Source organism: Salvelinus alpinus, chromosome 12 (genome assembly GCF_045679555.1).
Source record: "Salvelinus alpinus chromosome 12, SLU_Salpinus.1, whole genome shotgun sequence".
NCBI lineage: Eukaryota > Metazoa > Chordata > Actinopteri > Salmoniformes > Salmonidae > Salvelinus > Salvelinus alpinus.
The window spans coordinates 7893463-7954410 of record NC_092097.1 but is presented as its reverse complement, the minus strand read 5'-3'; the positions used below and the strand labels follow the sequence as shown (position 1 = coordinate 7954410).

Here is a 60948-nt window from a genome sequence, read left to right as displayed (position 1 = left end):
CAAAGAAAGGAAAATTCCAAAACTCGCAATAAACGTTGAATAAACTGATACAACTCGGTTGAAAAAAACTACTATCCAATAGTAATAATAATATGCATATTGTACGATCTAGAATAGAGTACGAGGCAGTTTAATTTGGGCACGATTTTTTCCAAAGTGGAAACAGCGCCCCCATATTGACAAGAAGTTTAACAAAGTAATGATGACCCTTGAATTACTCCACATTTTGTTGTGTTACAGCCTGAATTCAAAATGAATAAAATATTTGTTTTCTCACTCATCTATACACATTAAAGAAGTCTCGAGGTATTGCTTGCCTGAGGTAGAATACCTCGTTATAATCTATAGACCACACAATCTACCAAGAGAGTTCTCATCTATATTATTCGTAGCCATCTATTTACCACCACAAACTGATGCTGGCACTAAGACGGCACTCAATAAGTTGTATAAGGCTATATGCAAACAAGAAAATAGTTATCCAGAAGCGGCGCTCCTAGTGTCCAGGGATTTTAATTCAGGCAAACTTAAATCCATTTTACCTAATTTCTGCCAGTATGTCACATGTGCAACCAGAGGGGTAAACAATCTAAACCACCTTTACCCCACACACAGAGACACATACAAAGCTCTCCCTCACCCTCCAGTTGGCAAATCTGACCATAATTCTATCCTCCAGATTCCTGCTTACAAGCAAAAACTAAAGCAGGAAGTACCAGTGACTAGCTCAATACGAAAGTGGTCAGATGGTGTGGATGCCACACTACAGGACTTTTTTGCTAGCACACTGGAATATGTTCTGGGATTCATCCAATGGCATTGAGGAGTATACCACCTTAGTCACCGGCTTCATCAATAAGTGTATCGATGACGTCGTCCCCACAGTGACCGTACGTACATTTCCCAACCAGAAACGATGGATTACAGGCAACCTCCGCACCGAGCTAAAGGCTAGAGCTGCCGCTTTCAAGGAGCGGGACACTAATCCGGATGCTTAGAAGAAATCCTGCTATGCCCTCAGACGAACCATTAAACAGGCGCCAATACAGGACTAAGATTGAATCCTACTACACTGGCTCTGATGCTCGTCAGATTTGGCAGGGCTTGACAAATATTACAGACTACAAAGGGAAACCCAGCTGTGAGCTGCCCAGCGATGCGAGCCTACCAGATGAGCTAAATGCCTTTCATGCTCGCTTCGAGGCAAGCAACACTGAAGCATGCATGAGAGCACCAGCTGTTCCAGACGACTGTGTGATCACGCTCTCCGTAGCCGATGTGAGCAAGACCTTTAAACAGGTCAACATTCACAAAGCCGCAACATTCACAAACATTACAATCTATGCAAGAATCAGAATGCATGATTTGTAACCGGTAATTGAAAATGTGAATAAAACAGTAAGTATATAAATAATTACCAAACAAAACATTTTCTGATGGTGATTTATTGATTTAAGTGGCATGTGCCGGCAGTCAATCACGTAACCTCTCACTCCCACTCGGAGCCATTCAGTGTTGTGGTTTGTGTATGTAGCTAGTGAGCTAAGCTGTAGCATTAGCAATGTCTTTCAAAAGGAGACAACTCACAAATGCGAAAATTCTGGAGATTTTTTAAAATTCTGGTCCCTTTGAAGATGCTGGGGGTGATGGAGGCAGACAGACAGTGGATGAAGTATAGGAGTTCTGTGGTAGCTGGAAGGCCGCCAACCATTTCACCCCTCCTGGCCCTGCTGTTTGCTTTGATGAGTCCCAGTCTGGAGTGCAACACCCATTGCCATTTCCAACTGAGGCAGAGTGTTTCAAGTTGTTTCTGACAGAGGAGCTGTTGGGAGACATAGTAGAGGAGACCAATCGCTATGCCTTGGAGCTACAGGAGAAGAGTGAGCCAGGAGTGGGGGGGAAACTCGCTAAATGGGTGACAACCATAATTAGTGAAATGTATACCTTCCTGGTGACAGTCCTTCTCATGGGGATAGTAAAGAAGAACTCCCTAAGAGAATACTGGAGCACAGATCCTATGTTTGCAACTCCCTTCTTTGCCACCCTTTTCCCCAAGACTGCTTACTAATTCTGCTGCGATACCTGCATTTCATCAACAATGCTACTGCCAACCTAAATTACCTGTTATACAAAATAAGAAATGTTCTTACCAGCCTGACATCAGCATTTGGTTGGGTCTTTGTGCCATACAAGGACCTACGCATTGATGTGTCCCTGATGTTATGCAAAAGTAGGCTGGCGTTCCGTCAATATATATCCTCCAAAAGGCACAGGTTTGGGGTCAAGTTCTTTGTCATGTGCGACGTGAAACGAAGGATTTGTCCAGGACATTATAGTTTACACAGGGTCCACCACTGACTAACATTATGAGGGGCTTGGGGTGTTCAGGTCAATGGTGATGACCATGCTGGCTCCTCATCTCACCAAGGGACACACTTTTATTGTGGACAATTGGTACAGTAGTCCCACACTCTTACAGCACAGGGGCCTGTGGTACAGTCAGCTCGAACAGGAAGGGGATGCCGGCATTCGGATGCAGGAAGATGCAGCGAGGGGAGGTGGAGTTCAAGGAGAATGGTCAACAGCTGGCAGTAAAGTGGCATGACAAACGAGACGTCCATGTCCTCTCCACTGTCCATACAGCAACCATGTCGGCCACAGGGGGAAGGTGGACCACCTGACGGGAGAGAGGAAGATCAAACCAGACTGTGTGCTTGACTATAATCTCAAAATGGGGGCAGTGGATAAGGCGGACATGATAAACAGCTTTGTGGAATGCACTCGGAAAACGACCAAGTGGTATAAGAAGATCTTTTCCCATCTGATCGACACTTCTGCCCTCAACGGCCACATAGTTCACCGCCAACTAACAGGTGAGATGATTACTGTACAATGTATTTTTGTAATTGGATGTACAGATCACACAGTTCCATTATGCAATTATAGTGACAATATCTCACCCACCTACCCACTGCCTCATCATCCTCTCCCTTCCCTCATCCTCCCCACTGAATCATAGGTAAAGTATTTACCTACCAAAAGTACAGAGAGAACCTCAAGAGAGAGCTGTTGGAGGAGCACCACACCCCTCGGCACCCATCCACTGGGGGTCGTCCTGCTGCAGACAATCCCCTACGCCTCACTGCATGACATTTTCCCTGCAAAGGAGACACTGCAAAGTCTGCCTGTCTGGCACCAGGTGAAGTAAGCAGAGGAAGTTGACAAAATCGGACAAAATCAGCTCAGGACAACCCCAGTGTTGCACTGCAGCTGACTAGCAGGTAACAACCCCAGTGTTGCACTGCAGCTGACTAGCAGGTAACAACCCCAGTGTTGCACTGCAGCTGACTAGCAGGTTACCTGCTAGTCAGCTGCAGTGCAACACTGGGGTTGTTATGCCCATTCCTTGTAATGTGTAGCAGGCATGCCGACTCTGTGGATGGACCTAGATGGATGGGTGAGGCACCATCATGACCAGCTACGATGGGCCCACTGTCAGATCGAGGCAAGGATCTGAAATCAACAGGAATGAGACAAACAGCGGTACAACAAGCGGACGTTCAATTAATGGCTGGTGAAAGGGTGCTCCTGCGGAACTTCCGACTACGTGATCAGGGTAAACTAGCACCCCGATGGTAACCGCAGCCTTTTGTCATTCTAGGACACATTCGGCCTGGACTGCCAGTCCTTCATATCCGACCAGAGGGAGGGGGACCAATACAGACAATTCATCGGAATCATGTGCAGCCTTGCCCCTACCCAACCTTTAGACTGTGCCCAGATGCAACTCCACCAACCCCGCGCCAACCAGACAATGTTCAGCTGAACCAGGCCCCTAGGCCGGCCCGGCACAACTACACATGGTACCCAGTCAGACTTCCTGCCGTTCCTCTGGCCAGAGAAATGCCCTCTTCTCCCCCAATGGTTCAGGATGCTAGAGGTGAGGTGGTTGGGCCCCTAGATGGGGAGGGAGGTGGGCCAGTCTTTAGATCCGACAGAGAGACCCGATGGCCCCCACTTAGGTACCGGGCTCCGTTGGCTAGTTCAGTATATTTGTGACGCGTATAGAGAAAGGGGTTGTAGAGTGTCACGAGATGGATTGGTTGATAAGTGGTAGGTGGGGCTGGTGTGATCAGACGCACCTGCAGCGAGTTAGCTAATCAGACAGGTAGCTGGGGATTGGCTGTAATTTCCTATAAAAGCCCTATGTTTTGTGGTGTTCGGGGCTGGGAGTTGAGAATGTCTCTCCTCAGGGATCGGTCCCCTATGCAAGTGTACATGTCTGTTTGCTGTGATCACACTGAACCAGTGTCTGCAGGACGAGAAGTCTTACTGGTGAATTCAAGTGAGGAAATCGGTGGCTGTGCTGACTACGAACTGGGGCTGGAGAGCTGAGTGGCGATGAGAAAAGAGGACCGAGAGAGGTATTGGTACAACACACATCTAGGAGCTTTAGCTCCACCAAGTAAGGGATTTAAGTCTTCTTGTTCCCCTTACACCACTCTCTCACTATGGGCAATTTTGCCAAGCCACTGAAAGCCACTATTGTCGGCAGGTTTCCCTGCAGTCGGTCTTCCTCTCATTTAGCACAGGAGGCAGGGCCATCAGTGGCATCACCAACGAGTCTCGGACCAGGCACGTTCCTGGACAGGGAGCTGTACGGATCTGGATATCGCCATACAGAAATGTTTTGTGATCATAGAGTCTCTGACTCTAGTAACTGCATGAGGGAAGGACTGTCAAGGACATTTCTGGGAGACTCAGGATGGCATTGACATTGGAGAGGTGCAATTCCTATGACATGTGAAGGCCCAATAAATTGATGCCACTTCTTGTCAATGAGTATTCGGGTTGTGTTGGTTCATTGTAGTGAACACGGCCTTATGCGCTTGTCATGTGTGGTTGCATCTTCCCCATACACCATAACTGTAACTAAGTCAACATATACGGCAACTCCAGGGCAGACAGCCAGGGAAGTGGACATGATGAAGCAATGTACCAGCTCAACCCAAACAGGAGTACACCGGAACATCCCAATGTGCATCACAAATACAGTGTGCCAGCAGAAGGTCATGTTGGATTCAGGGCTGGCCTCAAATTTCCCGGCAGCATCGACAGCCATGGCCACAAGGCCCTTGTGTGACCATAATTCCCCCTAAAAATTTACCTTTCCTCAGCCAACAATATGAGTACCAAACATTGAGAGATTGCCAAGAGTGTGCAAAGCTGTCATCAAGGCAAAGAGTAGCTACTTTGAAGAATCTAAAATCTAAAATATATTTTGATTAACACTTTTTTGGTTACTGCATGATTCCATATGTGTTATTTCATAGTTTTGATGTCTTCACTATTATTATACAATGTAGAAAATAGTAAAAATAAAGAAACTCTGGAATGAGTAGGTGTTCTAAAACTTTTGACGGGTACTGTATATATTTTCGACATTTTTATTTTTAGCTCACGTAATATAATTTTAAAGTATGCATTCAGGAGGCAAAAACAAATGTAGGCATTAATAAATGCATTTCTATAGCTTCCAAAATGTTTTTTACAACGGTGGGGGAGTGCCAAGATGGAGGCACTGTAGCTTGAACACAGCTCCCCCAATATGTTATCTAGTGTATTGGTGCAAACATTGGTGTGAAAATATTTTTTTTTTAGGTGTTTATATATCTCACGATTAGTGCTATCCGGGATCCCTGAGACGTCGCTACCCGAAACCCTAATCCCAACCTTAACCCCTACCTCACCCTTACATTAACCATAACCCTTACTTAAACCTAAACCAGGGTTTCCCCAAACTCGGTCCCCCAAGGGCAGCACGTTTTGTTTTTTTGCCCTAGCACGACACAGATGAGTCAAATAATCAACTAATCGTCAAGCTTTGATAATTTGAATCAGCTGTGTAGTTAGGGCAAAAAACAAAACGTGCACCCCTTGGAGTCCCGAGTTTGGTAAACGCTGCCCTAACCTTAACCACTTAATTTAACCAATTTAAATGTAAACTTCATTGGGGTGACGTTTGACGTCCCCAAGGATGCCGTATTGCAAGGACCTATATCTCACCAAGACAACACGTCGGAATCAACACATTTATAGGGAAGGAAACGCTAGACAGACTGTAAAAAGGTGAGTAGCCTACTAGCCTACCTACGATATTCTATTATTTAATGTTGTCGACTGACATATTAACATAGGAAATGGCTAATTGAAAGGGGTAATGGCACTGGTAAATACCCAACTGTTCAGGAAGAAGCGAAATCAGTAATGAGTAATATACTATGACCAAAGAACGGTTCTGAATGTTATGGAATTTACTGTATTCGGGCCCAATGTTGTGCTAATCGTGCCTGTAGCCGGATTTCTGTTGGCTACAAAGTTAATTAATTCATGAAACTTTAAATGAACAATTTAAATCATGCAGACTTTACTTTAGGCTGAGCATTAAAAGTGAAACCACACCAACCAGAACAACATACAAGACAATTCTGCGAATGTGACATCTCATAATGTTGAATGAAGAACATTTATAAATCTAGACATTTTTACAGTAGTGAAGAAAACAAATAATTAGCATTATCTATCTATTGTAGGTATCAGTCATGGAGGTTACAGAAAAGGTGAAGCCCAAAAACGCCCAGCTGCTATCTCTTGGCCACAATGACACTTGTCGCCTCTTGGAGGTGTATGTGAAGCGCAGCATCAGTTTAAATGATGGGACATGTGAGGACCAGAGGTCACCAACAACGCCTCAGAAGTGGGTGACACTGCCAGAGAAATGCATAAGAGTCCGTCGGCATTCTAGTGACGCCTTGATCACCTTGGAGCCCAGCACACCTGACGAGGGCATTGCCAGTAGCACACCACCTAATGAGGAAGTTGTTATACCAAATGTGTCTATAGTAGAAATCCCTGGGCCTGCTGACATTCCTGAGATTGAGACGTCTACTGAACTGGAGAACAAGTCTAAAAAGGGCAAGAAGAAGAGCAAAAACACCTCTTTCTGGAAAGGTTTTCTGGGTTTTTTCTCGACGAAGGGGAGTGACAAGAAAGACGAGCAGGAGTCTGGCACAGAGAAAGATGGACAGTCACAAGGAACCTTGCAGAAAAAGAAATCCATAAGGCAAAGTAACTCCACGAGGAGACTATCTCTGAGAAGAATCAAGATTGACAGCCACAGAGGGTCTGTGAAGAGACCATTGGCTTTGGACAGGGCCAAGACCACTGACATAACTGGAGTTGAATGTAGGTTTGTGAGGACATGGCACCCAAATCATTTATCACACACTGTACTGTGTGTTTTCTTATTATTGTCCTTTTGTTCAAACAGGATTTTGTGGAATTTGCAATCAGTTTAGCTTAAAACCATTAAGGTTTTAAAACTATTAAAATACAAAAACATGTAGAAAATAAGACCCTCCAGGAGAGATCTTAACATTCAGATATTCAAGTGTAGAAAAGCATTGTACATGGTTACATAGATATTGTGACACACCCCCTTAACTCAAACAATGCAGGATAATGCCTATCTTAAAGCATTTTGGAAATATAGACCTGTAAACACAGATACAGTAGACGGAAGAATCAACTATTTATATTTATGATGAATGTTAACTTTACTTTTTGGTAGCTATTCAATAGGATTTTTTTTATTACGCTAAATAGATTTCAATGCGGACTTGGACTCGATTTAATAATGTTTTGGGAAATTGGACCCTAGTTGACTCGGGCCCTAGTTGGTAGTCCAGTTATTATACAGTTATTGCATGAAAAAAAGACTGCAAAAGGCAATGATCGTTCTTGTTACTTTTTACAGCGGTTTTGAGTGTGGGGCCTACTGACTCGTACTATGAGAAAGTTTCAGAAGAGCTGGAGAAGATTGTGCATGAGGTGAAAGAGACAGAGACGGCTCTTACAGATGGTAAGTATCAATGTTCTTATGTGTATTGATGTCTTATATATTCATACTAAAATGTACACATTCTATAGCAACATACACATTTTATGTATAAAGCTGTAAAGGTCATATAATACAGCACATCACACAAGTATGTTACTGTCTAATGTAGTTACTACAGGTAACTGCCAAAATAATGGAAACACTTGAGTAAATGAGGGATACAAAGTATTTTGAAAGCAGGTGCTTCCACGCAGGTGTGGTTGCTGAGTTAATTAAGCAATTAATATCACATCATGCTTAGGGTCATGTATGAAAATGCTGGGCAGGCCATTATTTTGGCTACCATGGCTAGGATGACAATGTCCCCATCCACAGGGCACGAGTGGTCACTGACTGGTTTGATGAGCATGAAAACAATGTAAACCATATGCATGGCCATCTCGGTCACCAGATCTCAACCCAATTGAACACTTATGGGAGATTCTGGAGCGGGGCCTGAGACAGCGTTTTCCACCACCATCAACAAAACACCAAATTATGGAATTTCTCATGGAATAATGCTGTCGTATCCCTTCAATAGAGTCCTAGACTTGTAGAATCTATGCCAAGGTGCATTGAAGCTGTTCTGGCTCGTGGTGGCCCAACACCCTATTAAGCATTTTTTTGTTGGTGTTGTGATCCAGGCTGTATCGCAACCGGCCGTGATTGATGAATCCCATAGGGCTGCGCACAATTGGCCCAGCGTCGTCCAGGTTTGGCTGGTGTAGGCCGTCATTGTAAATAAGAATTTGTTCTTAACTAACTTGCCTAGTTAAATAAAGGTTAAAGTATTGGATTCTTTTTTTCAATTTTCGCCTAAAATGACATACCCAAATCTAACTGCCTGTAGCTCAGGACCTGAAGCAAGGATATGCATATTCTTGATACCATTTGAAAGGAAACACTTTGAGATTGTGGAAATGTGAAATTATTGTAGGAGAATATAACACATTAGATCTGGTAAACGATAATACAAAGAAAAAACATGCTTTTTTGTTGTTTTTTGTTCCATCATCTTTGAAATGCAAGAGAAAGGCCACAATGTATTATTCCAGTTTAGGCACAATTTACAATTTACCGATCTCATGGAGGTTTTAAATATAGTATTGTATATCTTTGGCAGTTACCTGTATGTTTACCTACTGTATGTTTTCTATCCATTTCTTCCAGAGGACGTCATCAAAAGGATCATTGTTCTGATGAAGCAGCAAGGAGACCTCATTGATAGCAAGGTTTCTGTTTATAACCTACAAAAAAAGATTGCATTTGAGAAACTTAAGTCTTTCTTTGACACTCAATGCATCTTTCACATTTAGCACAGCTTGCTATAGGCTGGGTACCAGTCTGATTGTGCTAACATTCCACTTATTGTAATCTGTCATTTGCCAAGCATGTTTGGTAAATTACACAGACTACAAGAAGTAGAATGTTAGCACAAAACAGGTCTGGACTTTAGTCTAAACTTGCTATTTCCTAATGGATAATAACGTATTATATTCTATGGTCGTGAAAGTATGTCCTTTCTCCATAGCTGAAGGAGAACCCCAGCTTGAGCTCATTCTTCCAGAAGCTGTCCTATAGCACCTTCCAGCAGTTAGCTGATACGTACGTGGAGACAGAGACACCTACAAGCCAGAGCCGCCATGCACCACACACTGCTGGATCTGGGCCCGACAACGCCCCGGAGCTGGTCAAGCTTGCCTTCACTCTGGACTTCACAGCCAGGGTAGCCTGTCTCTCCAGGCATTCCAAAGGCCACATCATGGGCCTGGGCCACCGCTACTTAGAAGACCGCTTCACCCAGACACAGGTAACAACACCAGAGGTGAGAGGCAGCCTTCTGTTTTCTTAAAAGCTATAACATGTTTTCCACCCAACTAGACTCTGCTTTACATGACCTGTAACCACAGTGCTGTCACCAAGTGAATCAAGAAATACCAAATATGTTTCTAATGACATTTATGTTGCTTTTCAGGTTAATCCAGATCAGACGTTGCATAACTATGATGATCATAATCATTGATACGTCACATGCAAAAAAGACTGCAGGGGAAACCGAACATTCTTCGTGGTGTAAAAGCACATGGAGTGCTCCTCGATTCCTTGTGACACAAATGGAATAGATTACTTAAAGATGACTGAAAATGCAACCCAGAGGCAAGTCACGAAGGGAACATCACACACAACACTTATAGTAGGCCTTGTACCTGTACATCTACACTAGGGCAATCTGTGTAATTACTATGTTTACAGGTTAGTAAGTAATGGAAATGCAATATGGAGTTCTTAACACTTTTTACTATGTTTACAGGTTAGTAAGTAATGGAAATGCAATATGGAGTTCTTAACACTTTTGGTACACTCTGTATTTATTTACCTAAATTATAAAATGTAATATGCCATTTAGCAGGCACTTTTATCCAGAGCAACTAATCATGTGTGCATACATTTTACGGGAATTGAACCCACTATGCTGGCATTGCAGACGCCATGTTCTACCAACCTACGCCACAGAGGACCACTAGTGATAGTAAGTACTATGTACTGTAACTGCATTCACTAACTACCCTGCTACAAGGTACAGGTACATAGGTTATTCCTCATTCTTAATCCTGGTTCTGGGGACACAAAGGTGTGCATATTTTAGTTTTTGCCCTAGCTCTACACACCTGATTCCACTAATCAAAGGTTTCATGATGAGTAATCTAGGTGTGTTAGCTGGGGCTGGGACAAAACTGTGACATCAATCAGGCCCTCGAGGACTAGAATTGCCCACCCCTGTAGGGTAATGCCCTGTTTCTGGAAATTATACTTATGACCCCTGTACCTTTCACCTGAAAGAATAAGAAAATCAAGCTATTGAACAGAACTTTATGTATTTATGTAGCAATATTTCTAGGAAGTATAATACTAAACAAATTATACTAAACAAAAATATAAATGCAACAATTTCAACAGTTTTACTTAGTTCATATAAGGAAATTAGCATACGTGTATTTACACTTTTTTATTGAGTACAATCTTTAGTTTCATCATTGTTTTTCTGTTTTTTCAGTCAAAGGATGAACTACTAATAAAAAAATGTGCAATTTTATACTGTGTGTCAACTAAAAAAGAATACTTGAGTATCCCGAATAATAATGGTTTATTGGTGTGCATTTAAACATGGTCATTGTGATGCACCGAGGTCACAAACTCCATTTTAGACGAGACTGATTTTATGACCAAAATTATCCTATTTACACTTTGTAGTCAATTTTGACACTAGAATAAATGTTTGACTCATATTGTTGCCACATAGGCCGTTTTCAAAGGGATTAGTTGTTTTTTAGGGTCAGTTGCTCTAACAGACATTCCCTGACAAACATTTGGGCACAGTTTCTAAACCCAGAGGCGCAACATCGTGACACTTCTGGGAATGCTTGCGATACAGACCAGGCTGGGGTTTGAGAAGTCAAAAATCTAAAGGCACAACCTAGATTTGAGTCAATGCCTTAAGTAGTTGAACATGCTATTACTCCAACCTCATGAAAGTGACAAACTGACACGTTTTCATTTGTCAAAAACAACATATCGAAGGAGTGCCTTTGATTTGATGGCCTGCACTTGCGTAGCTCGGTGTGAGATAGCCGATGACGTGTTTCTACGCATGAGCTTAGCCAGCCAACGTCGCCTACAAGTGGGATCGGCGATTTCTATTGGAGAAGCAGTTTTAGCCTATCTTCATACTGTACTGTCTTTGATTTGGGCACACCTATTTAAAATGGTTAAAATCAGCTGTGTCAAATTAACCACATCCATTAGCTGGACCAATAGAAACATGGAAACAATTAAATTCATGAACACAATTTTCTATAGAGGTTGAGATGGGGGATAATTTAACTTTAGAACTGTTGACGATTAAGTGAATTATTGACTAAAAACACAACTTGCTCTTAAATAATGTGAATAAATATATGCATTCAGTAAATATAACCTAGAATGTATGTAGGTGAGGATTAGGTCTGTTATTCATCTGCCAAGGACAACATAGCTCGGGCCAGGAGTATCCCCTCCTTCCAGGGACATCCTCTCCATGTGTGGGGAAGCCAGGGTCTCCTCAATGCTGTGGCAAAACTCCAGTGGCAGCAGCCTCTGGCAGTGGTAGAGTAGAGACCTCAAACAATCAATCAATCAAATGTATTTATTAAGCCATGTTTACATCAGAAACCCAGCCTAAAACCCCAAACAGCAAGCAATGCAGATGTGGAAGCATGGTGGCTAGGAAAAACTCCCTAGAAAGGCAGGGACCTAGAAAGAAACCAGGCTCTGAGGGGTGGCCAGTCCTCTTCTGGCTGTGCCGGGTGGAGATTATAAGAGTACATGGCCATTAAGGCCAGATCGTTCAAGATGTTAAAATGTTCATAGATGACCAGCAGGGTCAAATAATAATCACAGTGGTTGTAGAGGGTGTAACAGATCAGTACCTCAGGAGTAAATGTCAGTTGGCTTTTCATAGCCGAGCATTCAGAGGTCAAGACAGCAGGTGCGGTAGAGAGGGAGAGAGAGAGGGTCAAAAACAGCAGGTCCGGTGAACAGGTCAGGGTTCCATAGTCACAGGTAAAATAGCAGAGACTGGATCAGCAGCATGACCAGGTAGACTGGAAATGGGGGACAGCCAGGAGTCACCAGGCCAGGTAGTCTTGAGGCATTGCCCTAAGGCTCAGGTCCTCTGGGAGGGGAGAGAGAGATGGGAGAATTAGAGGGAGCATACTTAAATTCACACAGGACACCAGATAAGACGGGGGGGGTAAGGGTGGCTCTCGGTTGTGTTGATGCTAGAGAGCTGGTACCGCAGTACAGAGCGATGGCGCGGCTGTGGAGGAGGCTTCTCTGGACTCAGACTGTGTTTCTTTGGTAGGGGCCATAATATGACAAAACCAGAGGGCCATACTCTGACAGGGCCATACTCTGACAGGGCCACAGGGCCATAATCTGACAGGACCACAGGGTTACAACCTAATAGTATCAAAAAACAGTGTAAGAGAGAGCACTGACTACACTAGCCTGACAGTGTGTTATGGAAGAGAGATTAAAACGAACATGCCTTGACAGACAGAAGTTATCCACCTGGCATTTTGATCGATACTTCATAATTGCCCACAGTTTAAAATTAACCACACCTAGAAACCCTGTAGTCAATAGTTAGTTGACCTCAGGGTTAACCTGACAAAAAAAAACTAACTTCAATCAGCTTTATTGATATTGTGTAATAATCAATGGTGACTCAATCAATTCTTGCCCAGTGGGAATGCTCTTGCCAATAACAATAATAGCATGGTGTTTGTGTGGCACATGATTACCAGTAATTGGGATCGCTGATTTAGAGGTAATATGATTTTACAGTCAGCCACGTCTATGAGTGAAGGATGAGCTGATGCGTCTTACCTGTGCACAAGGTTCCTCCTGGGGCAGGAGAGCTTTACAAAGAAAGGCACAACCAGTTTGACATCCTGCCACAGGGCCTTCTCCGGGACCTGGTGTACTCAACACAGCAACCTGGGGGATGTACATGTGATCAAAAGTTTAAACAGACATGTGTACCAATGGTAATATGGTATAAACACAAGCATGACAGAGACTTACCGGTAGTTATGTAACTAAGGGGTAGACTGTACAGAACATCTAATAAGTTGCCCTAGACTAGTGATAGGACAAGAATGCTTTCTGAAGCAAAAGTCGCCCAGTACAATCCTACTCAAGTAAAAGTATTTGGTTTTAAACCTACTTAAGTATCAAAAGTCAATGTAATTACTAAAATATACATAATTTCAAATTCCTTATATTAATCAAACCATACGGCACCAGTTTCTTGTTTTTTAAATTTATTTACAGATAGCCAGGGACCAGCTTCAACACTGACATTATTTACAAATGAGTCCGCCAAATTAGAGGCATTAGGGATAACCAGGGATGTTCTCTTGATAAGTGTGTGAATTAGACCATTTTCCTGTCCTGCTAACCATTCAAAATGTTAAAAGAATATAAAGATATTTGCCCAGGTTAGGAGTAGATTGACCAGGCACTGTTTGGACTGCCAGACCACCCAATGTTGCAAGGTGAACTAGAGTAGATATTCAGGAAAAGTTTATTTGTACAGTATGTTGCATTGTCTGTTTAGATAACATTTTATAAACAGAGAACATTGATTACATCAAATCATATTACATTTATCCACAAGATATCATCATTGTGTCATGAATGGCAGTAACCAATTTCTCTTCACCCCTTGGATATTGGTAAAAGTGTGCAGCACACCAACCAATTCGTTATTCTTAGAACTAGGGATGTAGTTCGACAGATCGCTTATTGCTCATATGTAGATTTTAAAGAACATATTGGTGTAATTTCAGTCTAAATATTTGCAGTAGTTAGACACTGAGTAACCAAAATATATTCTACCAGTTAAAAAAAAAATCACAAATTAGACTTGCTGATTCTAAACAATACTGTGTTAACAGTAAAACTCATGCTATTCAATGAATCAAGGTTGAAAAACAAAGACAAAACCCATACCAGCTGCAGGTCTCCCAGGTGTTTACAGTTCTTCATATCTTATAATCCAACAAGGTTTCCCCTTTTCTTGCAGCACCGGCAAATTCTAACTGCCACAAAAAAATATGCAGTTTGGTACTCAAAATAAACACCATTGTTCTGCCAGACTAAGTTTGTCTCAGGCAAAGGTCAATATTTTAGTAGGCTGCTGGCTACAGTGTTTGTGTCGTTGTAACATTCCTACAATACTGAACAGTTATAATAATGATAAAGTGATGAACATATATATAAAAAAAGAAGCGAAGGCTTTCTGGTAACAATTTCAAATTTTATTGTTTTTTCACTTCTCACGGAAGAAAAATTAATCAAAGAGGCCGAATCCCATGTCGTCATCAGATCCCTCTTCAGATTCCTCTTTCTTCTCCTCCTTTTTCTCTTCCGCTGCAGACACACAAACATAGGTTAGCTTCATGTTTGGGAGTCTATCCGCATAGTTAATTTCCAGAAATGGAATAACAGTGTCTAATATCAAGCACAAGCGTTTTCCTCTAATTATGTTATTTAAGGCAATTATTTTCAAAGAAATGTGTTTCAGTCCATTGAAATGTTTGGCACCCTATTGTGGAATGTGATGTGAGACAAAAGGAGAGACATGAGAGATTGATCTTACCAGCAACAGGAGCAGTGCCAGCTGCAGCGCTAGCTGCAGGAGCTGCCACAGCACCACCTGCTGGCACGGAGGCCAACTTAGAGAGGCCTGCAAAGCGTAAAGGACCAATTCATTGACAGGTAACAAATTAACGTGAACAGTGAATGAATGACCGACGGCATTTGCGCCTATATGCAATCTATCGACCAAAGTAGGGCTGTCCCTGGCAAAAAAAATGTTTGATCAATCGATTGGTCTACATTTTTTACATGTATTTTTCCATATATTGACACATCCTATGTGTTTTAATTAAATCAACTATATTCACTGAACTTGTCTGATGAAATAATTAAGACACACAAATGACTAGAGGGAGTTTGACCACCAATTGATTTGATAGTGCTGGGCTCAGACTTGCTGTGCTGTGTAAGAAAGACAGTGAGTGACTGACTAGCACCCGCTGCCTCTCTCCTCCCTGCTGCAGCGACCACCACAAAACATCAAAGTGTTTATCGCGCTGTCCGTGTTGGGACAACTGCAAAATAATTACATCCATTTCTGACAGAAGTTCTGTTAGCGAAATCCCCAATTTGTTTTGGAAAAACATTCCCTCAACCCTTGCTCTCTTTTACATGACATGTATGCATTGCATGCACGTGACCAAAAACCTATTCGCACAGGACTAGTACTACTAGAGAACGTTGGTTATGAAATTATTACTTCAGAATGTCTGTTATTCCAGAGGATGATTTGGACAGGATTTTGTTTTTCCCCCAAACTGCCCCCTGTAATTCTTTCTTTTTTCCAAATAAATTGACAGTTATGACGGAAGCCTGGAAGTTTTTATTCTAGGCGCGAAGATACAGTATTTCAACATGTCTAGGTGATCGGGCCACATGGATAACTCTAGCTTGGTTCTCGAGTTTCTAAACCTTCCCGAACCATCTTTCCTATAGTGTCGCCATCATATTTGAATTGAGGAAGTGTGATCATAATCATTAGGATATTTTAGCGAACCACAGTACGCCCTAAATGCCCTCCAGCCTTTAGATGTGAACTAAACAGTGCAATTGCACTTGATGCATTTTAAGGCAATGGATGAGAAAGTTAACTTATCATTTCCAAACGTTTAGCTCGGTTGCATGCTGCTTTGCGATCTACTAAACAGCAAGGGTTGCATTAAATAGGCTCAATATTTTTTACTGATGCATATGGCAATATTCAATTAATACACACAAAACAAACAAACACATTCACTGAAAGTTGATAGGTTACATGTAGGCCATTCAAATATAGCTTATGCGCAGCATTTAGTTAAATTTATCGATTAGTTTTCTTACGCAAACCACGAGCAACAGCTGTCAAACTCAGACATTTCTCAAAACACAGGGATGTCGATTCACACGGGGCTAGTACCATCAGAGGACCTTGGAGTTTGCAAAAAAACAGTAGGTTATTCTGTCTGGAATTGTTACTTTCCTGCCATGTATTGACAGATTCGGACGGGACAAAAATTAGAGATGTGGTGTTTTGTGCTAGTGCACATAATTACATTATCCGACCTCCCCCAGTAAAACTAATCCCATCTGAATAGGAAACAATAGGGCCTAACCTATAGCATATCATAATCACATCAATAAATTGGTTATAAATAACTCAATGTGACAGCAAAATGGATGCAGAGGACATGACAAATTACCTCGAAACGGGGGAATATTTAAGGGTTGCTCAGCAGGCAGACGATGTGGGGAATAAATGTGAATAGTTGTGGAAAATACTGGAGCTCAAGAAAAAGGTAAGGAGCAAGCACTGCTTGCATATTGTGTGTTCCAAACTGATTAATATCATTTCTGGCCACTTGGAACAATGTAAACACTAAGTATAAGCGTACCATAATAGCAAAAATTGTTATTATAAATATAATTTTTACGACAATTTTGAACATGGTAAACAGGAAATAAATCATACCAGAAGTTGTTTGGTAAAGCCTTTATTTTACCCAAAGCAAAAAATGTAAAAACAAACGAATTTGCCAAATGGTTTACTTGCTATGTCGTTGTGTGAGGTTTGGTGCTCATGGAATCAGTAGGCTATTAACCAAATACTCAAACAGGCAACAGAAGCAGGATCTGTCTTATTTCTGTATATATATATATATATTGATGATTTATGAAGCCAGGCACATTTAACAGTAAGGCTATTGATTATAGACCTAATATAATTGTTCTTATGTAATATAACCATATACAATTTCAGTAGCACGTCTTAGACTGATGGACAGTGCCATCCCCACGTCCCCCACAATGGATCAGTCCACTCAGGGGAAATCCGACAGGTGTATTTATTTTTTATAAATTGCTACTGTTCGACTAAAGAAATCTTGGTTGACCAACAGCGTATCGACCAAACAATCGACCAGTCGACTAAATGGGGTCAGCTCTAGACCAAAGCCAATCACACTATAGTGCCGAAGCAAGAAGTACTGAGAAAATAGCTCAGCCAACAGTACGGTTTGGGTTGACCCTATAGTGTAAATCAGGCAATGACCTACAGAATTGTTAACAGGATGTACGGTATGTATTGCTCCGAACCCGTTACAGATTGGCTAATGGAAACATAACCCGTTCTTGGTATCTTATAAATGTCCATGCACAGTTGCAGGTGGTTCTCCAAAAATCAAAGAATATAAAGAAAGATATTAAATCCACGTTTTGCACAAAGTGAGCCGTTCCCTTGCCATTTTAGCTACTAGACATCTTGCATTTCCCCTTTGCAGGAACTAGTCGTTTCTACACGATGCGGACACTTTGTAGAAGTAGATGACAGTGCATCACAGTGCGACAAAAAACAAAGATCTACACCAATGCAAGAGGCATTTCTCATTCGATATAAAACGTGGATTTAATATCTTTCTGAATAATCTCTGGTATATACCGAATCGAGAACAAAGAAAGTATCACCAAGAACAGGTTAGTTGAAAAATTCATTGCGATGCTTTCCATTAGCCAATCTGTAACATTAACAATTCTGTAGCTATGACCATGCATGAACTCACGAGTCAAATCAAAGACATAAGGGAAAATGCCTCACCAGAGTTCATGACTTCATTGATGTCTTTTCCATTTAATTCATTGACAACCTGTGAAAACAAATTCAGGTTCTAATCATCACCAGTTACTGTGTAAACCGAGGCCTCCATCGTGCAACAGTGTCCAAGGAAACAAAAGTAACTCAGTTTATCTTATCAAAACAAGACAGCATCTCCCTAAATGGTGCCATACCTTGTCTAGGCGCTCAGCTTCGGCCTCGATTCCAACACTCCCCAGGATGGTCTTGATGTCCTTTGAGGAGGGGCTGGTGTTGCCACCGAGCACAGCCAGGAGGTAAGCGGCCACGTAACGCATTCTGCAAGAGATATGGAGAAGAAAAAACTATTAGTTGGATTATAAACTATATTGGTCTACGTGACATGCATTCTGTGGATATTCAAATTAGCCTTACCCAGAGTCCATGTGACGATATGAGTAGCCTAATTAGCAATGGCTACAGTGTTTTCCACAAGCACATGGAGTACCCAGCCAAATACTACTCTTTCTAAGGCAGGCTCCCCAGTACTGGGGGGTTAACTTCTTATGGATAGGGGGCAGCATTTTCACATTTGGATGAAAAGCGTTCCCAGAGTAAACTGCCTCCTACTCAGTCCCAGATGCTAATATATGCATATTATTAGTAGTATTGGATAGAAAACACTCTGAAGTTTCTAAAACTGTTTGAATGATGTCTGTGAGTATGGCAGGCAAAAACCTGAGAAAAAATCCAACCAGGAAGTGGAAAATCTGAGGTTTGTAGCTTTCCAACTCAGCCCCTATTGAATATACAGTGGGGTATGGGTCATCTTGCACTTCCTAAGACTTCCACTAGATGTCAACAGTCTTTAGAACGTTGTTTCAGGCTTCTACTGGGAAGGGGGGATGAATGAGAGGGGAATAAGTCAGAGGTCTGCCAGCAGCCTCGGGCTCGTGATGCGCAGTCATGACAAAGTTACCTCTCGTTCCATTGCTTTTCCACAGACAAATGAATTCTCCGGTTGGGACATTATTGAACATTTATGATAAAAACATCCTAAAGATTGATTCTATACACCGTTTGATTTGTTTCTACGACCAGTAATATAACCTTTTGGAATTTTTGTCCGACATTTCCGCTGGACTTGCCCACGCCTCGTGAGTTTCGATTTGTTTACTAAACGCCCTAACAAAAGGAGGAATTTGGACATAAATGATGGACTTTATGGAACAAATTAAACATTTATTGTGGAACTGGGATTCCTGGGAGTGCATTCTGACAAAGATCAAAGGTAAGTGAATATTTATAATGCTATTCTTGGGTTGTGAATGTCTCTGAGCGCCGTACTCAGATTATTGCATGGTTTGCTTTTTCCGTAAAGTTTTTTTGAAATCTGACACAGCGGTTGCATTAAAACTTCTTGTCACTACAGGGGGTGCTGTTTCAACTTCGACATTTTGCGTCTCCAAATTAAACTGCCTCGTACTCAATTCTTGCTCGTACAATATGCATATTATTATTACTATTGGATAGAAAACAATCTCTAGTTTCTAAAACCGTTTGAATTATGTCTGTGGGTGAACGAGAACTCTTTCTACAGCGAAAATCATGACAGGACATGCGAAGGTCAGAAAAAATAGTCTCTGTTCTCAGATCAGTTTAAAGCTCTGTGTGTGCCCTATGGATCGAAATGAACTGCACCCGCCTTCCCCTGGATGTCAGTAACCAATGAGAAGTGGAATGGTGTTTCTACGTATTTCTCAGAGCTTATAAAAGGGCAAGGAACGAGGTGCGCTCTCTTTTCGACTTCCGCCATTACGCAACGCAAGACCTCAGGATAGCATTTTGAAACGCTCAGTTATCGGCCTTAGATATGTCCGTCTGTAATTTAATTCGGTATAGGTGTTAGAAACATCATAACGAAGTTATTTGAAACCGATTTATATCAGTTTATGCGAGTATATCGCTATTTTCTGAATTTTCGTAGCATTGCGTTTGATGATTTGGACATGTGTGTGCCACATAGCTACTGTTAGCTGCTAGTTCCGAAGTTGAAGTGGACGTTTTACAACAAAGCAACGATTCTTTTGGACAAAAGGACACCTTGCCCAAGATTCTGATGGAAGCTCGTCCAAAAGTAAGAGCTATTTATAATTTTATTCCGTATTTGTGGAAAAATGTAAACGCATTTTTCGGCCATTATTGCGGCACTAGTCTGGCTGTAACGCTGTAAAAAATCTAAATCAGCGGTTGCATTAATAACCAATGCATCTTTCATTAGCTGTCCAACCTGTATTTTTTTAGTCAATCTAATCGATAAATAATCGTAAACTTAGGTGCCCTTCCAAGATGGCGCCGGCCAGAATGCATGCCATGTTTTGACTGATTACATAGCATAACCACGATTTGTGATGCTAAATATGCACATTTTCGAACAAACTCTATATGCATTGTGTAATATGATGTTACAGGACTGTCATCTGAAGAATTCTGAGAAGGTTAGTGAAAAAATTTATATATTTTGGTGGTGATAACGTTATCGCGCTTTTTGCCTTGAATCAATGCTGGGGTGATGTTAGCTCATGTGGTATGCTAATATAACGATATATTGTGTTTTCGCTGTAAAACACTTAGAAAATCTGAAATATTGTCTGGATTCACAAGATCTGTGTATTTCAATTGCTGTACGCTGTGTATTTTTAAGAAATGTTTTAAGATGAGTAATTCGGTAATACACGTTGCTCTCTGTAGTTATTCTAGTCGCTTTGGGTGAGTTTTGTGATAGTGGCTGCAATGGTAAACTGTGATTTATACCTGAAAAATGCAAATTTTTCTAAAAAAACATATCAGACTGTCATCTTATGAAGTTGTTTCTTGGTTAGTGGCTATATATATCTTTATTTAGTCGAATTAGTGATAGCTACTGATGGAGTAAAAAACTGGTGGAGTCTTTTGCTAACGTGGTTAGCTAATAGATTTACATATTGTGTCTTCCCTGTAAAACATTTTAAAAATCAGAAATGATGGCTGGATTCACAAGATGTTGGGCTTTCATTTGCTGTATGCTGTGTATTTTTCAGAAATGTTTTAGGATGAGTATTTTGGTAATTGACGTCGGTCTCTGTAATTATTCCGGCTGCTTCCAACGCTATTTCAGATTGCAGCTGCAATGTAGAACTGTGACTTATACCTGAAATATGCACATTTTTCTAAAGAAACATATGCTATACCATAAATATGTTATCAGACTGTCATCTTATGAAGTTGTTTCTTGGTTAGTGGCTATATATATATCTTTATTTAGTCGAATTAGTGATAGCTACTGATGGAGTAAAAAACTGGTGGAGTAAAAAAAGTGGTGTCTTTTGCTAACGTGGTTAGCTAATAGATTTACATATTGTGTCTTCCCTGTAAAACATTTTAAAAATCAGAAATGATGGCTGGATTCACAAGATCTGTATCTTTCATCTGGTGTCTTGGACTTGTGATTTAATGATATTTAGATGCTTGTATTTACTTGTGACGCTATGCTAGGCTATGCTAGTCAGCTTTTTTACTGTGGGGGGTGCTCCCGGATCCGGGTTTGGTAGCAGTGAAAGGTTAAGGAGAAGTATATCTCTAAATCTGTGAATAACACTTGTATCTTTTATTAATGTTTATTATGAGTGTTTCCGTGATTTGATGTGGCTCTGTGCAAATTCACGGGATGTTTTAGAGGCAAAGCCAAATGTAAACTGAGGTTTTTGGATATAAATATGAACTTGATCGAACAAAACATACATGTATTGTGTAACATGTTGTCCCGGGAGTGTCATCTGATGAAGAATATCAAAGGTTAGTGATTAATTTGATCAATATTTCTGCTTTTTGTGACTCCGCTCTTTGCTTGGAAAATCGCTGTATGCTTTCTGTGACTAGTTGCTGACCTAACATAATGCTATGTTCTGCTTTTGGCAAAAAGCTTTTTTTGAAATTGGACACTGTGGTTGGATTAACGAGAATTTTATCTTTAAAATGGTGCCTAATACTTGTATGTTTGAGAAAATTGAATTATGAGATTTATGTTGATTGAATTTGGCGCCCTGCAATTTCATTGGCTGTTGGCGAGGGGTTCCGCAGTCCTAGACAGGTTAAGAAATGTTTGCAGAACAAGCTTTATTTTGGTGGCCTCTGGTACATTCTAATACTATAATGTATTTTCAACCAGCAAATAATTCATAATTCAATTTTATAAATAAATATATTAAATCAAATGAAATTGTATTTGTCACATGCGCCAAATACAACAGGTGTAGACGTTACCGTGAAATGTTTACTTACAAGCCCTTAAACAATGCAGGTCAAAAAAGTTAAAATATGTACTAAATAAAAAATAATGAGGCTATATACAGGGGGTAACGGTACAGAGTCAATGTCTGGGGGTACAGGTTTGTCGAGGTAATTTGTACAAGTTGGTAAGGGTAAAGTGAATATGCATAGATAATAAACAGCGAGTAGCAGCAGTGTAAAAACGGGGGGGGGGGGGCAATGTAAACACTCCGGGTGGCCATTTTATGAATTGTACCAAGACTTGGCACTCCGGTACTGATTGCCATGCGGTAGCAGAGAGAACAGTATGACTTGGGTGACTGGAGGCTTTGACAATTTTTTGGGGCTTCCTCTGACATGCCTAGTATATAGGTCCTGGATGGCAGAAGCTTGGCCCCAGTGATGTACTGGGCCGTACGCACTACCCTCTGTAGCGCCTTACGGTCGGCTGCCAAGCAGTTGCCATACCAGGCGGTGATGCAACTGGCCAGGATGCTCTCGATGGTGCAGCTGTATAACTTTGCGGATCTGGGGACCCATGCCAAATCTTTTCAGTCTAATGGGGGGCAAAGGTGTTGTCGTTGTGGGTCTTGGTGTGTTTGGACCATGAGAGTTTATTGGTGATGGAAACTCTCGACCCGCTCCACTTTAGCCCCGTCGATGTACGACCCACCATATCCTGTAGTCCATGATCAGCCCTTTTTCTTGCTCATGTTGAAGGAGAGGTTGTTGTCCTGGCAGTCTCTGATCTCCTCCCTATAGGCTGTCTCATCGTTGTCGGTGATCGGGCCTACCACTGTTGTGTCGTCATCAAACTTAACCTCTCTAGGGTAGGGGGCAGCATTCGGAATTTTGGATGAAAAGCATGCCCAAATTAAACTGCCAGCTTCTCAGGCCCAGAAGATCTGATGTGCATATAACTGGTATATAACTGGTATATAACTGATAGAAAACACTCTAAAGTTCCCAAAACTGTTAAAATAGTGTCTGTGAGTATAACAGAACTGATTTGGCAGGCGAAAACCTGAGAAAAATCCATTCGGGAAGTAGTTGTTTTTGTGGTTTTGTAGTTTTCTATTCAATGCCATTACAGTATCCATTGACTTAGGACTCAAATTGCAGTTCCTATGCCTTCCACTAGATGTCAAAAGTCTTTAGAAATTGTTTCAGGCTTGTATTCTGAAAAATGAGGAAGTAAGAGCAGTCTGAATGAGTGGACCCTAAAGTGTCAGAGCTTTTTCATGCGCACGACCGAGAGATAGCATTTCTTGTTTACCTTTTAAAATGACGACATTATTGTCCGGTTGAAATATTATCGATTATTTTGGCTAAAAACAACCTGAGGATTGAATATAAACATCGTTTGACATGTTTCTATGAACTTTACGGATACAATTTGGATTTTTTTGTCTGCCTGTTTTGACTGCGTTTGAGCCTGTGGATTACTGAAGAAAACGTGCGGACAAAACGGAGGTTTTTGGATATAACGAGACTTTATCGAACAAAAGGAACATTTATTGAGTAAATGAATGTCTGCTGAGTGCAACCATATGAAGATCATCAAAGGTAAGGGATCAATTTTATCTCTATTTCTGACTTGTGTAACTCTTCTACTTGGCTGGTTACTGTTTGTAATGATTTGTCTGCTGGGCTATGTTCTCAAATAATCGTAAAGTATGCTTTCGCGGGTAAGGCATTTTTAAAAATCTGACACCGTGGTTGGATTCACAAGAAGTTAATCTTTAAACCTATGTAAAATATGTTTTGTTTTCCGAATTTTTATAATGAATATTTCTGTTTTTGAATTTGGCGCCCAGCAGTTTCATTGGCTGTTTAAGAGGTGGGACGCTAACGCCTCACGTACCCAAGAGAGGTTAAGTGTTGAGTCGTGCTTGGCCAAGCAGTAGTGGGTGAACAGGGAGTACAGGAGGGGACTAAGAATGCACACCTGAGGGGCACCTGTGCTGAGGATCAGCGTAGCAGATGTGTTGTTGCCTACCCTTACCACCTGGGAGCGGCCATTCAGGAAGTCCAGGATCCAGTTGCAGAGGGAGGTGTTCAGTCCCAGGGACCTTAGCTTATTGATGAGCTATGTGGGCACTATGGTGTTGAACGCTGAGCTGTAGTCAATGAACAGCATTCTCACATAGGTTTTCCTTTTGTCCAGGTGGGAAAGGGCAATGTGGAGTGCGATTGCGTCATCTGTGAATCTGTTGGGGCGGTATGCGAATTGGAGTGGGTCTAGGGTTTCCAGGATGATGGTATTGATGTGAGCCGTGACCAGCCTTTCAAAGCACTTCACAGCTACCGACATGAGTGCCAAGGGGCGATAGTCATTTAGGCAGGTTACCTTCACTTTCTTGGGCACGGGGACTATAGTGGTCAGCTTGAAACATATAGGTATTAGACTCAGTCAGGGAGAGGTTGAAAAGGGATCTGTGCAGGCCAGTCAAGTTCTTCCACACCAATCTCGACAAACCATTTCTGTACGGACGTCACTTTGTGCACAGGGGCATTGTCATGCTGAAACAGTAAAGGGCCTTCCCCAAATTGTTGCCACAAAGTTGGAAACACAATCATCTAGAATGTCATTGTATGCTGTAGCGTTAAGATTTCCTTTCACTGGAACTAAGGGGCCAAGCCCGAACCATGGAAAAACAGCCCCAGACCATTCCTCTTCCACCAAACTTTACAGTTGGCACTATGCATTCAGGCCATAAAATTTGATCAGCAAACAAACGCTCCTGTCCAGTCTGCCGTGGCTACACTCAAATAATTTGGGGAATTTCCTCACCAACGTGCATCCAATTGCTTTGGTCCACAACCCTCACTAAACCAAGCTTCAATCTGCCGCAGTTTAGTGCGGTGGCAAGAAAAGTATGGCTCTCCCTGGTGAAGCTGCTGCAGTTACAATGCTTGTGGAATTGCAGGCGCATATCATATGTTACGAATTCAAAAATGATTGAGGCACAATTGAGAAGTTTATGCACCGCATATAGCAGATTAGAAAATAAAAGAGGGTCAGATGCGTCTCACGGCCAATGTGTCAGTTGGCATTAGTGTGCTCTCTCCTCCTATGTAAAGAAATTTGACTGCAACAACAGCCCACACAACACTTACCCAGGTACCGAGAGGCAGGACACAGACTGTCAAACCAGCCGTTTCCCTGTCAGCGCTCACTTTGTGACTGACAGGCACCTGTCCTATAAACAGATTGCTAGAAGATGCATTTTGTGCATTCTAGCAGGAGAGTTCCCAACAGACTTTTTTCTGACTAGCAAAGTGGAAAAAGTACTCAGCTGAAAATGTGTCCATAATCAGCTGTATAGCAGCACTAGAGGAAAACACTGACTATAATCTACGTTCTTGCATCAGTTAATTAATAAAATACTGGTCATTTCTTGAATGTCTGTTACCTAGCCCAGGGTTTCCAAAACTCAGTCATGGGGACCCCATGGGGTGCACATTTTGGTTTTGCAATTGCACAACACAGGTGATTATTATTATTTTTTAATAAAAAATATATATAAAGAAATAATCAACATCCAAGCTTTGAATATTTCAATCAGCTGTCTAGTGCTAGTGCAACAAAATAAATGTGCACTCCTTGGGGTCCCCAGAACTTAGTTGGCTAGTTCAGCGTTTACCAAACTAAGGTTGTCACTAGTTAACACAGCTACAAAGTCACAAATGGCTCGATATTATGAAACAATAGCTTTTTAGTCTTAATTTAAAATGTAGGCATAAGGTTAGCAGTGTGGTTAAAGTTAGGGTTACGCTAAGGGTACATTTTTTAAATAGCTGGGGTTTTGCCATAATTATGACCGTGGTAACTAATAAAGACCAGGTTACTGTCATAAATGCATAGCTAGCATGCCGTGCAAGCACCAGAGAGGGATAGTATCGGAGCATGCGCGGCTAATAACTAACTAGCTGTTAAGTTAGCATTTCACTAGACACATGTGAAAACTCAGGTCAATGATGCAACAAAAGGGTAATTGTAAAAATGTTATGAAAGGAGTAAGATTTCACACACAGACTGTAACATGTGTTCGTGGTGCTAATGATATTTCATGCAATGGTGTCATGTTAGCAGCTAGTGTAGCTCGCTTACGTTAGCCTCTCGGCCTTAGCTTTGAACACTAGCACGTGCTCTTTATTTGCTAAAGTAGTACATTCCTGTTGTACAGAATGACTTCTGACAATATGGTTGAACATTAGTACAACTTAACTATAATACTGCAAACACTAAATCAAAGTTTTATGGTCTAAAACGTATTATAAAGATGAACTTACTTTAAGTCTATTGAGACACGAAACGTCAGTCACGCTGAATTTTCTGGAAGGGAGAGAGGGAAGGAGTCTCGCGTCGTCTTCTTCTTCTTCGGTGGGATTTATCGGCAGTTGGCATCCAACGTTATGGTGCATTACCGCCACCTACTGGAGTGTGGGTTAGAGACAGGGGAAAAACTAAATCCTACCTGCCAGCCCTGTCGCTCTTAAAAAAGATAACAAAATATTTGAGACTATATCGAATGACGTTCAACTCAATATACTCTAAACTAATTTCCTGTATCCCCTTCTCCCTCATACTAGATCTCAGCGTCTCTTTCCCTCTGATACTGCCCACACTGTAGCAATACATGCTCCACGGTCTCGGTTTCCTGTCAATAATCACACTTTCCTGTTGGATGCTTTCCTATCACATTTAAGGTCTTGTTCAACCGGCTGTGTCTCACATTTAATCGTATAAAAATATCCTCTTCTCTTCTGTCCCTTCCTGCCGCCCCTCCCCGACTTTCCTCTGTACTTGAAATAAATGACTGCCCTTAGTATCTCTATTCCACTGCGCCTGCCATCTCTTCATCATCACTGTATATATCAGGATTTTTGCCTCTGCCTTGCTCATTGAAACTACAACATCAACATCCCCACTACTAAGTGCTTGTTTAGCCAGTACATAAACTGCCTCGTTCCCCTCCACCGCCACATGGGCTGGGACCCAAGTAAATCTTATCTGTATACCCGTCTGTCTAATCCTCCCATGGGTTTGTAGCATCTCATAAAGCAGGTCTTGTCTGCTACGTGAGCTAAAGGATCTGGAGACTCATCAAAACTGCACATGAATCAGAGCCCTCGCGTCATCTCTCCTGCCTTATTCTCAAAACCCATTGGAGGAGAAGGTCAGAGAGGCGGGACCTCTGGCTTTCTATCCAATGGGTTTTGAGAATAAACAAGGAGTGAGGGTCTTCTTCTATGGTATTATGGCGGTCCACAAACATACGTTGGAGGTAAAACCTCACCACTATTCCACTACTTTGGCCCTATCCAAGGCTGGCCCGCTCATTAGGCAGGATTAAGCAACCGCCTATAGCGGCAGATTAAAGAGTGCAGCATTTTCTGAGCTAAACTGACCAAGATGCAGCTCCAACAACACATAAACCCTCATATAATTCTGCCCAAAAACAATGACAATTTCTCTCAACCAGTGGCATATGGGCTTTTTAGGTGAGCGCTGATGTCGCCTTGTGATAATTTTTTTTAAATATTTTTTAATTTAACTAGGCAAGTCAGTTAAGAACAAATTCTTATTTACATTTACATTACATTTAAGTCATTTAGCAGACGCTCTTATCCAGAGCGACTTACAAATTGGTGCATTCACCTTATGATATCCAGTGGAACAACCACTTTACAATAGTGCATCTAACTCTTTTAAGGGGGGGGGGGGGGGTTAGAAGGATTACTTTATCCTATCCTAGGTATTCCTTAAAGAGGTGGGGTTTCAGGTGTCTCCGGAAGGTGGTGATTGACTCCGCTGACCTGGCGTCGTGAGGGAGTTTGTTCCACCATTGGATTATTTACAATGACAGCCTACCCCGGCCAAACCCGGACGACGCTGGGCCAATTGTATGCCGCCCTATGGGACTCCCAAACACGGCCGGATGTGTCAAATAAGATAAGCAGTGCCCACTTTGTCAAAGGCAGGGGTGCAAAATATTTTGTATGTCCATTGCCAGCACGTCTCTACAGGGTGCTATTGGAGAGACAAATCGCTGCCACGCTCCACCAATGTTCCATCCAACTAACATAAATCATGTAGCAGCAGATAAAGTATATGGTAGAAAGAGTATGTGGCCTTTTCTGTAGCCTACAGGCTGGAGATGAAATATATGACAATGAGACTAACACTTTTTACATCATGCAGGTTTCTCAGATCAAATAGCTTAACCTAAATGGTGCCCAATCAAATAAAACATTTTCTGACATATTAACAAACAACATATCCTAAAAACAGGACAGGTTGAAGTAAAATGGACAATATGGAATTGATAATCAGGCTACTCACAACTGCTGTACAGGAGTTTCACCCCGTGTGCTACATTGTCTTGATCAGTGATTTCAAGTTTATATCCATACATTTTTGATGATGGGTAGCTGAAATTGGGTAGCTGATATTCAGAGCTTAAATAACCAAATTGATTAGTCACAGGAATCAGGACTAATAAAGCCAATGCAACAGCCTGTTTTACAAACGGTGGGCCTACCACATGGATGGGCATTCATAAAATTTCATTACAAGGCCGGCATGGTAGGTTACACCCCAGTAAGCACGGACCGACGCCGACGTCTTTTGGATGTCTTTTTTTGGTCCTGTCCAGACCAGCCGTCTTTTTATTGGTGCAGTCCAAACCAGCCTTGATTTCCACATCCACAGACGTTGGCTTTTTGTCCGGTCTGGACCAGTCTTGATTTGACCCAAACATAGGCCTTGATTTCAATGTCTGCAGACAAAGATCTTTGGTCTGTACCAAGTCTCTATGTTTGATTCAGATTTGGTCCGGTCTGGACCAGCCTTATTTTGGTCCAAACATAGACGTCTATAAATTACAAAAATTAACCCGATTGCTACATCTGGAAAATATTTATTTTCAACATCCAGGAAAATACATATTTCCACCTTTCATTCAGAACCTAAATTAAACCGAACTTCAATGTCTGGAAAATACGTATTTTAGACGTCTTTTCAACGTAATTTTGCTTACTGTGAATATTTTAGTTATGCGGTGGGGTGGGGGGCAGCGGCAATATTTTTGTCTCACCTAGGGTGGCAGAATGGCCAGGACCGGCCCTAGCCTCTTCTGATCCTAAGTTTAGTTTATTATGATCCGCATTAACTACTGCACATGTAGCAGCTACTCTTCCTGGGGTCCACATAAAACTTAGAAATACATGACAAAGAACAGAACAGATATAGACAAGAACAAAATTAGATATTACATTAAATTCAAATAAGAGTTATACATTGAGTATACAAAACTTTGAGAACACCAGCTCTTTCCATGACATAGACTGACCAGGTGAATCCCGGTGAAAGCTACGAACCCTTATTGATGTCACCTGTTAAATCCACTTCAATCAGTATAGATGAAGGGGAGGAAACAGGTTAAATAAGTATTTTTAAGCCTTGAGACAATTGAGACATGGATTGTGTATGTATGTGTGCCATTCAGAGGCAAGACAAAATATTTAAGTGCCTTCGAACAGAGTATGGTAGTAGGTGCCAGGCACCTGAGTTTGCATCAAGAACTGCAATGCTGCCGGGTTTTTCACGCTCAACAGTTTCCTGTGTGTATCAGGAATGATCCACCACCCAAATGAGATCCAGCCAAATTGACACAACTGTGGGAAGCATTAGAGTCAACATGGGCCTGCATCCCTGTGAAATGCCATCGACACCTTGTAGCGTCCATGCCCCAACTAATTGAGGGGGGTGAAACTCAATATTAGGAAGGTGTTCTTAATGTTTGGTATACTCAGTGTATATTGGAAAGACACCAAAAAACACCTTTTACACACTAGTCATATATACATACAGTTGAAGTTGGAATTTTACATACAAATTAGCCAAATACATTTAAACTAAATTTTTCACAAATCCTGACATTTAATCCAAGTAACAATTCCCTGTCTTAGGTGGTCAGTTAGGATCACCAATTTTATTTTAAGAATGTTAAATGTCATAATTATAGTAGAGAGAATTATTTATTTCAGCTTTTATTTCTTTCATCACATTCCCAGTGGGTCAGAAGTTTACATACACTCAATTAGTATTTGGTAGCATTGCCTTTAAATTGTTTAAATTGGGTCAAATGTTTCAGGTATCCTTCCACAAGCTTCCCACAATAAGTTGGGTGAATTTTGGCCCATTCCTCCTGACAGAACTGGTGTAACTGAATCAGGTTTGTAGGCCTCCTTGCTCACACACACCTTCAGTTGTGCCCACAGATTTTCTATAGGATTGAGGTCAGGGCTTTGTGATGGCCACTCCAATACCTTGACTTTGTTGTCCTTAAGCCATTTTGCCACAACTTGGAAGTATGCTTGGGGTCATTGTCCATTTGGAAGACCCATTTGCAACCAAGCTTTAACTTCCTGACTGATGTCTTGAGAAGTTGCTTCAATATATCCACATCCTTTTCCCTCCTCATGATGCCATCTATATGTGAAGTGCACCAGTCCCTCCTGCAGCAAAGCACCCCCAGAACATGATGCTGCCACCCCCGTGCTTCACGGTTGGGATGGTGTTCTTCGGCTTACAAGCTTCCCCCTTTATCCTCCAAACATAACGAAGGTCATTATTGCCAAACAGATCTATTTTTGTTTCATCAGACCAGAGAACATTTCTCCAAAAAAGTACGATCTTTGACAATGAGTCGTCATAATGCTGTATCAAATGTACATGATCCTAGGGGCATTGAAACATGTCACTGAAACATGCATGAGAGCACCAGCTGTTCCAGGCGACTGTGTGATCACGCTCTCTGCAGCCAATGTGAGTAAGACCTTTAAACAGGTCAGCAGTCATAAGGCCACAGGGCCAGACAGATTAACAGGACGTGTACTGCGAGCATGCGCTGACCAACTGGCAAGTGTCTTCACTGACATTTTCAACCTCTCCCTGTCCGAGTCTGTAATACCAACATGTTTTAAGCAGACCACTATAGTCCCTGTGCCCAATAACACTAAGGTAACCTGCCTAAATGACTTACCTACCTGTAGTACTCACGTTTGTAGCCAAGAAATGCTTTGAAAAGCTGGTCATGGCTCACATCAACACCATTATCCCTGAAACCCTAGACCCACTCCAATTTGCATACCACCCTAACAGATCCACAGATGATGCAATCTCTATTGCACTCCACACGGCCCTTTCCCACCTAGACAAAAGGAAAACCTACGTGAGAATGCTATTCATTGACTACAGCTCAGCGTTCAACACCATAGTGCCTTCAAAGCTCATCACTAAGTTAAGGACCCTGGACACCTCCCTCTGCAACTGGATCCTGGACTTCCTGACGGGCTGCCCCCAGGTGGAAAGGGTAGGTAACAACACATCTGCCACACTGATCCTCAGCACAGGGGCCCCTCATGGGTGCGTGCTCAGTCCCCTCCTGTACTCCCTGTTCAATCATGACTGCATGGCCAGGCACGACTCCAACACCATCATTAAGTTTGCAGATGACACAAAAGTGGTAGGCCTGATCACCGACCACGACGAGACAGCCTATGGGGAGGAGGTCAGAGACCTGGCCGTGTGGTGCCAGGACAACAACCTCTCCCTCAACTTGATCAAGACAAAGAAGATGATTGTGGACTACAGGAAAAGGAGGACTGAGCATGCTCCCATTCTCATCGACGGGGCTGTAGTGGAGCAGGTTGAGAGCTTCAAGTTCCTTGGTGTCCACATCACCAACAAACTAACATGGTCCAAGCACACCAAGACAGTCGTGAAGAGGGCACGACAAAACCTATTCCCTACAGGAGACTGAAAAGATTTGGCATGGGTCCTCAAAAAGGTTCTACCGCTGCACCATGGAGAGCATCCTGACTGGTTGCTACACTGCCTGGTATGGCAACTGCTCGGCCTCCGACCGCAAGACTCTACAGAGAGTAGTGCTTACGGCCCAGTACATCACTGGGGCCAAGCTTCCTGCCATTCAGGACCTCTATACCAGGCGGTGTCAGAGGAAGGCCCAAAGAATTGCCAAAGACTCCAGCCACCCTAGTCATAGACTGTTCTCTCTGCTACCGCAAGGCAAGCGGTACCGGAGCACCAAGTCTAGGTCCAAGAGGCTTCTAAACAGCTTCTACCCCCAAGACATAAGACTCCTGAAGATCTAATCAAATGGCTACCCAGACTATTTGCATTACTCACCCCCACCCCCTCTTTTACGCTGCTGCTACTCTCTGTTATTATCTATGCATAGTCACTTTAAAAAATTTACCTACATGTACATATTACCTCAATTACCTCGACTAACCGGTGCCCCCGCACATTGACTCTGTACCGGTACCCCTGTATATAGTCTTGCTATTGTTATTTTACTGCTGCTCTATAATTACTTGTTCCTTATATTTTTTATTCTTACTTTTTAAACTGCATTGTTGGTTATGGGCTTGTAAGTAATCATTTCACTGTAAGGTCTACCTACACCTGTTGTATTCGGCGCATGTGACTAATACAATTTGATTTGATTTGATTGGCAAACACAATATAGGTAACTTAATTTATGTGCCCCTAATTGCACCGAATACCTCTGTTTATCCTACAGCTATTGTATGCAGTAACCATGAGCCTATGAACCAGAGTTACACTGTTTGCACTGAGGCGATGTGCTCTAGTAGGAAGATCATTTTGTGTAGCTCACCCTGCACTATCAGCTCCAATATAAATAACATGAGCAAGTCTACTTCTGATAAGCTTCCCAGTAAAGCATTAAAATCAATCAAGCAACCCAGAAAATTGCTAAAAATAGGTCACATTAACATATGCAGCCGGAGAAACAAGGTCCATTAATTCAGTAAGTTGCTTGTAACAGATGACATGAATATTCTGCCTATCTCTGAAACTCACTTAGATAATACCTTTGATGATACAGTGGTAGCAATACATGGTTATAACATCTCCCGAACAGACAGAAATGCCAACGGGGGTGGTGTTGTGGTCTATATTCAAAACCACATTCCTGTAAAGCTTAGAGACGATCTAACGTATAGAACTTCCGGCGCCGAAAAGAGATGGCCGCCTCGCTTCGCGTTCCTTGGAAAATATGCAGTATTTTGTTTTTTTATGTGTTATTTCTTACATCGGTACCCCAGATAATCTTAGGTTTCATTACATACAGTCGGGAGGAACTACTGAATATACGATTAACGTCAACTCATCATCGTTCCTACCAGGAATATGACTTTCCCGAAACGGATCCAGTGTTTTGCCTTCCACCCAATACAATGGATCTGATCCCAGCCGGCGACCCTGTGCGACGCCGTAAAAGGGGCAAACGAGGCGGTCTCGTGGTCAGGCTTCGGAGACGGGCACATCGCGCTCCACTCCCTAGCATACTACTCGCCAATGTCCAGTCTCTTGACAATAAGGTTGATGAAATCCGAGCACGGGTAGCATTCCAGAGAGACATCAGGGATTGCAACGTGCTCTGCTTCACGGAAACATGGCTAACTCAAGAGACGCTAACGGAGTCGGTGCAGCCAGCTGGTTTCTTCATGCATCGCGCCGACAGAAACAAACATCTTTCTGGTAAGAAGAGGGGCGGGGGGGTATGCCTTATGATTAACGAGACGTGGTGTGATCATCATAACAACACACAGGAACTCAAGTCATTCTGTTCACCTGATCTAGAACTCCTCACAATCAAATGTCGACCGCATTATCTACCAAGGGAATTCTCTTCAATCATAATCACAGCCGTATATATTCCCCCCCAAGCAGACACATCGATGGCCCTGAACGAACTTTATCTGACTCTTTGTAAACTGGAAACCACACACCCTGAGGCTGCATTCATCGTAGCTGGGGATTTTAACAAGGCTAATCTAAAAACAAAACTCCCTAAATTCTATCAGCATATCGATTGTGCTACCAGGGCTGGAAAAACCCTAGATCATTGTTATACTAATTTCCGCGACGCATATAAGGCCCTCCCCCGCCCCCCTTTCGGAAAAGCTGACCACGACTCCATTTTGTTGATTCCAGCCTACAAACAGAAACTAAAACAACAAGCTCCCGCGCTCAGGTCTGTTCAACGCTGGTCCGACCAATCTGAATCCACGCTTCAAGACTGCTTCGATCACGCGGATTGGAATATGTTCCGCATTGCGTCCAACAACAATATTGACGAATATGCTGATTCGGTGAGCGAGTTCATTAGGAAGTGCATTGACGATGTCGTACCCACAGCAACGATTAAAACATTCCCAAACCAGAAACCGTGGATTGACGGCAGCATTCGCGTGAAACTGAAAGCGCGAACCACTGCTTTTAACCAGGGCAAGGTGACCGGAAGCATGACCGAATACAAACAGTGTAGCTATTCTCTCCGCAAGGCAATCAAACAGGCTAAGTCCCAGTACAGAGACAAAATTGAGTCGCAATTCAACAGCTCAGACACAAGAGGTATGTGGCAGGGTCTACAGTCAATCACGGATTACAAAAAGAAAACCAGCCCCGTCGCGGACCAGGATGTCTTGCTCCCAGACAGGCTAAACAACTTTTTTGCCCGCTTTGAGGACAATACAGTGCCACTGACACGGCCCCCTACCAAAACCTGCGGGCTCTCCTTCACTGCAGCCGAGGTGAGTAAAACATTTAAACGTGTTAACCCTCGCAAGGCTGCAGGCCCAGACGGCATTCCCAGCCGCGTCCTCAGAGCATGCGCAGACCAGCTGGCTGGTGTGTTTACGGACATATTCAATCAATCCTTATCCCAGTCTGCTGTTCCCACATGCTTCAAGAGGGCCACCATTGTTCCTGTTCCCAAGAAAGCTAAGGTAACTGAGCTAAACGACTACCGCCCCGTAGCACTCACTTCCGTCATCATGAAGTGCTTTGAGAGACTAGTCAAGGACCATATCACCTCCACCCTACCGGACACCCTAGACCCACTCCAATTTGCTTACCGACCCAATAGGTCCACAGACGACGCAATCGCAACCACACTGCACACTGCCCTAACCCATCTGGACAAGAGGAATACCCATGTGAGAATGCTGTTCATCGATTACAGCTCAGCATTTAACACCATAGTACCCTCCAAACTCGTCATCAAGCTCGAGACCCTGGGTCTCGACCCCGCCCTGTGCAACTGGGTCCTGGACTTCCTGACGGGCCGCCCCCAGGTGGTGAGGGTAGGTAACAACATCTCCACCCCGCTGATCCTCAACACTGGGGCCCCACAAGGGTGCGTTCTGAGCCCTCTCCTGTACTCCCTGTTCACCCACGACTGCGTGGCCATGCACGCCTCCAACTCAATCATCAAGTTTGCGGATGACACTACAGTGGTAGGCTTGATTACCAACAACGACGAGACGGCCTACAGGGAGGAGGTGAGGGCCCTCGGAGTGTGGTGTCAGGAAAATAACCTCACACTCAACGTCAACAAAACAAAGGAGATGATTGTGGACTTCAGGAAACAGCAGAGGGAGCACCCCCCTATCCACATCGACGGGTCAGTAGTGGAGAAGGTGGAAAGTTTTAAGTTCCTCGGTGTACACATCACGGACAAACTGAATTGGTCCACCCACACAGACAGCGTTGTGAAGAAGGCGCAGCAGCGCCTCTTCAACCTCAGGAGGCTGAAGAAATTCGGCTTGTCACCAAAAGCACTCACAAACTTCTACAGATGCACAATCGAGAGCATCCTGTCGGGCTGTATCACCGCCTGGTACGGCAACTGCTCCGCCCACAACCGTAAGGCTCTCCAGAGGGTAGTGAGGTCTGCAGAACGCATCACCGGGGGCAAACTACCTGCCCTCCAGGACACCTACACCACCCGATGTCACAGGAAGGCCATAAAGATCATCAAGGACAACAACCACCCAAGCCACTGCCTGTTCACCCCGCTATCATCCAGAAGGCGAGGTCAGTACAGGTGCATCAAAGCAGGGACCGAGAGACTGAAAAACAGCTTCTATCTCAAGGCCATCAGACTGTTAAACAGCCACCACTAACATTTAGCGGCCGCTGCCAACATACTGACTCAACTCCAGCCACTTTAAAAATGGGAATTGATGGAAATTATGTAAAAATGTACCACTAGCCACTTTAAACAATGCCACTTAATATAATGTTTACATACCCTACATTACCCATCTCATATGTATATACTGTACTCTATATCATCTACTGCATCTTGCCATCTTAATGTAATACATGTACCACTAGCCACTTTAAACTATGCCACTTTATGTTTACATACCCTACAGTACTCATCTCATATGTATATACCGTACTCTATACCATCTACTGCATCTTGCCATGCCGTTCTGTACCACCACTCATTCATATATCTTTATGTACATACTCTTTATCCCTTTACACTTGTGTGTGTGTATAAGGTAGTAGTTGTGGAATTGTTAGGTTAGATTACTTGTTGGTTATTACTGCATTGTCGGAACTAGAAGCACAAGCATTTCGCTACACTCGCATTAACATCTGCTAACCATGTGTATGTGACTAATAAAATTTGATTTGATTTGATTTGAAATACTGTTTAAGTAATATGGCTACAGATTCATCTGCCTCACCTAAAGCATATTCTTGTGGGAAGCTGCTATAGACCACCAAGTGCTAACAGTCAGTATCTGGATAATAAGTGTGAAATGCTTGATAATGTATGTGATATCAACAGAGAAGTATATTTTCTGGGTGATTTAAACATTGACTGGCTCTCATCAAGCTGCCCACTCAAGAAAAAACTTCAAACGGTAACCAGTGCCTGCAACCTACCAGGGTAGTTTCAAACTGCACAGGAATTAAATCATCAACATGTATTGATCACATCTTTACTAATGCTGCAGAAATGTGCTTTAAAGCAGTATCAAAATCCATAGGATGTAGTGATCACAAAATAATAGCCATATCTAGGAAAACCAAAGTTCCAAAGGCTAGGCCTAAGATGGTGTATAAGAGGTCTTATGAGAGGTTTTGTAGTGATTCCTATGTTGATGATGTAAAGAATATTCGCTGGTCTGTGGTGTGTAATGAGGAGCAACCAGACGTTCCACTTGACACTTTTATGAAATTGCTTATTCCAGTTACTAATAAGCACGCACCCATTAAGAAATTGACTGTAAAAACGGTTAAATCCCCTTGGTTTGATGGTAGGAATTGAAAAATGTTATGGTTGAGAGGGATGAGGCAAAAGGTATGGCAAATAAGTCTGGCAGACCAACTGATTGGCAAACATACTGCAAATTAAGAAATCATGTGACTAAACTAAATAAAAAGAAACGATACTATGAAACGAAGATAAATTATATAAAGAATTATAGTAAAAAGCTTTGGGGCACCTTCAATGATATTTTGGGGAAAAAAGCCAACTCGTCTCCTTCATTCATTGAATCAGATGGCTCATTCATCACAAAGCCCACTGATATTGCCAACTACTTTAATGACTTTTTCATTTTCATGATAAGCAAACTTAGGGATGACATGCCAGCAACAAACGCTGACACTACACATCCAAGTATATTGGACCAAATTATGAAAGACAAGAATTGTACTTTTGAATTCCGTAAAGTCAGTGTGGAAAAGGTGAAAAAAGTATTGTTGTCAGTAGCTAGCCAGTTTGAGTTGAAACACTATTGAAAGCAAGCTGGCAACAAGTTAACGTTAGCTAGCAGGGATCAAATCTGTCTTCATGTGCAATGTTAGCTATCAAACCTTCCTCTCACATTATATGCCAGGGAGAGGCTATGTATTTAGCTTGTTGTATCACATTATAATAACCTAGTATCATAGCTACATAGCCTATCCAAGAATGACATGTAAATCAAATCAAATGCATTTATCACATGCTTCGTAATGTAACGTTAGCTAGCTATAAACAAAACATAGCTATTTACCAACAACACGCCAGTCTTAGGTTTGACGGTTGACAGCCAAAGTAGAATAAAGTAATCCATATCCTATCCATCTGCCCAAGATTGTTGAACAAATTTATGGAAGCCCATTTTCATTCCTATTTTCAGAGGGAAAGTACATCCACATGCAGACAACAAATGTCCATATGGCGGTCCGCAACGTGTTGTTTCTGGGCAATTGGGCATCATTGGCAAAAGAGCACATAAGTAATCCATACACAACCCTCCAGTAAATTGTGATGAACGAACTCACTTACAAAACTATGTTTTGGACGAGCCTAACTTTATGACCAAAATTATCCAATTTACACTTGGTAGTCGATTTTGACACTACAATTAATGTGTCTGACTCATATCTATGCGACATAAGCTGTTTAAAACCAGAGAAGTTGGTTCTAAGTGGCAATAACCTTTACAGTTGTGTTTGTAGCTTTTATGGTTTTGCCCCTAGAGGAGGCAGAGGAAGTTGGAAGTAACTATTTCTAAAGTTGTGCTTGGCTTTCAGCAAGCACACTTTAATTACACAGTTTAGTTTATTGAGTAATTGACAATCTTGGAGTTTAGATGATTATTCAGAGTACATCTAGTGGATTTCCATGCACACGTTCAGTTACAAACAAAAACAGGATTTCCAAACAGACAACAATTAATCACATTTCAAATATTTCTGTCAAAGCAAAGTGGCCTACTGACAAATCACAATGTCTGGTGTGGTGATCCTCAGGTAATCATGAGGATGTTATACTGTCCAATAGGCATACAGTTCAATCATTTCCTCCCCTTCATCCTGGGCGAACAGGTATGTGGCAAAGTCGAACAAAAACGCCTTAAGCTTATGCTCGTTTGACACCCACCACGTTTTGTAGATAACCTCCCCAAACAGCACAAAGAGGAAGAAGATGACAAAGACAAGAAAGCAGTGGTCCGTGTAGTAGGTACTCTTCTCCTGGTTGGTCTTCCTGCGACATTTCTTTAAGACGTCCTCCATTGGGTGATTCTATGAATCACATCAACCTAAATCCTCTCAAGATTTCAAGATTTCAAGGTTCATAAAACTAAAGAATAATGAGAGAGAAATGCAAAGTGTATGGTGATTATAGTTTTACAGCACCAATACTAGAGTGTCCCTTCTGAATACTTGTATTTTGTTCGGGGGAGTGCTTGTGACCCAAGGTAACAGATGGGTAAAGGTAGAGAGAGAGAGAGAACTAACATGGAAAATTGGCTTTTGTTAATCAGGTCAGTCTGCTCTTTCACAGACAACATGAGTGACAGGAGCAAATTGCACAAGCCCTTGCATCAGTGTCACCTCTCCCATGTCCCGGCCTGAAGTATTTAGTCTGTGTAGACTGTCCATTCCAAACAGCTATTTCTAACAGATCCATGCAGGATCTGAGCCATCTCTTTATTTGAGTCCACCACTTCGCTCTCTGTATCAGTGGGGTCAGGTGTTAACCCCATCTGGGCTCAGGATTGATTGGTTTCTGTGGCGTGCTTTGCCAAGTCGTGGGTTGCCCACATTTGGCGTGCTCCTCAGTCACAGATGTATTTGTACTTTGTAATAAAGATTATGTTGAAGTACATCATAAACAAGGACAGTGCATGCTTTCAGTATCTCTACTTTTAGGAAACATTTGGAGGTAATATCAGAATCTCAAAAAATCCCATACTCTGATAGCCATATAAAACAATGCTGATGATGCAGATTGTCAAGCAATTTAGCTAGTGTGTAATTAGTAGGATATGATTATTTATTAACTTTGAATGCAAATGCAATATCCCCAGACTCTCTTTCCAACCACCTACTCCCATGTGTATCAGTTATATAGAAGTGCCTTGTGAGGGTCAAGTTGATGAGGAAGCAGAACTGACAAAGGCTCGCATAAAGGTTTTCCAGGGTTGTATAAATCACACAGCCATAATATACTGCATGTAATTAATTCACTTCGGATTTAAATCGGGCTCACTCAGATGCCCGGAGCCTTTTCAAACCCCCTGTCAGTGTTATGAAAATTATGGCACAACCAAGCTCAGGAGAAAATACTACGGATCATTCTTCTCAAACAAAGCATTGTTGAACCTGTTCACTTGAAAACAGCGTTCTTCTTTAGAATAATCTGTGGAGCTTGGTTTACAGAGAATTGTCTTGATTTACATTTCCTTTGTGGATCTTGATGGACAATAGCTTGACTGTAAAACGGATATAAGCATATTGAGTGATCTTCCCGGGAAAGCATGGGATTTTACAGTGGTACTGAACCAACTCTTGTAAATCGTTATTTTTGTTAAAACGCCATTCACCAAAACAGTTGGCAAGGTAACAGCACCCCACCCATATACATGCCACTAGCTTGGCACTAAAGCTGAAAGAGGATGAGTGTGTTACAGGCCAATTTGACAAGGATCTCGTTATACAGCAAATTACTCAATATGCATTGCAGCTGGCATCAGTGAGTGAAATTACAGATATGGGCTGGGCTAATTCTTATTTAAAGTCTTCCCTTTTCCAGGATTGTCTTTCCCAGGTGGGATCTATTTCAATTGTAAATTCATTTCGTTTCCATAATTCAGTGAAGTGCTCTTTGTTGGAGTTCATTCCACTAATTGGGGGCCATTACAAATTAGGCTGCAGTCCACGTACTGTTTCCTTCATCCCAGATGTCTCTCACACGGTTGCATAACACAAGTTTCCTCATCATTGCACTATGGCTAATTCTTTGACACAACTATTCCGCAGGAAAAGCATAGAAACAATGCAGGTCCTGGCTAAGGGTGGACTGGAGCTTTCTTTGACAGGGGTGGCGGGCTAGGCTGGTCGGGGCAGGGGCTGGTCTCTTTGTGTTTACACAGCATGCAGCGGCGGGCGATCTGGACTAGCGTGGCGCGGAACCGCTGTATCCGGAAGGCATAGACCAGCGGATTGAGGGCAGAGTTGACATGGGACATAAAGATGCCCACGTACATGGCACTTTTGGGCATCCCACACTCCGGGCAGAAGAAGAGGATGCAGTTCATGACATGCAGGGGCAACCAGCATAGAGCGAATAACAAGACGACGAGCGCCAGGGACTTGGCTAATTTTAGCTCCTTGTGCAAGTACTTGCTGGTGTCGCAGGTGGCCTCTGCACGCATGTTGAGCTGCTTCCGGATCACCCTGAAGATCTCAGCATACAGTGCGATCATGATAGTCAGAGGAACCACCACCCAGCCAAAGAAGTTGAAGTAGACCATGTAGTCCATGCGCATGACCGTGGTAAACGTGCAAACTATTATGTCATCGCTGGTGGTGCTGAGGTTACCGTGTGTGTGCTCGTTGTGCCAGCCTAACATTGGCACCAGCCCGGTCAGGGCAGAGAGGAGCCAGCACAGGAACACTGCCACCCATGCCCTGTTCTGGGTCACGATGGTGCTGTACCTGAAGAGGACCAGAGGAATGATCAAAGTCGGTTTGAAAAACTACACAGTCAAACATTGAACATGCAAAACAGTTGGAGATAAAGTTTAGCTTAGACTTCAGATAATCTCCAGTCAAATATATCTAGAAATATGTTTTCATAAGCCATCTGTGTGAAATGCTTGATAGATGCATTAGGGATGCATTTTTAAAGTGCATGTTGTTATAAGTAGCAAAGCATGAGCTCTTATGAATAACGATGATGCACAATCTCGGTTTATTGCATTATGAATTAAATTAATGTATGGACTGCCATGCTGTTATACCCATTTGCTTCAGTGCCACTCAAGCTAACAGGGTGTCAAACGTATTCTGTGACAGAAGCACAATGCATTCATATATGAATTGAAGGTGATTTATAAAGTGTCACCAAATTTCCCGAGGACAAAGATATGGATTTTAGAATGTAAAATACTGAAAGCTAAGCAAATGTAAACATCAACATTTCTTTCCCGATTTTTTTAATGTGAGAAAATAAAAGGTGGCACTATGAAACCAATACAATTTAAACCAAATGTATGATAATTTAATATTAAACAGCCAAATTAAGGAACCGTTCCCTTTAATAGTAAGTTCCCACTGGCCACAAACGCCAAATCAACATCTATTTCACATTGGTTCAATGTCATTTCATTGTAATGACATGGAAACAACGTTGATTCAACTAGTGTGTACCCAGTGGGATTGGTCCCCTGTCCACATGACATTACAAATAAATAAGACGCACCAGGAACTTTGCCAAAAATGCGAACCAGCCTTAAAAATCACTCCTTGGGACGGACAAGAACATTTTAATATACTTAAAAGCTTTCAATGTCTGGCCCATTGATTTCTATTCAACTAAGCGTAGATATATGGCTTTCCAGCAGTCTGAGAGAAATTCTCCTCAGATACACTACATTACCAAAAGTATGTGGATACCTGCTCGTCCAACATCTCATTCCAAGAATCATGGGCATTAATATGGAGTCGGTCCCCGCTTTGCTGCTATAATAGCCTCCACTCTTCTGGGAAGGCTTTCCATTAGATGTTGGAACATTGCTGCGGGGACTTGAACGCAGCCTGGCTCGCAGTCTGCCAATGTTTGTCTATGGAGATTGCATGGCTGTGTGCTTGATTGTATACACAAGTCAGCAACGTGTGTGGCTGAAATAGCCAAATCTACTCATTTGAAGGGATGTCCACAAACTTTTGTATATATAGTGTACATTGCTACCGCATACTCCCTTGGTATCCCTCGCACATCAATATAAATAGGCCTTTGAAAAAGTCCACTTATACAGCGCCCTCAAAAAGTAATCACACCCCTGAATCAATACATGTCAGAATCCCCTTTGGCAGTGATTACAGCTGTGAGTCTTTCTGGTTAAGTCTCTAAGAGCTTTGCACTCCTGGATTATACAATATTTGTACATTATTCTTTAAAAAATTCTTCAAGCTCTGTCAAGTTGGTTGTTGATCATTGCTAGACACACATTTTCAAAACTTCCCATAGATTTTCAAGCCGATTTAAGTCAAAACTGTAGCAAGGCCACTCAATAACATTAAATGTCATCTTGGTAAGCAACTCCAGTGTATATTTGGCCTTGTGTTTTAGGTTATTGTCCTGCTGAAAGGTGAATTTGTCTCCGAGCATCTGTTGGAAAGCACACTGAACCAGGTTTTCCTCTAGGATTTTGCCTGTGCTTAGCTCTGTTCCGTTTATTTTTATCCCCCCAAAAACGTTCTAGTCCTTGTTGATGACAAACATACCCATAACATGATGCAGCCACCACCATGCTTGAAAATATGAAGAGTGGTACTCAGTGATGTGTTGTGTTGGATTTGCCCCAAATATAACGCTTTGTATTCAGGCCATAAAGTACATTTTTTTTGGCCACATTTTTTGCAGTTTTACTTTACTGCCTTATTGCAAGCAGGATGCATGTTTTGTATTTGTTTTATTCTGTATAAGCTTCCGTCATCTGTACAGGCTTCCTTCATTTCACTCTGTCATTTAGATTAGTATTGTGTGGTAACTACAATGTTGTTGATCCATCCTCAGTTTTCTCCTATCGCAGCCATTAAACTCTGTAGCTGTTTTAAAGTCCCAATTGGCCTCATGGTGAAACCCTTGAGCAACTGAGTTAGGAAAGACGCCTGTATCTTTGTAGTCACTGGGCGTATTGATACACCATCCAACGTGTTATTAATAACTTGCTCAATGTGATATTACATTTTTTTTCTTCTATTTTTAACCATCGACCAATAGGAGCCCTTCTTTGTGAGTCATTGGAAAACATCCCTGGTCTTTGTAGTTGAATCTGTGTTTGAAATTCCCTGCTTGACTGAGGGACCTTACAGATAATTGGATGTGTGGGGTACAGAGATGAGGTAGTCATAAAAAATGATGTAAACACTATTATTGCACACAGAGTGGACACTATAATTGCACACAAACATATTATGTGACTTGTTAAGCACATTTTTACTCCTGAACTTATTTAGGCGTGTGCCATAACAAAGGCGTTGAATACTTATTGACCCAAGACATTTCAGCTTTTCATTTTTAATTAATTTGTAAAAATGTACAAAAACATAATTCCACTTTGACATTATGGGGTATTGTGTGTAGGCCAGTGAAACAAAATCTAAATGTTATCAATTTTAATAAAAAATGTGGAAAAGAAGTCAAGGGGTGTGAATAATTTCTGAAGGCACTCTATAATTAGAATGAACAGAAAATGGTCCTCACTAGGAATACAGTAAAATTCTTAATTTGTTGCCCTCAAGCAAAATCCATCTCATTATGGACAATCCTCTATTAAAAGTTTAAAACCACGAATATACTGTAATTTCATTACAGGTGGTGCTGCAGACCAGATAAATGTATTTCATGTGATGCAGTTACAGTATGTTTTTTTGTCATGAATTTGGCAGTTGTTTTTCAATAAATAGCATGCAACCGGTGGCTATACCGTGGACTCACTTGATGGGAATCTTGACCCGTAGGTAGCGGTCAATGGCGATGGCCATTAGAGACAGGATGGAACCCTGGGTGATGATGAGGAGCAGACAGGCGAGGAAGAGGCAGGTATAGAATTGAGTCTTCAGCCCCAGACTAATCACTATAGCCAGGGGAATGACCAGGGCTCCCACAGCGATGTCGGCCACCGCTAGAGACACGATGAAACAGAACGTGGTGTCCCTCAGGGCGCGGTTTACACAAACCACCAGCACCACCAGCACGTTTCCCAGCACAGAGGCCAGGGCGATGGCTGTCTCCATGGAGATGTAAATCATGTCCACATGCTCCCGTGGCTGGATACCGGGAGAGGAAAACATTTTAAAAGTCCTCAGATCTCCCCTTGCCTTGCCTCAGAATGGAAATGGTTTAAGAGGTTTTTCTTCAATTGGTCCTATGGATTCAACTAATTTCATTGTGTCCTCCTCCATTCTATGTGTTCCCTCTGAGTTGCTGCTGTTGAGAGAAGCGTGGGTTGTCGCTGATCTGGCATTGATTGAGTGGGCCCTATGTCAATGAGGGGATCTGGGGAGATGAATGTCCAGCATCCTCTTCTAGCTCCACACTGACTGGCTGACAGGCTGATCCCCTGCTTCTGTCCTCCTCTCCTCCTTCTCCTCACTTGCTCTCACTCTTGGAGAGTGAGCTCTCTCTGAAACAAGGGAGGGGCCTCGTTCTCTTTGCAGCAGTCTGCAGCACCACCACCTCCCATCACTCCTCTGGAACAGTAGCGAGCTCCCCACATGCCGTCAGAAGTGTGTGTGTGTGTGTGTGTGTGTGTGTGTGTTTGTGTGTGTGTGTGTGTGTGTGTGTGTGTGTGTGTGTGTGTGTGTGTGTGTGTGTGTGTGTGTGTGTGTGTTGTGTGTGTGTTTGTGTGTGTGTGTGTGTGTGTGTGTGTGTGTGTGTTTATAGAGGGGAGCTGTGACTATGGTCTGGCAGGTGGGTCTTATAAAACAAGCATTTGGGAGATTGCATGCTTTTCGGCAGGGCCACTCAAGCTAATAGGGTATCAAATAAAGTTGGAGTGCCAAGGTGCCATCTTAAGTTTTTAGTACTCTGTCACCTGAGATGCACTACAAATATGACTGTGACACTTTATTTAATTTTTTATTTATTTATTTAAAGTCAGTTTAACCTTTTCTCAATACAGGGGGTGCTGTTTCCACTTTGGAAAATATCGTCTCCAAATTAAACTGCCTCATACTCAATTCTTGCTCGTACAATATGCATATTATTATTACTATTGGATAGAAAACAATCTCTAGTTTCTAAAACCGTTTGAATTATGTCTGTGGGTGAACCAGAACTCTTTCTACAGCGAAAATCATGACAGGACATGCGAAGGTCAGAAAAATAGTCTCTGTTCTCAGATCAGTTTAAAGCTCTGTGTGTGCCCTATGGATCGAAATGCACCCGCCTTCCCCTGGATGTCAGTAACCAATGAGAAGTGGAATGGAGTCTATAAAAGGCAATGGAGTGACATGTACGTTCTTTTGGACGCTCGCCAAGGCGCAAGAGAGGACATCAGAATGGCATGTTGAATAGCTCTTGTTATCGGGCTAAGATATATCCGTCTGTGATTTAATTCGATATAGGTGTTAGAAACATCATAACGAAGTTATTTGAAACCGATTTATATCAGTTTATGCGAGTATATTGCTATTTTCTGAATTTTCGTAGTATTGCGTTTGAGGATTTGGACATGTGTGTGCCACGTAGCTAATGTTAGCTGCTAGTTCCGAAGTTGAAGTGGACGTTTTACAACAAAGCAACGATTCTTTTGGACAAAAGGACACCTTGCCCAAGATTCTGATGGAAGCTCGTCCAAAAGTAAGAGCTATTTATGATTTTATTCCGTATTTATGTGGAAAAATGTAAACGCATTTTTCGGCCATTATTGCGGCACTAGTCTGGCTGTAACGCACACTGTATGTCTAGTAACGTTAATTTAAAAATAAAAAATCTAAATCAGCGGTTGCATTAATAACCAATGCATCTTTCATTAGCTGTCCAACCTGTATTTTTTTAGTCAATCTAATCGATAAATAATCGTAAACTTAGGTGCCCTTCCAAGATGGCGCCGGCCAGAATGCATGCCATGTTTTGACTGATTACATAGCATAACCACGATTTGTGATGCTAAATATGCCCATTTTCGAACAAACTCTATATGCATTGTGTAATATGATGTTACAGGACTGTCATCTGAAGAATTCTGAGAAGGTTAGTGAAAAAATTAATATATTTTGGTGGTGATAACGTTATCGCGCTTTTTGCCTTGAATCAATGCTGGGGTGATGTTAGCTCATGTGGTATGCTAATATAACGATATATTGTGTTTTCGCTGTAAAACACTTAGAAAATCTGAAATATTGTCTGGATTCACAAGATCTGTGTATTTCAATTGCTGTACGCTGTGTATTTTTAAGAAATGTTTTATGATGATTAATTAGGTAATACACGTTGCTCTCTGTAGTTATTCTAGTCGCTTTGGTGAGTTTTGTGATAGTGGCTGCAATGGTAAACTATGATTTATACCTGAAAAATGCAAATTTTTCAAAAAAAACATATGCTATACCATAAATATGTTATCAGACTGTCATCTTATGAAGTTGTTTCTTGGTTAGTGGCTATATATATCTTTATTTAGTCGAATTAGTGATAGCTACTGATGGAGTAAAAAACTGGTGGAGTAAAAAAAGTGGTGTCTTTTGCTAACGTGGTTAGCTAATAGATTTACATATTGCGTCTTCCCTGTAAAACATTTTAAAAATCAGAAATGATGGCTGGATTCACAAGATGTTGGTCTTTCATTTGCTGTATGCTGTGTATTTTTCAGAAATGTTTTAGGATGAGTATTTTGGTAATTGACGTCGGTCTCTGTAATTATTCCGGCTGCTTCCAACGCTATTTCAGATTGCAGCTGCAATGTAGAACTGTGATTTATACCTGAAATATGCACATTTTTCTAAAAAAACATATGCTATACCATAAATATGTTATCAGACTGTCATCTTATGAAGTTGTTTCTTGGTTAGTGGCTATATATATCTTTATTTAGTCGAAATTGTGATAGCTGCCCATGCAGGAAAAAAATGGTGGAGAAAAAAAAGTTGTGTCTTTTGCTATCGTGGTTAGCTAATAGATTTACATATTGTGTCTTCCCTGTAAAACATTTTAAAAATCAGAAATGATGGCTGGATTCACAAGATCTGTATCTTTCATCTGGTGTCTTGGACTTGTGATTTAATGATATTTAGATGCTAGTATTTACTTGTGGCGCTATGCTAGGCTATGCTAGTCAGCTTTTTTACTGTGGGGGGTGCTCCCGGATCCGGGATGAGTACCAAGTAAATTAAGAACAAATTCTTATTTACAATGACGGCCTACCCCTGCCAAACCCGTATAACTCTGGGCCAATTGTGCGCCGCCCTATGGGACTCCCAATCACAGCCGGTTGTGATACAGCCTGGAATCAAACACGTGTCTGTAGAGACACCTCTATCACTGAGATGCAGTGCCTTAGACTGCTGCGCCACTCGGAGCCCACTTACCCAAGAAGATTTGTGAAGAACCAAACTAAAAATCTTCCCCCCACGCATTTGTGCTAACCAAGACCGCTGTCGTCCTCTCAAATAGCTTTGCATAAATTAATGGACCTTACACAGTGTCCAGATGTTCTGTAAGTGATGTGACGTTTTTACTTCCTGAATATCCACAAAGAGAATCTGTAGAGATAGAAATAGAACCTTAAATCCCCTATAGAGTAATGTTATACCCTGCCTCTTCGCCTTTAGCCTTAAAGGTGAATTAATAAATAAATAAATCATCTTCAGTGTGGCTGGAGTGCTTCCCAGTCTTAAGGCGAACCTACAATGCTGATATCGATTTCTCCTTAATCAGAAAGCATCAGTATACAAGCTACATGGGAGAATTTAGAATTATGTCATGTGCAAGTTATGATTTGTAGTTATTCAGGTGCAATCCATGGTTTAATTTCATACCCCAGCTAATTCACTGTGAGAAATACAAACTCAGCAAAAAAAAGAAACATCCCTTTTTCAGGACCCTGTGTTTCAAAGATAATTCATAAAAATTCTAATAATCTTCTTCATTGTAAAGGGTTTAAACACTGTTTCCCCATGCTTGTTCAATGAACCATAAACAATTAATGAACATGCACCTGTGGAACGGTCGTTAAGACACTAACAGCTTACAGACGGTAGGCAATTAAGGTCACAGTTATGAACATTTAGGACACTGAACAGGCCTTTCTACTGACTCTGAAAAACACCAAAAGAAAGATGCCCAGGGTCCCTGCTCATCTGAGTGAACGTGCCTTAGGCATGCTGCAAGGAGGCAGATGTGGCCAGGGCAATAAATTGCAATGTTCGTACTGTGAGACGCCTAAGACAACGCTACAGGGAGACAGGAAGGACAGCTGATGGTCCTCGCAGTGGCAGACCACGTGTAACAACACCTGCACAGGATCTGTACATCCGAACATCACATCAGCGGGACAAGTACAGGATGGCAACAACAACTGCCGAGTTACAGCAGGAACGAACAATCCCTCCATCAGTGCTCAGACTGTCCGCACTAGGCTGAGAGAGGCTGGACTGAGGGCTTGTAGGCCTGTTGTAAGGCAGGTCCTCACCAGAGATTACTGGCAACAACGTCGCCTATGGGCACAAACCCACAATCACTGGACCAGACAGGACTGGCAAAAAGTGCTCCCCTCTCTGACGAGTCGCGGTTTTGTCTCACCAGGGGTGATGGTCGGATTCGAGTTTATCGTCGAAGGAATGAGCGATACACCAAGGCCTGTACTCTGGAGCAGGATCGATTTGGAGGTGGAGGGTCCGTCATCGTCTGGGGCGGTGTGTCACAGCATCATCGGACTGAGCTTGTTGTCATTGCAGGCAATCTCAACACTGTGCGTTACAGGGAAGACATCCTCCTCCCTCATGTGGTACCCTTCCTGCAGGCTCATCCTAACATGACCCTCCAGCATGACAATGCCACCAGCCATACTGCTCGTTCTGTGCGTGATTTCCTGCAAGACAGGAATGTCAGTGTTCTGCCATGGCCAGCGAAGAGCCCGGATCACAATCCCATTGAGCACGTCTGGGACCTGTTGGATCGGAGGGTGAGGGCTAGGGCCATTCCCCCCAGAAATGTCCGGGAACTTGCAGGTGCCTTGGTGGAAGAGTGGGGTAACATCTCACAGCAAGAACTGACAAATCTGGTGCAGTCCATGAGGAGGAGATGCACTGCAGTACTTAATGCAGCTGGTGGCCACACCAGATACTGACTGTTACTTTTGATTTTGACACCACCCCTTTGTTCAGGGACACATTGTTCAATTTCTGTTAGTCACATGTCTTTGGAACTTGGTCAGTTTATGTTGCAGTTGTTGAATCTTGTTATGTTCATATTAAATATTTACACACGTTAAGTTTGCTGAAAATAAACGCAGTTGACGGTGAGAGGACGTTTCTTTTTCTGCTGAGTTGAGTACGTTTCGAATAGTACATTAGTGCTTAACAGTACCTACTCCGTTGTTATTCTATATCGGGAGGCAGATGATCAGCAGGCAGATTTATGCTCATACAACACACATTTTCGTCCTTTTCATCATCTTAAAACATCATCTATTTATGTGATTTTTAAAAATTGAACTTCACACAGGCTAACAGCCCGCCAGTTGTACTTCAAGCCTCATTCTGTATATTCGCTCCATCAACTTGTACATTCTGGACCAGCGCTTTGCTAGAAGAGTCATGGAGCTAGAAAAGGGACACGCAATTAAAACATTCACATATTGAAATATCATATGCATGGAAATGAATTGGAGTGGAATAGCAGAATGTTAATCATTCTGCAAGCCTTAGCCTCGTACGAACCATTCTGATCTCTCAAGCTTAATGTAAGCTCGTGAGATCAGGATGGTTTGTTCGAGGTTAAGCAAGCCTATAGACAAAAACATTTAATTAACCTAAAACACAGTTCTCTCAATAAGGCAATGTTCATCTCTGAATCAGAAAATCTTGGCAGTTGGCAGCCACTTCAGAGGATGCAGTAATGAAGCAATCTCTGTGATGGCCCCTCTCAATCCATTAAGGAGAGTAGAAGTTTCAACGTCTGCCTGTAAACACATTCATTTTATACTCTCTTTTTCTGGAGGAAACCGATGACTCAGGACTTTTTGTGGATCATTGCCTCTGACCTCAGACTGTGCTCTGTGCCTTAGCGTGTTGGTGACCTCAGACTGTGCTCTGTGCGTTAGCGTGTTGGTGACCTCAGACTGTGCTCTGTGCGTTAGCGTGTTGGTGACCTCAGACTGTGCTCTGTGCGTTAGCGTGTTGGTGACCTCAGACTGTGCTCTGTGCGTTAGCGTGTTGGTGACCTCAGACTGTGCTCTGTGCGTTAGCGTGTTGGTGACCTCAGACTGTGCTCTGTGCGTTAGCGTGTTGGTGACCTCAGACTGTGCTCTGTGCGTTAGCGTGTTGGTGACCTCAGACTGTGCTCTGTGCGTTAGCGTGTTGGTGACCTCAGACTGTGCTCTGTGCGTTAGCGTGTTGGTGACCTCAGACTGTGCTCTGTGCGTTAGCGTGTTGGTGACCTCAGACTGTGCTCTGTGCGTTAGCGTGTTGGTGAGCAGACACAAAAGTAAATCACTTGTGTTGGAGATGGTATCACCTTTCCCATGTGCTGTGTGACATCTGCAGAGAGGGTCCCAGGCAGTGTTCCCTGGAATTTTTTGGGGCACTGACCAAATTTTTGATCATGTGAGCGGAAACTTGAAAGTTGTGAGAATTTTGTGCAACTTCCAGAGCACGTTTACAGTGAACACTGAGGCTGTACCCTTACAGTTTTTGACAGTAAACAATAGGCTATTGTGGCTATTTGAGCATAATGTAGGCCTACCAACAAAACCAATGGAGCAAATCACATAACATTTTCACATGGAAATAGCTTTGATTTCTATGATATAGCCTACAGTATATGTGGTGTTCATTGCAGGCCTACATTGCATGTGACTTTTTTACATTATTAAGGGCTTGATATTATTTATTTGAACTTGGTCTGTAACACCATTGGCCAAATAGGTGACTGTAAATGGCATTGTATTGTGTTGTATGATGCAAGAAAACACTTTACAAAATCAAATGTATTATTATTACCACACAGAGAATTAGACAATGTAGGCTACCCCTCTGCCTATTGGCTTATTTGCATATTCAAGCCTGTCTCAAAATACAACACTGTCTAATTTACTTAAGACGTAAGCGTTTTACTTCACTGGCTTTTCAAAAGACAGCTTGAAATGTGGCCTACTCGCTTTGTGCTCTTGTAGGAAGCAGTAACTCCCCATTGCTGACCTATACTTATCTATAACTGGGCTAATAACTCGATAACTAGGAAAGAATATCAACAAATATGATCTGAAAAGCACATTCACTCGCGGGGGATTGAAAGACCACTTGTGAGCTACCCCCGCCAATAGAATTCTACTCCGTTGTTTATAATCTATAATCTATGCATAGTCACTTTAACTCTACCTACATGTACATATTACCTCAATTACCTCGACTAACTGGTGCCCCCGCACATTGACTCTGTACCGGTACCTCCTGTATATAGCCTAGCTTGTTATTTTACTGCTGCTGTTTAATTATTTGTTACTTTTATTTTCTATTTTCTATTTTTTGTCATTTATTTTTTACTTAACACTTATTTTTTTTTATTTTTTCTTAACTTCTTAAAGCATTGTTGGTTAAGGGCTTGTAAGTAAGCATTTCACTATTCGGCGCATGTAACAAATAAAATTTGATTTGATTTGAGTAAAGGTGGTCTAGAGTTTTTTCCCTCTGGTTTCACATTTAACATGCTGGTAGAAATGAGGTAAAATGGATTTAAGTTTCCCTGCATTAAAGTCCCCGGCCACTAGGAGCGCTGCCTCCATAACAATGAGCAAGTGATGCATGATTTCATCTGGCATAGAAAATGTGCTCTCTCGTCAGGACACTGCTGTTTAGAGAAGCTAGCCAACAACACAGGTAACACAATCACTTCAAACTGAAGCTTGAAAGACAAGCTGCAGTTCGTTTCAATTGACCTGTTTTCTATTGATATTTTTTACTATATACTGTATCCATAAAATGTTTCGACTGGCTGAGAAAAGCTCCATACCTGTCTGTCTCATCCTGACTCCCGACACGTTCATTACTATGCGACAGCTTGAGATCTAATTTAAATATTGAAACAATGTTGCAAATGTCGGAGGGACAGACAGCCAGGTTTATACAAACCTCCGCTGTTGAAAACTAAATGGTAGTCTAAAAGAAATGTGAGATAATGTCTATATGCTTTATATAGTGAAGATCAAGTTTATAAATTGCCTGGCTGGGCTGATGAGACAGTGGATTGGGCAGTAAGATGGAACAGAGTAAACAGGCATTTTAACGTCATAGATTTAGCCGGTGGTAACTTGTGGAAAAGACACCGTCTGGAATGCACTTTTAACCCATCAGCATTCAGGATTAGACCCAGCCGTTGTATAATATGTAATACACCTATAGAAGAGTTGTTTCAGGCCAATGAGTACATTTTAGTCAAACGGACCACTGGTAAACCAACCTGTAAGCATACTGTAGTTCAGCAGTAGAGTGGCTCGGTTGGTAGCATGGCACCTTGCAACGTCAGGATTGTAAACCCAATTCCCGGTGGGACCACCCATACAAAAAACGTATGCACTTTGGAGTGGAGTTGCTTTAGAGAAAGTCTTGCTAGATGGTATATTATCTACAGTAGACCTCTAGTGAAAAGGCACCTGACTTCTGGGTACATTTTGCGACAGAAAACAACTGGCCAGCGATTACACCTCTGAGACTGTATCACTATGAATATCTGTCATGAATTAGATTAGTACCACGCAGATATCCGTCAGGTTCCCCTGGGATTATGTGACTGTGGTGAAGTGGTCCTATTACCGGTTTACCGAATGAGTGCAATGTTCTCCACATCCTCACCAAACGTCCCATTCTAGAGATGATGGATGCCTCGAATTACCCATTAGTGCTAATGCAGCTCTGAAGCTACAGTACAGAGCACTTGCTATCTTATTATGACTGATGTAATGCACCTCCACACAGAAGATGGTCGTAGACTGGATGAATGTGTTTCAATGGTGAAACATGAAGCACAATGAGTCACCAGATATTGTTGTTTTGTTCTGGGGGAACCAGCAATAAAACAATGGCATTGAAAGCCAAAATACCAATAGCATCTCAGAAGGCTAGGAGGAGCACAAGCGGCTCCTGCATTATCGCCCACACAACAACTTCAGTTATGGGCTGGAGCTTATTTGACAGACTAGACTAGACAAAGGAAAATCACTTTGTCAGCGTTATATTTAATTTAAAAGTTTGTCTACAAGCTAGAAAGAAATCAATATTATACAAAGACAAATAACCGAGCCACTGGTAAGCATGCTATCTCATTTATTTTTCTGTTTGTATGAGTGTTTCGTCTCTTATAGTGGTTATTGTGTTTGTAATAATCTGTTTGTTTGCTTCGGTTGCGTATCCATTTTTTGGATGTCATGCCTGCTTTCATAAATTAAGTATAATTTATGGATAACTCAGCAATGTGTCCTTCAGGAGAAGTGAAAGTGTTGATTCCCTTGTTACCCCCCAGGGTATACACTTTTGACATCTGTACGGGAACATTGTGGAATATTATCCAACGACAACCCATATCCTTGGTCACTGTCACTCAACTGGATCAAACTGAATATAACCATTTACTGCTGAAGCAAACAAATCATTAAATGAGAATGCAATTTTTATTTCCTTGTTTCATCTGCCCCTCAAACATACACCTTTACCTTGGAGATTAAACATATTAATTGGATAACTGGCAAATACTGCATCATATTTCTATTTCTGAGCAACTTAATCATACAGATTTTTTTTTTTTCTTTTAAACAGGAAATCTATAAGAACCCAGTGCCCCACCCACCTGACTTCCTCTCCTGCCTCCATGGCCATTTTTATCCTCACCTTTTGTTTTTTGTTTTAATATTATTATTTTTTGACAAAATGCAAATATATATATACCCTTGGCAATAGATTTCCCATATGAGAATTATACAGGTTCTAAAAAAGGTATTGATACTCGTTGCTAAGGGACTATCGCCTCTAATGGCTGCCTACACTATTAACATGTCGTATCCTCAACTGGGTTGCTGCTGATATTGTTCTCAGTGGTCTGGTTGCTCTGAAAGCCCTGGTTTCATCCTCTACGGGATCGGTGTCCTTATACCGGGACTGTTGAGCTAACATGCGCTAATGTGATTAGCGTGACGTTGTAAGTAACAGCCAACTTTCCAGGACATAGACATGTTTATGTGGGCAGAAAGCTAAAATTCTTGTTCATCTAACTGCACTGTCTAATTTACAGTTGCTATAACAGTAAACAAATAGCATGCTGTTGTTTGAGGAGAGTGCACAACAACAAAACAGTTTTATCATGGCAACTGGTTTAATACATTCACCTCTGAAGGTAAATATTGTACTAATCTTGCTCTGATTTGTCATCCTGAGGGTTCCTGAGATAAAAATGTAGCATAGTTTTGTTTGATAAAATCCATTTTTAAATTCAAATGTAGGAACTGGGTTCTACAGTTTGAACCCCTGCTGTCTCTGGCTCCACACACACCCTGCCCCGGACATCTATAGTAGAAGTCGTAAGTTTAAAAACACTTAAGTTGAAGTCATTAAAACTCGTTTTTCAACCACTCCAAAAAGGGAAACCCCACTGTATGGAGTTGACTTTTTTACACCCGTACAGGGGTAATGCACCATAAAAATTGGATGCCAACCGCCGTTAAACCCCACCGAAGAAGAAAAAATCTAAAACTACATCAAACAACGATGGCTGCTCTTGAGAGGCTTAGCGTTGATGCTGCAACCGTGCTATTTTGTTTGTTTTTTCACATTGTTTGTAACTTATTTTATACATAATGTTGCTGCTACCATCTTTTATGATCGAGAAGAGCTTCTGTACATCAGAACAGCGATTACTCACCTCGAATTGGACAAATAATTTTTCTTTAACGAGTCAGACAGGAAGAATATACTCCAAACACCCGAACAGGCCCTTATCCCCGTCATTCGCTGGAGAAAGAAACTGAGATTTCGCAGAAAGAGATCGGGGTGCCTTGTGAGGATCAGGTGATGAGAGACTAATCTGCCTTTGCCATCCGTACTGTTAGCCAACTTTCAATCACTGGAAAATAAATGGGATGGACTGAAAGCATGTATATCCTACGGGACATTAAAAACTGTAATATCTTATGTTTCACCGAGTTGTGGCTGAACGACGACATTAATAACATACAGCTGGCAGGTTATACACCTCTATCGGCAGGATAGAACAGCAGCCTCTGGTAAGACACGGGGTGACGGCCTATGTATATTTGTAAACAACAGCTGTTGCACGATATCTAAGGAAGTCTCAAGGTTTTGCTTGCCTGAAGTAGAGTATCTCATGATAAGCTGTAGACCACACTATCTACCTAGAGAGTTTTCATCTGTATTTTCCGTAGCTGTCTACATACCACCACAGACCAATGCTGGCTCTAAAACCGCACTCAATGAGATGTAGTCATGTATAGTATGGGCCACAAGAGGTTGTTTAGGCTATTGTTCAACAGGTTGGCAGGGCTGGTAGAAATGGGTTGCAATCATATGCAAGAGAAATTTTGCACATAATCGGTTACGTGTTTTGGTGACGTTGAGAGCCTACTTCCCATCATGATATCTTCAGTGAGCTAGATTATGATTACATGGGTTACTTTGATGAGAAATATGAGGACTTTGAGATGGAAGCACACCACAGCAGCTCTGACAGATAAATAAAAGGGACACTTACAAATGTGGCACCACAAATGTGGCAGTAAGCCACTAGAAGCTTCTGTAGAACAACTGTCCCTTTATGGGGGCTGTGACTAGTTAGTTAGTTGGATGACTGCTCAGCAATGAGACTGTGTTACTATCTGTATGTTGTCACTTGTCCAAATGCAACTGTCACGTGTGCTCCCTCTCCGGCATCTAGGTCACCAGGCTGCTCGTTATGGCGCACACCTGTCACCAGCGTTACGCGCATAATGACACTCACCTGGACTCCATCACCTCCTTGATTACCTGCCCTTTATATGTCACTCCCTCCTGGTTTCTTCCCCGGTCGTCATTGTTTCTGTTCCTGTTTCATGTCAGTGCGCTGTTTGTTTCTTGTTTTGTTCCTTGTTGTGTCCATGTATTTATTACATGTATTCACTCCCTGAACTTGCTGCCCGACTCTCAGCTTACATCGTTACAGAATGATGACTCAACGAAGGGAAGCATCAAGGAGTGTTTTTTTGTTTTTGTGTTGGGGGTGATGTCGGTTCCGGGTGTTGGAGTCGGAGCTACCTGGGAGGCCTCAGCCGGTTTGAAGGTTCCCATGCCTCAGTGGGTTCAATAGGCTCCCATGCCTAAGCTGGGTGAACCGTTCCCATGCCTCAACCGAGGCAACCGGGGAGGTCTCAGCCGGCTCATCAGGTTCTCACTCCTCAGCTGGTTCGTCAGGTTTCTGCGCCTCAGCGGAGGTGACCTGTCCGCTCCGGATCCCCGGGATCATCCCTGTGGTTGGCGTCCTGCGGCTGGAGCCGAACGCGCCGGGGAGGGGGTACTGTCACGTATTCTTTCTTTCCAGGGCTCTAGGTCGTCATGCTCCCACGCCTCAGCCGGATCGACAGGTTCCCGCGCCTTCGCAGAGGTGACTGGTCCGCTCCTGATCCCCGGGATCATCATCTTGGTCGACATCCTGCGGCTGGAGCCGGGCGTCGGGTTAGGGGGTACTGTCACGTGTGCTCCCTCTCCGGCCTCTAGGTCACCAGGCTGCTCGTTAGGGCGCACACCTGTCACCAGCATTACGCGCATAATGACATTCACCTGGACTCCATCAGCCCCCATCAGCCCCAGTCGTCATTGTTTATGTTCTTGCTTTGTGTCGGTGCTCTGTTTGTTTCTTGTTTTGTTCATTTATTTATTAAATGTATTCACTCCCTGAACTTGCTTCCCAACTCTCTCAGCATTCATTGTTACAGCAACTGATTAAAACTGTCATAACTGTTGCTCTAAGCTGTCAGTGGTGTTGTTTCATTTCAACTGTCAACATTATGGATTTCTTTAAAATAATGATGCATTAATCAAGAACCATAAAACAAAGTTAGATGTTTACTTTGTTGCAGTAGACACAGCAATGATAAAGAGAAAGGTGTAGTGATAAATACAAGACATAAATAGTCCACAAATACAGATAAATAAAACATATTTACAGTGACAACTTAAAGGGAAACTTGGCCATGAGGCCATTTATCTACATCCCCAGAGTCAGATGAACTCATGGATACCATTTTTATGTCTGTGTCTAGTATGAAGGATGTTGGAGGTAGTTTTGCAAGACAACGCTAACTAGCATTAGCACAATAGCTGGAAGTCAATGGGTATCTGTTAGCATGCTAGCACTAATAACTAACTACCAATCACCATCTTAGAGATCATTTGATGGTCAGACTAAGCTGCCCACATCCCCAGCTAGCCTGGCACCCAAGTTGTTTGAAGTCAAACAGGTACCTTGGTCTGCTCCTTCAATTTGGACCTTAACCACCCACACAACTCACTGACTTCAGCTAGAATGTTTATGTTAAAACCAGGGAATGTCGTGAACTCTTTGCATGGTTTAACAGCTCTGCCTCCCTGACAACCTCCACAAGGGCTAGAATGTCCTTGGTCTGGCGAGCAGCATGATGGATGCCACTAGACTTTGACACCTCCAACTCAGCATCTGCGGTGTCCATCAAGTCCTTGATGACACCAGTAGACCTCCAAATCCTGTCTGCTCAGTCATGTTCGGACCCAGGCCCTGAAAGATAAAGCAAAGGGTTCGTCAGTAGTAGGCATAACTGACTCATAACATGTGTTATAGGCCTAATGATTAACATTGTGATTAACTACACATACTGATATGTATCTTGTATAGTGTGACATACCGGGTTGGAAATTCCACAAGGTGTTGCTGTCCCTCTCTCACTATCTAACACCTCACACTACTGTCCATCCCACAACCCCATGTAGTAATCTAATCTGTCTACAAGGCCCCTGCTGCTTGTGTAGGTGTAGGGTAAAGTTAGATGCTAGATGCTGACCTTGGGCAAATTTGGCTTTTCTCCCATTAATGGTTAAGGTTAGGTTTAGGGGAGGGGAAGCAGATTTTATAGCTGTACCTTGGGGAAACTTCAGCCTGGAGTGCCTGTGCAGTGGCTCCTTGGTTCTACTCCAAGTGGACATTTGTGATGCAAAACCACATCATTCACATATGTCCTCTGGCAATAAGGTTCCCTTTTATGAGAGCTGCTCTCCTCTACACTAATATCAAATGACAAAACCAACATAAATAATGAAATACACAACATTGGATTTGGACTGACAAGGTGTAATACAGTTGTGTGCTACTTTAGTTGTATTGTTCTAGAATCATTGTGTAGATTCTAGCTGTAATATTTTACAATTACTGTTGAAAAGCAGGAATAGTCCCACATTGAGCAGATGCACTTTGCAGTGTCTTCTGTTCTGTTTCCCAACAGCATGCAACTTACCTCCTTCAGACTATGCTGTGTGGGCATCTCGGTAGACAACTTGTTCTGACCTGGGTTTGGGGGATTGGGACACAACTTTTTTAGAGCCCTTGGGGTCTTTGAAGGTGTCGGCTCTCGGTCCCGTTTGTCAGCTGTTGAAGTTGTTGCTTCAACATTGGGACTTGATTCTTTCTCTGCTTCTTTCCATCTTTTAATCTTTCCATCTTTCTCTTCTACTCCACCAACCAAGCGAAGGCACTTCTAATCAATTGTAACCGATCGTCCTGGAACCGAGGTAATGTTAATCCTAATTACATCAGTCATTCGTTCAAAATCATCTAATTTGCTGCCTATGTTGGATCAAATATTTTCTTGGTGCTTGCTAAGGTGCCTTTTATGCACACATTTTCATGTCAACGATGGCGAGAATCATATACAGACATGCTAAGTAGTTACACGGACCTACTTCCTTGACAATTGTTGCTAGTAGTAATGTTGTTTGCCTACATAGAACAGACGCCTGTATATTTGTTAATTTATTTGTTTGTTTGGATCCCCATTACCTTTTTCAGAGGCAGCAGCTATTCTACCTGGGATGCACAAAAAAAACATGACAAGTAATTAAACACTGATAGAGGACAGTCACACAAATGTAAATACAACGATATACTTTGTCAATGTGACTTAACCATGATAATTGACCATCCAATGTTATACGTAGGAGTTTAGCTTCCTCAACAGGCTCGATGGTCACACCCTTTAAACTCCATCTGAGGTTTAGGTCTTAGAGATTGTAGTGAAACGGCGCTCTGTTACTACGTCATATGGTTCATTGGTCTGATTGGTTGAAGGTTGATCCAATTGCCCGCGAAATAATTTAGCGCAGCGGTCTAAGGCACTGTAGTGCTAGAGGCGTCACTACAGACCCGGGTTTGATCCCGGGCGTGTATCACAGCCGGCCGTGATCGGGAGTCCTATAGTGCGCCACACAATTCGACCAGCATTGTCCGGGATAGGGGAGGGTTTGGTCAGGGTAGGCTGTCATTGTATATAATAATTTGTTCTTAACTGACTTGCCTAGTTAAGGTAAGGGTTAAGGTTAGGTAAGGGTAAGGGTAAGGGTTAAGTTTAGGGTTGACAAGACTGCATTCGTGCAGCGAACCATATATGTTAGCTCGGGAGGTCAGGCCGATTTGCGAGGCTATTAATATTTAGCTGTGGTCGCATTGTGGTTTTCACATTGCCTGTGACTCGTGACATTTCGTGTAGGGTTAAATGTAAGAATGTTCAAAAATGCCCTTGCCTCTGAAACAATGATATACTACAAACATTATGACACAGGATATCTAAAATGTTACTTTATTTT

General features: G+C 42.2%; 3 protein-coding genes and 1 long non-coding RNA gene across 5 annotated transcripts; 1 reads left to right on the top strand and 3 right to left on the bottom strand.

The window, feature by feature from the left end:
- Nucleotides 1-5993: 5993 nt before the first annotated feature.
- LOC139535438 (apoptosis facilitator Bcl-2-like protein 14) lies at nt 5994-11033 on the top strand. Of its 2 annotated transcripts, none has more exons than XM_071334843.1 (6): nt 5994-6129; nt 6594-7245; nt 7817-7921; nt 9110-9171; nt 9471-9749; nt 9915-11033. In XM_071334843.1, exons 2-6 carry the CDS (start codon nt 6603-6605, stop codon nt 9960-9962), a joined length of 1137 nt encoding a protein of 378 aa, XP_071190944.1. In that variant the 5' UTR covers nt 5994-6129; nt 6594-6602; the 3' UTR covers nt 9963-11033. The 2 variants fall into 2 exon arrangements, with proteins under 2 accessions (XP_071190944.1, XP_071190943.1); XM_071334842.1 differs by having other exon boundaries at nt 9471-9764.
- A 1074-nt stretch (nt 11034-12107) lies between these two features.
- LOC139535440 (uncharacterized) lies at nt 12108-13503 on the bottom strand. The gene is made up of 2 exons (XR_011667131.1): nt 13367-13503; nt 12108-12650 (listed from the first exon to the last, which is right to left on the bottom strand). It is a non-coding gene; the product is annotated as an uncharacterized lncRNA (long non-coding RNA).
- Nucleotides 13504-14780: 1277 nt separating this feature from the next.
- On the bottom strand, nt 14781-27619 carry rplp2 (ribosomal protein, large P2). The gene is made up of 6 exons (XM_071334844.1): nt 27522-27619; nt 26793-26936; nt 18404-18527; nt 18213-18261; nt 15144-15230; nt 14781-14914 (listed from the first exon to the last, which is right to left on the bottom strand). Exons 3-6 carry the CDS (start codon nt 18524-18526, stop codon nt 14835-14837), a joined length of 339 nt encoding a protein of 112 aa, XP_071190945.1. The 5' UTR covers nt 18527; nt 26793-26936; nt 27522-27619; the 3' UTR covers nt 14781-14834.
- Nucleotides 27620-38957: 11338 nt separating this feature from the next.
- LOC139535420 (adenosine receptor A1-like) lies at nt 38958-45499 on the bottom strand. Its single transcript, XM_071334814.1, has 2 exons — nt 44861-45499; nt 38958-41853 (listed from the first exon to the last, which is right to left on the bottom strand). The coding sequence occupies exons 1-2, from the start codon at nt 45214-45216 to the stop codon at nt 41205-41207; spliced, it is 1005 nt and encodes a 334-aa protein (XP_071190915.1). The 5' UTR covers nt 45217-45499; the 3' UTR covers nt 38958-41204.
- Between the last annotated feature and the right edge of the window lie 15449 nt (nt 45500-60948).

Coding starts and splice junctions, on each gene's coding strand:
- LOC139535438 (XM_071334842.1), top strand. CDS start 6,603: ATGGAGGTTACAGAAAAGGTGAAGCCCAAAAACGCCCAGCTGCTATCT. Junction 9,172..9,470: donor GAGACCTCATTGATAGCAAG/GTTTCTGTTTAT, acceptor CTTTCTCCATAG/CTGAAGGAGAACCCCAGCTT. Junction 9,765..9,914: donor CACAGGTAACAACACCAGAG/GTGAGAGGCAGC, acceptor GTTGCTTTTCAG/GTTAATCCAGATCAGACGTT.
- LOC139535420 (XM_071334814.1), bottom strand. CDS start 45,216: ATGTTTTCCTCTCCCGGTATCCAGCCACGGGAGCATGTGGACATGATT. Junction 41,854..44,860: donor CGGGTCAAGATTCCCATCAA/GTGAGTCCACGG, acceptor GGTCCTCTTCAG/GTACAGCACCATCGTGACCC.
- rplp2 (XM_071334844.1), bottom strand. CDS start 18,526: ATGCGTTACGTGGCCGCTTACCTCCTGGCTGTGCTCGGTGGCAACACC. Junction 15,231..18,212: donor CAATGAAGTCATGAACTCTG/GTGAGGCATTTT, acceptor TACGCTTTGCAG/GCCTCTCTAAGTTGGCCTCC. Junction 14,915..15,143: donor TGGCACTGCTCCTGTTGCTG/GTAAGATCAATC, acceptor GTGTGTCTGCAG/CGGAAGAGAAAAAGGAGGAG.